This window comes from Diadema setosum, chromosome 18 (genome assembly GCF_964275005.1).
Source record: "Diadema setosum chromosome 18, eeDiaSeto1, whole genome shotgun sequence".
NCBI lineage: Eukaryota > Metazoa > Echinodermata > Echinoidea > Diadematoida > Diadematidae > Diadema > Diadema setosum.
Window position 1 is genome coordinate 14,177,204 of NC_092702.1, and position 72,089 is coordinate 14,249,292.

The window sequence follows — 72,089 nt, forward strand, 5'->3', positions numbered from 1 at the left end:
TTCACACAGGTCATTTTATATTTAGCAGGCAAAATGTTTCACGGAGCATTCGTTCTGAAGCGATCGCCAAATGGATCAAAAGAAGGCGCCAACGGTTTCGAACAAACGGGGGGGGGGGGGGGGCAAAAAAACCCGAATCAAACAAGATAACAACAAAACGTAATGATGACGCGGAAATATACAAATTTCGGCTCACTCGCTCGTACTAATTCAGAGTATTTTTTCAAGTCCTCAGTTTGTTGGTATAAATCGTTATCTATAAGGCCGTCATATCTTGATTAGAATTGTAAGATTTAATAAGCAAAAAATGACAAGAGTTTCATGATTTGTAAGCTGAAATACAAAAATTTTCGGCTCGCTCGCTGCTCTCGCTCCCCAAAATTTGTATAAAAAAAAAGAGAAGATAAGAACAAAACGTGACGATTACGCGGACAAAATGATGATGTCTATTGTGTTCACTCATGTCATTTTATATATAGCAGGAAAAATGTTACACGGAGCAGCGACTGCAATTTCATTCGTTCTGTAGCGATCGCCGATTGGATCAGAAGAGGACGCCAACGGTTTCGAACATACGGGGGAGGGGCGCAAAAAAAAAAAATAAGAAAAAAAAAACGTAATGATGGCGCAGAAATATACACATTTCGGCTCACTCGCTCGTACTAATTTAGAGTATTTTTTCAAGTCCTCAGTTTGTTGGTATAAATCGTTATCTATAGGGTCGTCACTATAACTGTGAGATTTCCTAAAGCAAAAAATGACAAAAATTCCATGTTTTGTAAGCTGAAATACAAAAATTTTCGGCTCGCTCGCTGCGCTCGCTCGCCAAAATTTATATAAAAAAAAGGTAAGAACAATACGTGATGATGACGAGGACATATACAAATTTCAGCTCACTCGCTCGTACTAATTTAGAGTATTTCTTAAAGTCCTCAGTTTTTTGGTATAAATCGTTATCTATAAGGCCGTCACTATATCTTGATTAGAATTGTAAGATTTGGTAAGAAAAAATGACAAGAATTCCATGTTTTGTAAGCTGAAATACAAAAGTTTTCGGCTCGCTCGCTGCGCTCGCTCGCCAAAATCTATCAAAATTCATTACATTTAAATCACCCTCAAAAGATCCCTTTTAAGTGCTTGAAAAAACATCATGTGGACTTTGTTTAAAGTCCCTACCGGGATGGTGTTGGGGTTGAACACTTTTTCAGAAATTAGGAGCGCAATTTTCGTGCTTGCCCCGGGCGCCGTTTTCCCTAGATACGCCACTGATTACGATGCTCCATTGATGTTAAATCCTGGTCAATATCTTTATCTGTTATCAAAGTGAGCACTTATTTGTCATAAATGTAGGTGGTAAGTATAAACAAAGAGTCGTCATAACCCACAAGTAATGTTATGATTTACTCTTAAACATCTTAATTAAAAAAAAAAGGAGAGAAGGAATTGACAGGAATATCAAACGCACTCTGCAAACCGTGCTCATATATCATTTACCAAACCTTTGATTTTCAGTAGGAAATTACATAAGCAGCACTATTTACAAAATAGTAATGTGAATCCAAATATTGTAACTTCATCATCTTCAGGATGCCTGCTTCCATTACTACTCATAATTCATATAAATATATATGTATATACTTATCTATCTATACACACACACATATATACACAATATACATTTATTGCTCATCACGTAACGTTATACCTATCCAATATGAATGGGAAGGGCGTTTTAGGAATAACAGTTTTATGTAGACGGTCGAAATTATTCTACACTTTTGATCTAAAAATTCTCCAAAACAACTAATTATCCTAGCAAATAGCGTCCGCTGGACAAGTTTCTCGGTTCAAATGGTGGAAGATGATTTTTGAGCTCTTCTGACAAATATGTTTTGGCTTTAATTGTTTGGGTTATAAATCTCGGTCACATTCACGAACTTGTTTCAAGACTATAACATAGAGACTGGCTCACTCAACGCTATCTGCGCCAGTCACCGTGTGGGCGGCGCTGTCGAATTCTAGCAGTTCGTCGAAGGCGTCGTCGTCGCCCGCCATGTCATCGATGTCCATCCGCAGGTTGCCCTCGATCCGCCTCATGTTGCGATTATGACATCGTCTGCAAATCAAAATGAATAAAAATGAATATTGCTTTACATTTGTACTGCATTGTAATATGTGTACATCCGTTTTGGGTGTATTGTATTTGTTTGAAAATATATTATGCTGAACTGCATTATACTGGATTGTTAGGTATCATATAATTTTCTTTCTTTTATTATCAAATTCATTTGAAATACAGAAGGTATATTGATAATGATTACAGCGTCCCCTTGGGGATTGGAAAGACTGCGATTTAAAAGCTAGTAAAGAGGGGTCACTTCTAACATTAACTAGAATGATCACTGAAGGTGATTAATACCCCCGCCCCTAGTGTTGCTTTATAGTATGTGATGTCATGAGGGCAATGACGTTAATACCAAGTTTGTGCATTTGTCGAATTGGAAACAGAATAATTTTAGTTTACTGTACAATTACAGAGTTGACACTGAGTATAAAACTTACAGCAAATGGAAACATGCTTTCCCCCAGCATCACTACACTTAAAGACCATCATACAAACCAAATTTGACCTTCACAGCTTGAATGGTTTATTTTGATACAAAAATGAGTGGTTACCATGGCAACACATTTTCCTTAAACTAACACATTGGTGTCTTGCAAAACTACACTTCTAGATCATGATACATACTAAATTTGACTTTAATTGCTTGAATGATGGAAAAGTTATTCAATCTGCAAGGTTGTGGTAAAATTTTGGTTACCATGGCAACAGTTTGTGTGACAAACACAAAAATTATGTGTTCCACATCTATACCTCGGGGCCATAATGCCTACCAAATTTGGTTTCAATTGCTTGAAAACTGTGGAAGAAGTTCACTCCACAGGATTAAAAAAAAAAATGCGGTTACCATGGCAACGCATTGTCCGATACAAATACAAAGGACATTTTGCAAAACTACACTTAAAGAGCATCATACACACCAAATTTCACCTTCATAGATTAAATGATGCAATTTGATACAAAAATGAGCGGTTACCATGGCAACACATTTTTCTTATATTAACACATTGGTGTCTTGCATAACTACACCTCCCGATCATCATACATACTAAATTTGACCTTAATTGCTTGAATGATGTGGAAGTTACTCAATCCACAAGGTTTTGGTAAAATTGTGGTTACCATGGCAACGTTTTGTCCGACAAACACAAAAATTATGTGTTCCACATCTATGCCTCAAGGCCATAATGCCTACCAAATTTGATTTCAATTGCTTCAAAACTGTGGAAGTTGTTCACTCCACAAGATTTCGAAGAAAACATGCGGTTACCATGGCAACGCTTTGTCAAGTACAAACACAAAGAATGTCTTGCATAACTACACCTATAGATCATCGTAGATACCAATTTTGAAATTGATTGCTTAAATACTATGGAAGTTATTCAATCCAGAAGGTTTTGGTAAAATTAGGTTACCATGGCAACGCATTGTCCGACAAACACAAAAAACACGTCTTGCACATCTAAACCTCATTATCATCATTTACCCAAAGTTTCATTTAAATTGCTTCAAAACTGTAGGAGGAGTTCGCAACGCAAGATTTTACAACAGATCGACCGACCGACCGCCCGACCAACATCGCGGTGATTCCTATATACCTCCTTCACACTATGTGTGGCGGGGGTGTAAGAAAAGAGGAATAGGGCCTACTAGATACAATGTAATGAATTATTACGAAGCAAGCCGTTCTCTTGCAGATTAAGAAAATATTTGTGAAGATAGAATGTACGTAGTGTATTCATGACGTCTTTGTGTTTTATTTACTTGGCACCAAGAGACATTCAATATATATTTTTTTTAATACATATAGTGCACGGCAAGGGCGTACCGAGGGGGGGGGGGGTGTTTTGGGTGTTCAAACACCCCCCTTTGCCAAAAGGGGGGTGTTTAAGGTGTTCAAACACCCCCCTTGGGCAAAAGGGAGGTGTTTGAGCTATTCAACACCCCTCTTCAGCAATGCTTAGATGTTGACAAAAATGAAACAAAAGCTGTCTTTACCGCTTTTATTTCCTTTTTGAATTCCGCCTTTCCTTTCTTTTACGTTCATTCTCTCTCTCTCTCTCTCTCTCTCTCTTCCTTGTTTTAATGTTTGTGTGGATGATGATACATTATGGAGTTACATTATATCATACGCAACGGCGTAAATCCATACTGAGGAGTGGGGGGGATGGTCACCATCACCACGATCACAAGCCCATAACCGGACCGGCGCAGCCTTTTTTCTTTTTTTTTTTTTGGGGGGGGGGGGGAGGGGGGGGGTGGGGGGGGGGGAGAGAAGCTTTGTGCCCCCCTCCCCCCCCCACACACACACACTTTACAGGGATCGGATGCCCCACTCTTTTGCATGAAATATAAAGTGGGAGAAAAGTGGCAACAACAACATAAAGACTTTTTGTTCTTGTTGCTTTCTTTTTTTTTTTTGCTTGTCAGACGACTTTCGGCGGAAAATCAGACCTTAAAAGTATGAAAACTTTTTTTTTTTTTTTTTTTTTTTTGGGGGGGGGGGGGAAAATATCTGTGAGAGGGAGCGGAACGACCGAACGAGGGGAGGGTGTGTATGGGGGGGGGGGGGATATCCCTCTCCCACACGAGGAAGATTTTGCATTTTCAGACCTAAAATTCAGCGATCTGGTGCTCACTTGTGGTGAAAATTTTCTTTTCTTTTCTTTAAAAAAACAAGAAAATGAAATATTCACAATATAATATTGAATGACAAAATCGTGGTATTTCAGCTCTTGCTGTGCGACATCACTGTGAAGGCCTACTAAATAATGGGGCCTATCATCGGCGTAGACAGGATTTGATCTTAGGAGGAGCGGTTATGTGAGGGCACGAATCAAGCGAGGGGGGAGGGTATGCTGGTAGGGGGTTTCCCCCTCCTAGGGTGAAATCTCTTTGCGTTGAAAATTTTGACATTTTTCAGTCCAAAAACTGCCGTTTGTAGCTATATTCTTCGCTTTGGAAATTAAGGGGGGCACACCAGGCGCAACTGCTGTCAATCACTGGCAGCAACATCAGGAGAATGGCATAGCGATTAAATGCGAGCGAGCGGAGCGAGCGAGCATGAAAATTTTAACATTTTACAGTCTAAAAACTGCCGTTTGTGGCTATACTTTTTCGCTTTGGAAATTAAGGGGGGGGGGGCCGCATCAGGCGCAACTGCTGGCAATTACTGGCAGCAACATCAGGAGAATGGCATAGCAGTTAAATGCGAGCGAGCGGGGCGAGCGAGCTTGAAAATTTTGACACTTTACAGTCCAAAGACTGCCGTTTGTGGCTGTATTTTTTCGCTTTGGAAATTATGGGGGCACACCGGGCGCAACTGCCGGCAATCGGGCAGCAACATCAGAATGGCATAACGATTAAATGCGAGCGAGCGAAGCAAGTGAGCTTGAAAATGTTGATATTTTACTGTCCCATATGTCCTTTGTGGCTGTACTAGTATTTTTTCCCTTTGGAAATTAAGGGGGGGGGGGGGGGCGCACCGGGCGAAAACTGCTGGCAATTACTGGCAGCAACATCAGGAGAATGGCATAATGATTAAATGCGAGCGAGCGAAGCGAATGAGCTTGAAAATTTTGACATTTTCCAGTCCCAAAACTGTCGTTTGTGGCTGTATTTTTTCGCTTTGGAAATTAAGGGGGCGCACCGGGCAAAAACTGTTGGCAATTACTGGCAGCAACATCAGGAGAATGGCATAATGATTAAATGCGAGCGAGCGAAGCGAGTGAGCTTCAAAATTTTGACATTTGACAGTCCAAAAACTGCCGTTTGTAGCTATATTTTTCGCTTTGGAAATTAAGGGGGCGCACCGGGCGAAAACTGCTGGCAATTACTGGCAGCAACATCAGGAGAATGAAATAATAATTAAATGCGAGCGAGCGAAGCGAGCGAGCTTCAAAAGTTTGACATTTTACAGCCCCAAACTGCCGTTTGTAGCTATATTTTTCGCTTTGGAAATTAAGGGGGGCGCACCTGCTCACAATCACTGGCAGCAACATCAGGAGAATGGCATAGCGATTAAATGCGAGCGAGCGGAGCGAGCGAGCTTGAAAATTTTGACATTTTACAGTCTAAACACTGCCGTTTGTAGCTATACTTTTTCGCTTTGGAAATTTAGGGGGCACACCGAGTGCAACTGCCGGCGGCAATTACTGGCAGCAACATCAGGAGAATGGCATAGCGATTAAATGCGAGCGAGCGGAGCGAGCGAGCTTGAAAATTTTGACATTTTACAGTCCAAAGACTGCCGTTTGTGGCTGTATTTTTTCGCTTTGGAAATTAAGGGGGCACACCGGGCGCAACTGCCGGCAATTACTGGCAGCAACATCACGAGAATGGCATACTGATTAAATGCTAGCGAGCGAAGCGAGTGAGCTTGAAAATTTTGACATTTTCCGGTCCCAAAAACTGTCGTTTGTGGCTGTATTTTTTCGCTTTGGATATTAAGGGGGCGCACCGGGCAAAAACTGTTGGCAATTACTGGCAGCAACATCAGGAGAATGGCATAATGATTAAATGCGAGCGAGCGAAGCGAGTGAGCTTCAAAATTTTGACATTTGACAGTCCAAAAATTGCCGTTTGTAGCTATATTTTTCGCTTTGGAAATTAAGGGGGCACACCGGGCGAAAACTGCTGGCAGTTACTGGCAGCAACATCAGGAGAATGAAATAATAATTAAATGCGAGCGAGCGAAGCGAGCGAGCTTCAAAAATTTGACATTTTACAGTCCCCAAACTGCCGTTTGTGCCTATATTTTTCGCTTTGGAAATTAAGGGGGCGCACCTGCTCACAATCACTGGCAGCAACATCAGGAGAATGGCATAGCGATTAAATGCGAGCGAGCTTGAAAATTTTGACATTTTACAGTCTAAACACTGCCGTTTGTAGCTATACTTTTTCGCTTTGGAAATTTAGGGGGCACACCGAGTGCAACTGCCGGCAATTACTGGCAGCAACATCAGGAGAATGGCATAGCGGTTAAATGCGAGCGAGCGGAGCGAGCGAGCTTGAAAATTTTGACATTTTACAGTCCAAAGACTGCCGTTTGTGGCTGTATTTTTTCGCTTTGGAAATTAAGGGGGCACACCGGGCCCTACTGCCGGCAATTACTGGCAGCAACATCAGGAGAATGGCATACTGATTAAATGCTACCGAGCGAAGCGAGTGAGCTTGAAAATTTTGACATTTTCCAGTCCTAAAGACTGTCGTTTGTAGCTATATTTTCGCTTTGGATATTAAGGGGGCGCACCGGGTGTACCTGCTGTCAATCACTGGCAGCAACATCAGGAGAATGGCATAGCGGTTAAATGCGAGCGAGCGGAGCGAGCGAGCTTTTTAACATTTTACACTCCAAAAACTGCCGTTTGTAGCTATATTTTTCGCTTTTGTTTGTCCCACTTTTATTTGAGAACCATCCCCCCCCCCCATCGACGCCTCTATACATATTAGGTTGCTTTTGTTAAGTGAAAGATCTGCTGCACACTCTTTGATAAATTAGGGAATATACGTCTATGTCAAAAGTGTACAAAGTTTATCCCTTATCCTGTATAGCGGACCTTTTGCATGTTCATGATTGCAATACAACGATCTGGTGCATAGTTCTGGCGATATTTGGACAATTTTCCATTAAGAAAGTTCGAGATTTGTCCTCATCTCGGGAATTGCTTGGGGGATAAATGATTTGTCTGTCTAAACACTTCCTTTGGGGCGGGGCAAATGCCCCTTTGCCCCCCCCCCCCCATAGATTCGACGTCCCTGATCTTCCCTTGGTATGCCCATGTATCCTGACTGAGTCATCAGTCACTGTCGTTTCTCAGGAATGATTCAGGAAATGGAGGGGATTCAATAATTATGGCGATAAAGTTGTTGTTATTGTTTGTTTGTATGTTTTCGTACATATTTTGCAGATGGTCCCCAGTTCCTCGCGTCATAGCATGTTTACATGTAGACCTATACTATTTGACGTTGTCAACGCCTGAGTCATACCTTACAGTGTATGTCGATGTTACTTTCTTCGCGAGCGAGCGAAGCGAGCGAGCGCTTGAGAAAATTATACATTTTCCTACAAGATAGAATACTGTTCAGCTCTGTTACCTGTCTGAAGGCCGGCGTACAAACGTCATGCAATATGCCAAAATTGATACAATCACATTTCTGCTTCCTCCATTTTTCCCCTCAAAATTCAGGGGGGGATGATTGTACAGGCCATCCCCCCCTCCTCCATTTCAGGGGGGGATATATCCCCCCCATCCCCCCCGGGATTTACGCCCATGATCATACGCACTAAAGAACTCGTGTACAGTACGTGTTAATACTACGTTACTGCACCGCGCACGAAGCTGACGCGCAAACAGTAGACATTCCCGATCCCTGCTTTGCTTTCTGACCGAATCGCGAAGATACATTGCGCATAATGTTCACCGTTTACCGGTATTATACCGTACGCGGTACCGTAAATTGTGTATGATGCGTAATATTATGTGTGTACAATGCATGCTGCGCTGCAGCCTATTATAGGCACATTGCATGCTAAGTCAGTAGTATCAACTACCAACAGTGGCGTATCTGGGGGGGGGGGGGGGGCAAGGGGGCACGTGAAAAAAAGAATTCCATGAGTTCCATGTTTTGTAACGCTGAAATATAAAAATTTTCGGCTCGCTCGCTGCGCCCGCTCGCCAAAATTTATCAAAAACAAAACAAAACAAGAAGAACAAAACGTAATGATGACGTGGCAATATAAAAATTTCGGCTCACTCACTCGTAGTAATTCAGAGTATTTTTCCAAGTCCTTAGTTTGTTGGCATAAATGGTTATCTATGAAGCCGTCACTATATCTTGATTAGAATATTGTAAGATTTAATAACCAAAAAATGACAAGAATTCCATGTTTTGTAAGGCGAAATACAAAAATTGTCGGCTCGCTCGCTGCGCTCGCTCGCCAAAATTTATCAAAATTTATCAGATTTTATATCACCCTCAAAAAAAAAAAAAAAAACCTTTTAAGTGCTCGAAAAAGCATATCAAGTGGACTTTTTTAAAGTCCCTACCGGGATGGGATTGGGGTTGAACACTGTTGGTATAAATCGTTATCTATAAGACCGTCACTATATCTTGATTAGAATTGTCATTCGAAGATTTAATAACCAAAAATGACAAGAATTCCATGTTTTGTAAGCTGAAATACAAAAATTTTCGGCTCGCTTGCTGCGCTCGCTCGCCAAAATATATCAAAATTTAGGGTAGCCTATACATTTAAATCACTCTCAAAAGACCCCTCTTAAGTGCTTCAAAAAGCATTTATCATGAGGACTTTTTTAAAGTCCCTACCGGGATGGGGTTGGGGTTGAATACTTTTTCAGAAATTAGGGGCGCAATTTTCGCGCTTGCCACGGGCGCCGTTTTCCCTAGATACGCCACTGACTACCAGTCAGTATAGTAGCCTACTGGAAGCAGCAAGCTCTGGAAGCTCTGGGAGTAGCAAGTTACTTGCTACTCAATGTAATTAGTAATAGCACATGGACTTGGTTAACCTTTAGTATTTAATAGTAGATATGAATACATCTTTTCAATGACTGAAAGTTAAAACTGAGAGATAACTGAGTGTGAGTCTACAAATTGTGGTTGGATGACTTTATTGCGCCTAAAATTCATTAGATATCTAGGTCTAGGAACAGTGGCGTAACTACGGGGGCATGGGGGGCACGTACCCCCCGCCCCCATCCGCTGATTAAGAAAAAAAAGAAGAAAAAAAAAAAAAACCTACGAAATGGTAATTCAAGGGTTAGTAAACTGCTTTTGAAATCGATATGAAAGGATGATCAAGAAAAAAAAAAAGATATTTTTCTAAGATTTCTTTTAACCATATAATAAAAGAGGTATAACATTGTTCAAAAAGCCCGGAAACGACAAAAGATTGTGATTCAGCGTGATTCCTGGTTGGCATTTTGAATACAAGCAGGATGTGCGCAGTGTACTCAGAATATCGGAATGGCAAAAAGAGTCGCTGCAATGTTGCGCAATGTTTGATAGGTTGTACACATTTGCTATCAAAGCTTGATCATTGATTTTGCACTGTTGCTTTACATACTAGTCTATATTAAAATGCCTTGCATTGCCAATAATAAGACTTGACCTTGGCTATTTCCTAACTTTTCCATCTATGTGAAACACACACACTCACAAACACAAACAAATTAGGGGATGCTCTATATAAAGTGCAGATTTTGGACATCCTTCTCCCGCTTGGTCACTTCGACGCCCCCTCGCTGGTCACACCTCCCCCAATCATGAACATAAACCGACACCCTTGACTACCAGTGGCGGATCCAGGGGACGCACCGGGCGTCCCCTCCCTCCAATGCGAAAAAAAAAAAAATATACATGTAGCTACAAACGACAGTTTTTGGATGGTAAAATGTCAAAATTTTCAAGCTCGCTCGCTTCGCTCGCTCGCATTTTAACCGTTATGCCATTCTCCTGATGTTACTGCCAGTAATTGCCAGCAGTTGCGCCCGGTGCGCCCCCTCCCCTTAATTTCTAAAGCGAAAAAATATAGCTACAAACGTCAGTTTGGGGTAATGTCAAAATTTTCAAGCTCGCTCGTTTCGCTCGCTCGCATTTAATCGTTATGCAATTCTCCTGATGTTGCTGTCAGTAATTGCCAGCAGTTGCGCCCGGTGCACCCCCCCCCCCCGAATTTCCAAAGCGAAAAAATATAGCTACAAACGGCAGTTTGGGGACTGTAAAATGTCAAAATTTTCAAGCTCGCTCGTTTCGCTCGCTCGCATTTAATCGTTATGCAATTCTCCTGATGTTGCTGTCAGTAATTGCCAGCAGTTGCACCCGGTGCGCCCCCTCCCCTTAATTTCTAAAGCGAAAAAATATAGCTACAAACGGCAGTTTGGGGTAATGTCAAAATTTTCAAGCTCGCTCGCTTCGCTCGCTCGCATTTTATCGTTATGCAATTCTCCTGATGTTGCTGTCAGTAATTGCCAGCAGTTGCGCCCGGTGCGCCCCCTCCCCTTAATTTCTAAGGCGAAAAAATATAGCTACAAACGGCAGTTTTGGGACTGTAAAATGTCAAAATTTTCAAGCTCGCTCGTTTCGCTCGCTCGCATTTAATCGTTATGCAATTCTCCTGATGTTGCTGTCAGTAATTGCCAGCAGTTGCGCCCGGTGCACCCCCTCCCCTTAATTTCTAAAGCGAAAAAATATAGCTGCCAACGGCAGTTTGGGGACTTCAGTGTCAAAATTTTCAAGCTCGCTCGCTTCGCTCACTCGCATTTAATCGTTATGCAATTCTCCTGATGTTGCTGTCAGTAATTGCCAGCAGTTGCACCCGGTGCACCCCCTCCCCTTAATTTCTAAAGCGAAAAAATATAGCTACAAACGTCAGTTTGGGGTAATGTCAAAATTTTCAAGCTCGCTCGTTTCGCTCGCTCGCATTTAATCGTTATGCAATTCTCCTGATGTTGCTGTCAGTAATTGCCAGCAGTTGCGCCCGGTGCACCCCCTCCCCTTAATTTCTAAAGCGAAAAAATATAGCAATAAACGGCAGTTTTGGGACTGTAAAATGTCAAAAATTTTCAAGCTCGCTCGCTTCGCTCGCTCGCATTTAATCGTTATGCAATTCTCGTGATGTTGCTGTCAGTAATTGCCAGCAGTTGCGCCCGGTGAACCCCCTCCCCTTAATTTCTAAAGCGAAAAAATATAGCTGCCAACGGCAGTTTGGGGTAATGTCAAAATTTTCAAGCTCGCTCGTTTCGCTCGCTCGCATTTTATCGTTATGCAATTCTCGTGATGTTGCTGTCAGTACTTGCTAGCAGTTGCGCCCGGTGCGCCCCCTCCCCTTAATTTCTAAGGCGAAAAAATATAGCTACAAACGGCAGTTTTGGGACTGTAAAATGTCAAAATTTTCAAGCTCGCTCGCTTCGCTCGCTCGCATTTAATCGTTATGCAATTCTCCTGATGTTACTGCCAGCAACTGCCAGCAGTTGCACCCGGTGCATGCAACCCCCTTAATTTCCAAAGCAAATACATGTATATATATATATATATATATATATATGTATACATATATACATATATTATTATATATAGCTACAAACGGCACTTTGGGGACTGTAAAATGTCAAAATTTTCAAGCTCGCTCGCTCCGCTCGCTGGCATTTAATTGTACAGTTATGCAATTCTGATGTTGCTTCCATGAGGTGCCCCCCCCCCCATGTCTTGACCCACGGTACGCCACTGAACACCCCCCTCTAAAAAATCCTGGGTACGCCTATGGTGCACGGTCATACGATATAACTACTGTATGAATTCGCGCCTTGGGAATCAATGCTAGAAATACGATTCAGTTGTGATAACATATGGTATACGCCATTGTCGTATCATATTAAAAACTATTATGCATTTTATATGCTAAAGTTAACATATATTTTTTTCCACCTCGGCGACATGATGCACTCGGGCTAACCTTGCATTAAGTCTGTCCTGCTTATAATATGGTATAATGCCTTCGAAATCACGCACTATACTACTAGTTATCTATCAAACAATCACGTAGTTTACTTTTGTATGTTATCTAACTATCGATCTATTTCTCCATTCATCTGTTTATCTATATAATTAAGAATTATACATGAATATACTCGTATCATGACAGGATGAGTTACGGAAGCATTGTCCAAAATTTTCTCGTATCACAATCCATGCGCTAGCAACGTTCATACCGCTAGAGGCATATTTTCCTCACTTGTGGGTCGGCAACAAATTAAGAGGTTACTATTAAACAAACACTGCTACAATAACTGGAGTTCTGTTATGTTACGTCGACATCAGCTGCTTCCAAGATGGCAGACGCAGCAAGTGCATACATTTTGCTGAATAAAAGTTGACCAAATCGAAGAAATATTGAAGTAACCGCGGTATTCCAAGCATGGGGGAAAAGGGTGAGTTAATCATCTAGAATGAGCTAGAACCGCATTTCTGGATTTGTCAAGACTAGCTAGCTAGCGCGCGCTTGGGTATATTGTCGACCCATCTCCCAGAAAGCAACGCGCTATCATAAAATTGAATGTTACGCTTGAACCGAATGGGGGCGCATGGACTGGGAAATGCGAGAATATTGTGACACGATATTGTTGACCGACTGTCACTGAATAAATGTTAATGCTAATGATTTAGTGCTTTCACGTAGTAAAGCTAGCTGTACTCTGCAAGTTTCTTTCATGTACCCGTGAGCATAAATGACAAAAGTGCTGACAGTTTCTGCGAACTAGTGTACTTTCGACAATTGAGGTTATGATGGTTTCGACTCATTCGTTTAGAACCAGAGAGGGTATTGACAGCAAAGAGTTAATCAGAGTGGGCTAGCTCAGCCGTTACAAACCTATTACACATGCAATTGCCAAATTAATGTTAAGCGTTAGAAAGGCACTAACAAGCACGTGTATGCTTTGTGTGAATCCATGAAAGAACAAGAGGAATATATTCAAAAATAAAATCGACGCGATTTATGTGTACGAAAAAGGTTTGCATCAGTTATGTTCTAATTCACAAGAACACAGGTTTCAACATGCATTCTAATGTTTAACAACTTTTAACACAATTTTAAGATTTGTTCACCTAGACACTATCACGTTAAGATCTTAATCATGGTGTTCATTTCTACTTCCTTGAAGAATGAAATGAAATTCCGACAACAATCACATTTTTAAATCGTATTTTGAAAATACATGACGATTGTTGTATTTAAGCTTAGCGGTAAATAATGATGAGAATGAACAAAAACACATCAGGTCGTTTGATTTATAACACACATATCAAAAACAATCTTTATTCTGAAAAGAACAGGTTGTGACAGAAACGCTTGCAAATATATATAAGATCAAATGGATAAAACGCACAAAGGTCAAACTTCTTTCACTGATGTAATTTTTTTTTTTTGTGACAGGAAGTTTTATCATAGTACAGAAGAATCAATTTTGATTTTTAAGAATCTACCTCCATCTCTAGAAGAACTTTGTTTGATCATTTTCCTCGAGCTGAGGAGGGAAATACTGAGGGTAATCTTAAGAGATCATCTGCATTATCTGTAGCAAACTTTGGATATAGGTTTCTATAGGAAATAAGATTTGAATTGAATTGAATTGAATTGAATTGAATTGAACTGAATTGAATTGAATTGAACTGAATTGAATTGAACTGAATTGAATTGAATTGAACTGAATTGAATTGAATTGAATTGAATTGAATTGAATTGAGTTGTATTGAAATGAACTGAACTGAATTAAATTGAACTGAATCTCATCTATGCAAACCTGTCAACATTCTTGGCCATATTCTTCAGCTGCGTCAACGTCACAATCTTCTCCTCGTTTTTATCTGCCTCTACAGGGGGTGCTGTCACGACGGGCCGCTCAGGTTGTCCTGTTACGAGGTAAAGAGAACATAAAGAAAGAGGATGGGGGTGGGAGAGTAGGGAGCGGGTAGGGAGAGAGGGAGAGAGAGTGATGAAAATGCCATGGGGATGAAATTTGTGCATTCAATGTCGAGATGCATTAATGGATTATGACATTCGTATCATAACATACGCAGACGACACGATTTACGGTTGTACTTTTCGCCTCAGAAAACTGCTCAGATATCAGATATTGAAGTTTTTATAAACTTCGCATTACCATTATTTCCAACATCAGAGTATTCAGCTGTACTGCATTCGTTACTCTGATCTTTCTTCACTCAAGAACTAAAAAATAAATGACAACTGAACGAGGAAACGTGCTATATATACCTACCTTCTATCACAGGCCGTTGATAACTTTCGTTTTGACTAATCGAACTGACAGCTTTACGAGTATGCACTCAAATCACTTCTTTGTTGGGAGGACTGACATACTTATAGATCTTGTCATAAAATGTTGTCACTCTACTTGCCATAAATTCAAATTGCTTGATAGTAGGTTACAGCATGATTGAAAAGCATGTGCAAAAAAAAAAAGCCATGGATGTCATGATAATTTCATTATGAGGGAAGAAAAAAAAAGCAACCAGAAATGAGCGGGAGGCATGTAAAAAACAAAACAAACACACTATAGAAATAATACGAGTGGCTAAAAAAAAAAAAGTGGACCTGTGTATTTCTGGCAATTTCTAAAAAGCCACATTTCTTTAAGTAAGACTTTGGTCATGCCGCCATAGAAGGAATAGTCAGCGATGGGAATTCCATGGGGATGAAAAAAGTGTATTAATTTAATGTCCACATGAACTAATGGATTATAACATGTGTATCACACACAACGACAGCAAGATACGGCGTTGTACTTTTTCGCCATGGAACTGTGAACAGTTGCCAGACATTGCCATTTTTAATAAACATCAAATTTTCATTATTTCAGTTCCATTGTAATCATAAATCAGTCGAGAGCTACTAATCCTCAGAGTCAACTTTCATTCTCCCTTCTCCACTTGAACGATTGTGCAAGAGGTGCAATTTGGAATAATGCAGCTAACTGAACCCTTTCCGAACCGATTCGGAAAGCCCCGTAGAGCTTATACAGTTACCTGCACGCAATGGGTTAAGATATATACTGTAAGTGATCTTGTGCAATCCTAACTGAGTATAATTAGACTGACAATGTAACATGATGATTTATATATCAAGACCTTGTTTTATGAAGAGTTACACAATACGTCGCAATTCACAGACCAAACATAAGTCCTCTGACTGAAATATAATTCTGTTATCTATGGAGTTAGGAAAACTTAATGCATCATTTTTAGCGCTTTATTTGAAAAGATACACATATTCTCCTTCATTAGAGCCCAGGGTTATTCATCTCTAACTATCCATTTCATTGAGGAAATTTCAAAAGCCTATTGATCGCTAAATCTGCAACCCATATTTAAATTGGCAACATGTGTTAGCAGATTAAAAATAAAATTTCTCTCACAGAAAATACACCCGACGGTTGCTTGTACTTATATTGAAGAAGAAGGCAATTTTGTTATCCAGCAAGAACTAAGAGAATTCATCAATATCATGGATTTCGAATTGAAAAAAAAAAAATTTCATTAAGATTTGAAAGTAATGAATTATCCATACGCATACTAAAAACTTCTGTTACGCATTTCCAAGCTACTTATTTAAGTTACGACAAAATATCATAATTGATAATCTCCCTTTAGACCACAAAGACTGTGTAAAATTTCTTGGTATTACAATAGACAGGAATCTGATCTGCATGGGGCCAGCAAGAAAACAACGTGTCTTTCTTCTACAGCTAAAGGAATGGGAATATTGTGAAAATGGAAACACATTTTTTTTTTCATCTCTCTCTCTCTCTCTTCTTTGGATGTACAATGCAGTGATTTTACCATACATTTGCTTATGACGTTATATGGGGAAATTGCGCAAAGACCAAGCTAGATCATACATTGTCTTTACAAAATAAAACACTTAAAAATTGCTCAAAAATCATAATATCTCTCACACACGATTCCTCTACCTCACCAGACCCATTAATATTGACAACATGTTAATAGTTTTTGTTTTGTCCCGTCTTGTATTGGTTTCAATTTCAGATATACATCTATTAACTTTTATTAATAAAGGGAGAAGCTTTAACAGGTCAGTGGCCTTTGTTTCCTCCTCCACGTTTTGTGTAACAAATGACTTCCAAGCTGATTTGTACTTTTTATTCTTTTTACTCAAGTTGTTGTACAAATTGTGGAAATAAAATGAAATGAAATCATTTTACATTTTTTTAGACACATGATACAAATACTCTACAAATTCTGTTGGAATATCATTACCAAATGCCAGCTTTCCTCATCATTCTCTAATTACATCTCCACACAAGAGCAACTTGCATTCACATCTAACATGTATACATGGAAGAATATCCACTTAAAGAATCCTGGGAAATTACTAGCACATAAAAACCCTCAGACATCACATACCTGACATATGGAATTCATGACAGATAAACCTCTTGCCTCCCTTAAAATGAAGTATAAGAGAAATGTCATAACTAAATATGTTACTTGACTTTTTATTGTATGTGATGGATTCGTATGCAATCTCTTCAGATGGACACGTTGTTGCAATAAAGAACAAAGAAATCCTCGGTTTAACGTGATGTGGGTTCTTTATTCTGTTACACAGCATGTATCGGCGATGTGTAACTGTGCATATACTGCAAACTTGCGCTTGCTAGTGTGATACGTAGTTATATATATATATATAACAACTGTGTTGGAATGAGTGGTTCCTTGGATTGTTGGACTTCGTCAGATTGTCCAAGAAAACCAAACTATAAGCAAACTGCTGTGGCCAACTGCTGAGCAAACTGCTGCTCTTGTGGAACGATTGACCGGAACTCTTTGCTAACAGTCTATAATTCAGACCCTAATTTTGAGACTCGTAGTATACTGTATCATTCCATGACATCCTGCCCCCTTGAACGTGACGGAAGTCACTTTATAAACACTCAAAACGTGTACAATAATGCGATTATTTACACAACAACGAACAGATAACTGCTCTAAGGTCGAGACCTAAATAGATCTAAAGTGAAATTCAAACCAGTTGACAAACGAACACTCAAATAGAATGTTTTCTAATGTCCAAACAGAGTAAAATTAATTTTCTCCGTCTCCATTAAGGCAAGAAATCGCTTGTTCGAGTTAATAACCAAATTCAAGAACTCAGTAGCCCAAAATATTCTGATCAAACGAGGAAAACCAAACAAAGGCTACACTGAATCCTTTCTTCAGATGAACGCGATTATTACTCAGTCCTTCAATTACACTTTAAATGTCCACTCTCTCGGTTCTCTTCATGAGAAGAATCAGTTTGGTGACAGGTCTCTTTGCGACTGACTTGTCTGCGTATCGAAGCTCGACGACGCGAACCAGCTCATCGTCTCCAGGGAAGGTCTGCACGATTTCAGCCATTCGCCAAGTGCCGCGGCTCTTGTCTTCTCCGATGACGAGCACAACGTCACCCGCTTGTAGGTTCTCTGCTGCACGTTGGTTTTTTCGAGCGCGGTGAGAGCTTCTGTATGCAGTCCATCCAACGCGTCCAGAACTTGTCGACCATTGCGTTGCACAGCTCTCTCCGCTTCTTGAAGTCTCCATTGTACTGCGCACAGGGAACATCTGGGCTCGGAAGATCTCCTCTCCCGATGAGGAAATGATTCGGAGCAAGAGGGGGATGATCAAGTGGTGAAGATGACACAGCTGTAATCGGTCGACTGTTGATCAACCCTGAAATCTGGCAGAAGACTGTTTCCCATTCAGGGAAAGGCAAACGATCGGCTTTCACAAGATGCTTCATGGCTTTCTTGACTTCTTGCACCATGCGTTCTACAGCGCCCTGATGGTGGGGTCCACCAGGAGGCCCAAATTTCCACTGCACCTTGAAGCTACTACAGTGTTCCCTCAGTTCTGTCTGGTCCAGTCGTAGATTGAGCGTGTTGATCGTGTTGTAAGCACCACGGAAGCAGGTCCCGTTATCACTGATGATGGTGGCCGGTGCACCCCTGATGCTGATGAAGCGATCCAGGGCTTGCAGGAAAGCTTGTGTCGAAAGGTCTTGGACACAAGTGAGATGAACAGCCCTGGTAGCCGCACATGTGAACACAGCACAGTAACCCTTGGCAGTAATGTTGCGGCTGACCTTCACGTTTATCGGCCCGAGATAATCCACGAGCGTTGTCTGAAATGGCGGTGAGCAGGGCTTCACACGACACTCTGGGAGGTCCGCCATTTTCTGTTCGACTGGTCTCCCTCTATGCCTGCGGCACACGATGCATTCCTTCACCACGCGTTTGGAGAGCCTTGTGTCACCGACAACCCAATACCTTCTCCTCACTTCTGCCGCAGTCCTGAGTTGTCCTCCATGGAGAGCAAGGGAGTGTCCATCTCTGACAATCAGTAGACTGATGTGGCTTTCCCTTGGGAGGAGATAGGGATGACGAATGTCGTATGATACCGGAGCATGGCGAATGCGACCTCCAACGCGATACACTTTTTCTTCTTCATCGAAGAACGGATCGAGGCGCATTATGTTGGCATCTTGAAAGTTGATGTCCTTCTGCGCTTGACGTATCCAGTACAACTCGGCCTCCTTCAGGAGTTTGGCAGACGGCCACTGCGAAATCTGCTGAGTAAGCTTCTTGAACCACTCTTTCTTTGGAACATCTCTCACAGATAACACTCGAGCTGTGACCATCTTCAGCCTTTGCCAATTCGAGAAGCTGGTGGGATCAACGATTGCAGTAGTGTGAGCCACTGCATTGACTTTCAGCGCTAGTGTCTTCGCATTTCGAACGTGGAATTTCTTCCTCTCTGGATCCGAAGTGTCGTCTAGGATGTTTTGCGGCGTCTTTGGCCAGGATTCAGGTGGTTGCTTCAGGTAAGTTGGTCCCTCGATGACCTCAAGCATTCCTTCCGCGGTGGTGCCTCTAGAGACAACGTCAATGACATTCTGATCAGTCGGCACGTAGGCAATGTCCTGGTGAGGGTCGAACTCTGAGGTGATTTCGCCCACTCTGTATGCGACAAACGAGCGAAAGGACTTGGACTGTCCCCGCAGCCACCTTACTACAGTCAAACTATCCGTCCACATCTTCGAATAGGAGATGTTGAAACGAAGGGCATCTTTCAGGGCAACCATCAGTCTTGACAGGAGGAGAATGGCCTGAAGCTCCTTCCTTGGCATGCTTGTTTGTTTGAGTGGAGTGAGTCGGGCTCTTGCAGCGACGAAGGACAACTGTACTTCCGTTTGTTCAGTCTCTGACCACCTCAACCAGACGCCGATGCCCATGGCATCTTCAGATGCATCACTGGCTCCGTGTAGAGAAACCTCTGGCAATGGCCTTTTCCCTCGCAATGTCTCAGGAATGAGACATCGTGGGATCTCTATGGTAGATGCTGCTTCCAAATCCACCTTGATCTCCCTGACGATTCGACAGAGCTCAGGTCTGTCGTTGAGTGGCGTGTCCCAGTCGACATTTAACTGCCACAGTTGCTGGAGTAGAATCTTCGGCCGGATCAACATTCCAGAAAGCATACCAAACACATCATAGTATGATGCGGTGTGAGCCAACAACTTGCGTTTGGTTAGGACAACATCTTCCATTGGCTTGACTTTTTTCACACTAAGTGTGTCAGTCGAAAGGTTCCATTTTGTTCCTAACACAGATGCGGTCTGAGTGTCCTCCTCAGAGTCGCACACTTCTTGTGCGTTCGACTGCCACTTGCGAATGTCAAACTTGCCCTTAGCAAGCGTTTCTACAAGCTTGGCTTTCAGATTGACGGCTTCCTCGACATTGGTGACAGATTCACTCAGGTCGTCCATGTAGAATTGATCGGTGACGACTTTCTTCAGTTGCTCATCATCGGGTGCGTGTCGATCTATGACGTGCCTGAGTGTGACAATTGCTGCCGTTGGAGAAGGCCTGTCTCCGAATGTCACAGTAGTGAGTTCATAGACTTGAATGGGTTGGTTCGGGTTTTCTCGAAAGACGTACCGATGGAACCTTGCATCTTCCGGGCGGATCTTGATTGCCTGAAACATTTTTCTGATATCAGCGATGACGCCTACTTCGTTCTCTCTGAAACGCAGAGCCACGTTGAACAGATCAGCATTCAGGTCTTCACCCTTCACGAGGTACTCGTTCAAAGAATGACCTTGGAATCTTGCCTTTGCGTCGTAGACGATCCTGACTGGGGTAGTTGCTGAATCTTTCTTTACCGCAAAATGTGGCAAGAACCACATTTTTCTCCCAGCTTCTCTGTCTTGTCGAATTTCTGCGTCACTGACACGACGTGAGACACCTCTGTGTTGCAAGTCCCTCATCTGCTTGCAGTACACGTCCCACTCTTCAGGCCTGTCTCTGAACTGTCTCTCTAAGCCATGCAACCTCTTAACGGCGTAGTCGTAGTTGTCTGGCAAACTGTCAGGAGACTTCTTCCACGGCAATCTGACTTCGTACGAGCCGTCCTGACGTTGAGAAACACTTTGCTCCATGGTTTCGGTTGCTCCTCTGTTCAAGATCTCTGTTGAGCACTTACATCTTCTCGGTTGCAAGGCTGCTGTTTCCAGGCCGAGGAACTCCTCTAGGGGACCGATTGCCGACACGTTGACGTAGTTAAGCAGAGCTGTAGGGCCTCCTGAACGTCCTCCTTGGATAAACCATCCCAAGGGGCATCTCGCCGCCACTGGCTCGTCAGGTTTTTCCCCAAGGATGTACTCCTCCCATACCATCAAGTGCGTGTTGTCAACGCCAAGCAACATGTCGACAGTTTCAGACGAGGCGGTGTGAATATCCACTTCCCGTAGATGGTGATACTGCTGGAGGTCTTCTGCTTGCACGACAGGGGCTTCTCCACAAGGCTTGTCTATTTCTGTGACGGAAACTGGGTACGACAAGTTTCCCCCGATGTCTTCGATGAAACAATCTAATAGTCGAAGCTTTCGTCTGATCCTGGTACCGCCAACCAGACTCAGATCATGATCCTGATAGATATCTTTCTCGGTCTTGGAGAAGATGCCCTCTCTTACCAGGGTAGCCTGACTTCCACCGTCTAAGAGAATCCGCACCAGCTGACGGTTATTTCCGTGTCGCAGATATCCCATCACAGTGGGAAGGACGCTCTGTAGTGCGCCTGCGTCCTTGTTCGCGACAGTCTTCACACTCGCTGAAGTGGTGTGTGGACGTGTTGGTGGCACATTGCGATCCTGTGAAGATGACGAGCCTTGATCTCTCCCTCCATATACGACAGGGCAGATAGCAGAGAAGTGGGAATCATCTCCACAACTCTGAACCTTGCATGGCGACGCAAACTGACATAACTTGTGGTCGTATGGGGATTTCCCTGCAGGACAGTTGTCATGACCACATCTGCTGCAGATGTCATTCTGTTTCATGACGTCATACTTTTCCTTTAGACTGAGGTTCCTGAACTTGATGCACATTTTCAGGAAGTGCGTATTCGAGTTGACATGAAGAGGACACTTGGGAACCCCGGTACGCTTCCCCTCTTTAGATTGGATCTGTTTAGGTGGATTCCACGCTGCTGCATTTGAAGACTTGCTTCCTCTGTTTTGACTCATCTCACAGGTACTCGTCTTCTCTGGGAATGGTGACTTCGCCTTCTCTTGGAGAAGGAGCTGTCTATGTAGCCATTTGACCAAGCCTCCAAGGGAGTCACTGATATGCTCGTCTCTGACATCTCTGTAGTAGGCGATGCGATGTCCCTCAGGCATCTTTTGCTTGATCTGACTTAGCATGATTTTACTATTCAGCTCCCCAGAGAGGCCGATTGATTCGGCCTGCATCTCAAATACCTGCAAGGTTTGAACAAACCCAGTCATGGCACTTAGACTAATCTTGCCCTTGATTTCGTACGGCTTCAGGTTTTCCAAGTCACGAAGAAGACTGTCGACAACTCTGTCTTGGTCTCCGTACTTCTCATCAAGTACCTGCCAAGCCCTCTGCACATTAATGCAGCCCTTTATCATGTTTCGTTCACGAGCATTAATCATGGCTTGAGTGAGTTGGTAGAAACACTCTATCTCTGTGAGGTCAGCAGCACAATGTTGAAACAAGGTACGGAAACGCTGGTAGTCCTTGATATCACCGTTGAAAGTAGGAAATTTCATCTTCTGCATCTTAGGTGTGCAAGATGAATGTCGATGCATCGGAGAGGGCGGAGCTAAGGGAGCAATCGGTTCTGGACTTGTAGATCGGGGTTGCCATGACACAGTCTCGGCTTGCGGTGCCGGATCTTGAACAACAGATGGTGTAGAAGTTTGGGGAGTTGACGGCGTCACAGGCTGGGAGGTAGGCGGCTCACGGCAGCTTGCGGACCCAATGGACTTTCTCGCACGTACGATGGTCTCCACAAACCTACTCTCACACTCTCCCATCCAGGTCTCCTCTTCTTCGAATGTCGCTTCATCTGTTATATTTTCGACCAGCTCCGCATGCTTGCTTTCAACTTGTTTGAATTGACTTTCCGCCTTGGCTATGTATCCCTTTAAGGTGTCGACCTCACCAAAGGTGTCCTTTAATAGCCTGTCGATTGAGTTTAAGGTGCGTGTCAATCCCCCTTTGGTGTTTCTCCTGATCAACTTTAATTTCTCTACATCAGCCATGGTATGGTTCTGGAATCACAGCCTCTTGATGGTGAGTAAGTTGTTATAGCACGATAAATGTCAATAGTGCAAGTTGCATCCTGAATCCAATATATAAGAGTTGTTGAAGCTGTGATGGATTCGTATGCAATCTCTTCAGATGGACACGTTGTTGCAATAAAGAACAAAGAAATCCTCGGTTTAACGTGATGTGGGTTCTTTATTCTGTTACACAGCATGTATCGGCGATGTGTAACTGTGCATATACTGCAAACTTGCGCTTGCTAGTGTGATACGTAGTTATATATATATATATAACAACTGTGTTGGAATGAGTGGTTCCTTGGATTGTTGGACTTCGTCAGATTGTCCAAGAAAACCAAACTATAAGCAAACTGCTGTGGCCAACTGCTGAGCAAACTGCTGCTCTTGTGGAACGATTGACCGGAACTCTTTGCTAACAGTCTATAATTCAGACCCTAATTTTGAGACTCGTAGTATACTGTATCATTCCATGACATTGTATATCGAGTACAAGTAGATATTTGTATTGGCTATATATTCAACCCCTTAATCTATAATACAGATTGTAAAATATGCTTTAAGAGTCAAGCTCTCTATAAAATATGCTATAAGTGTCAAGCAATGTTTCTCTTAAAGGATACACAGGACTGCTTCCCTTTAAGAAAACACTAGCTGGCAGTGTTTCACGTAAAGACTATACGGGCAGTGTTTCCTTTTAAAACTACACTGGAAGTGTTTTACCTAAACAATGTACATGTGATGTTTCGCTATATGAATACACAGGCAATGTTTCCATCATGAAAAGACTACACAGGAAGTGTTTTCATTTAAGACTATCAGTATTTCCCTAGAACAATACACAGGTGGTATTTTCCTTTCGAAATATTATGCAGACAGTGTTTCCCTTTAAGAATACACGGTCGTGTTTCCCTTTAAAAATACACAGACAGTGTGTTCCCTCAAACACCAAGCTGTCAGTCCTTTTGAGTAAACACACTAACACGCACAGGCAGTGTTTCATTTACAGAATACACAGGGCGTGGTTCAGTTGCAGAAAACACAGATAGTTTAAAAAAAAAATAAAAAAATCATACCTCTGGAGTGGGTAAGGGTGGTGCCCCGGGACTGTGACTCAGCTCTCACACGGCTCTCCTGCATGGTCTCCGTGATGTTGACCATCAGATGCGGGGTCACCTGATGGAGCAGCAGGTAGCTGATGACATCTGGTCAGTCAAACGGTCAAGGATAATAATAATAATAATGTCTTATTTACCAAGGGTAGCCTCTTCAGCGCTGCCACTGCTCTACCAGAGGGCCCTGCCATTATTACTACCCTAGCATTGCCGGGTACCCATTAATACACCTGGGTCAATGGACTGAGAGAGAAATGGTCCATGTTGCTCTGACACTCTGACACCCACAGAGCCCTTTTCTTATTAACTCTTATTTGACCATTTGCATCTGACAGCATTCTGGATATCACATACCATATCTATCCTCATGAATAAAAAAAGAAGTTGAAGATGATAGGAAGATGAAGAAAAAGAAGAAACAGGAGAAGAAGATGATGCCAATGCATAAACTGGCATAAACACATCATAGGGCGGTGAGTTGGCTCAGTCGGTAGCGCGTCTGCCTCACGATCACGCGGCCCGGGTTCGAACCCGAGTCTGGACTGAGCAATGTTGTGTGTAAGCATACCGTCCTCTCTAGCAAGAGGCAAAACACCTGTCCCTCGGATAGGACATAAAATGGAGGTCCCGTGTATGAGAGAGTAACAACTCATGCACGTAAAAGATCCCACTTTATTCATTCATTGCAAAGAGCAGGGTGTTTAACCCGGTGAAGTGGTCCCATCTCACATCCAGCTGGACCCTATGGAAGACCAGCTTAACTTAGCTGAATATGGGCTATCCAGCCATCTTCTCAGATGGAAATGAACAAACAAACAAACACCATTCCTTTTTTTTCATCACAGGTCAACATATCAATTTCACATGAAGAGTTTTATTGCAAAACATGTTAATGTCACCTTGATATATTTGCAATCAAAGCTGCTAAAAAACGAAGAAAATAATAAGAAAATATGGGACACTTAACCATAACTTCAATAATAGTCCATATTAATATTGATATACCACTCTAGTTGTATTCCACATCAGTAACACCTGCAGTCATTATCACCCTATCAGCATCAGATCTGGATTTGATTTGATTTGATTTTATTGTTCCACATCTCAAACACAAGTAACATGATACAATCGATTGAACATAAGACAGGACAGAGCTTTGTAATTACAGATTAACTGGTCAGCGAACTATCATTTACTGCAAAGGATACGGGCCAGTCTGCTAATGGCCACACGGCCATTCCCACTGAAGTGCTCCAGGGCCTCTGTGAACATCCGGTGTCGGAGGCCCTCGTTGGCCAGTGGGGCTAGGGCGTCGACCGCCTCGTTGTACTCCCTCTCGCTCATGAAACCGAACTCACGGGTGGGGCGCTGCGACAGCTTCATCTCCACCTGGGATCAGTGATCACATGATGGCAAAGAGAATGGAACAAGGTATATGCAATTGCAGAAATCTATGTTTCATTTCATGGGGTAAGGGGCGGGGGAGGAGATTACCAGTATATAGAGTTACCCTATCATACAAAAGGCTGATTATTTGAACAATGTTTTTTGGGAATAAGACTCCTCTTTCAGTGTGGCACAACACTTGATTAAGATCTAAAAGTCATGCTCTTATAAAAACAACAACAACAACAACCAATAAACAAAACAAAAAACAAGCCAAAGAGAGCACACTGTGGATCAAAACAGCATTATCACTCTGGCACTGCATCACAAACACCACCCCCCCCCCCCCCCACACACACACATGTACAAACATGTACAACACGACTACTGATGCATGTTGGGGTGGGATATTCACAACCAACAAAGAAAGTAACCGAGTAAAGACTGTATTCTTGATATGGCTGTATATAACCATAGACCAGAAAATATGCCACTATCAGCCCATACTTCGTATCTGCCTACAACTTATTGGCAAAAACCTGCATAAGATCGAGTTTAACTAAGTGATGGGAAAGACAACAATAATGGTAAAAACTAAGTAAGATCATGATGAAGAATGTGGTGATACCACTACTTCTACTACTACCACTGCTACCACTACTACTACAACTACTACTTATAATACTGATAATGATAATAACAAATGATGATGATAATATAATTACAATGATGATGATGATGATGATGATTTTGATGATTATAATAATAATGATAATAATAATAATAATAATAATAACAACAACAACAATAAAATGAAGAAAAAGAAGAATAAAAACAGTAATCACAACTACTACAACAAAAACAGATGATGGACATCACAATATCTTTGACTCAGAAAGAGCCAAAGAGCCAAACAGAGTCACGGCTAAATCCATCTACTAGCATCTCTCCCTGAAATTGCTGGCTTGCCAAAGTACTCACATCCTGGAACCTAGGCTCCCTGTACTTGAGGATGATGTACATGAAGTACTCGAAGACGAGAGCCTTGGAAACTTTGTTCTCGCTGAATGACGTGTAACCAAGATGTAACTGGTCCACCTCATCCTCCTGCCCAATGTCAAGGTTAACAAAAAAAGCACATGTTTCTACTAGATGTCTCATATTGCCTTGCATCACTTCACAATTTTGTCACCTGCATCATCTAGTATTTTAGTACTACACAAACTGTTTCTACTGAGCAATAAAACATATTATGATGTAGGGAAGTAAAGTATTATAAGGTCAAGGAGAAGATCACATGCACAGTGTCTTATGATCCACTGATTAATGTGCTAAATCTCCCCAAAAGACAAGACTTCCAGCACACAGCGTATATCATTAACCGCTGTTTTTCTGCACATATCACCACGCATTGACCGCCTAAAACGGTGGGCTCCAGATGGATCACCTCACATTACATCTACACCTCGCATCAGTCACTATCCATTGTGTTTTTACAGAGGAAAATTTGAGGTGTTACTGCACGCCACCTCGCATCGACTCATATCACGTGGAATTATTATTGTTCAGAAGAAACACGCTCAAAGTAATAACCTAATGCTCTTCCTCTTATGTCTTTAGTAGACATGCTACAGATCACTTTTTTTTTTCTTTATACAACACTGAAAATATGAAGAACTGAAAAAGAAAAAAAGAAATGAAAATACAGATCGGTCCCAAGTTTTTGCATCAGTTACAAATTTTTCCCCCGTCACCTGCTTCTCATACATTCATTTTGCATTCATCAACTTTCTCAAATTAGTACTGCAGAGTCTTCTGGTCACTTTATACCCAAGTTAGATCTTGCTGACCAAGCCCAACATGAGCATATGAAGGGGTAAATATGAGACACTAATCATATCTACCCATGCAAATACTAGAGAAATTTTAGTATGATGTAATACAGCTATTGTCATATGCAAGTTGATAGCAGAAAGATTGTGAGTTAAATTGGCTTTTGACAGAATATGAGTACTAGTCGCTTTTTACAAGCATATGGGAAATAAGGAGAAAAGAACAGAGACGCTTTGTGTACTGACATTGAGCTATGAAGACCTCCCTCCCTTCAAAAAAGAAAGTGAAATTGAGTGTTTTAGACTAAGCACACTATCACTTCTGCTAACTGGCATCACTGCATAGCATAGTTATCTTACAATTGAGTGTGAGATATCATCAATTTAGAAGACAATAAAAACAAATATATGCAGTCAATGAAGTTAAAGGGGAGATATAGTTCCAGTTGAGATGGGGCTTTAGGTTTCCAACATGTTTGATGATGATTTTTTGAGATAGTGAGAAAACTCTTATGAAATATGAAAGAGCATATAATTCTAGAGGAATTCAAAGTTTATATGATGAAAATTGGTTTTGAAATGGCTGAGATATCCAAAACAAAGCTGCCTAATAAAAGGTAGTATGTATCTTTTATTAGGATTGCTTTGTTTTACTTTACTTTTGAACATCTCACCCATTTCAAAACCAATTTTCATCATATAAACTTTAAATTCCTCTTAGAATTGTATGCTCTTTAATTAGCATTTGATCGAGAGGTTTCTAAGTATCTCACAAAAAAGTTAAAAGCTAAATCCTCATCTCAACCAAAACTATACCATCCCTTTAATCATGGTTGATCACATAAGGATGGCAGTATCTATACTAAACATACCGTAAGGGCTGAAAAAAAAGGAATAGATCATTAAGGTGAATTTATCCCAAGCATAACTTACATTGAGGAAAGGGTAGACAGCGATAACGAAATACTTGAAGTCCTCCACCATCCTCCATTCCACCCGGTCGATGAGGTCGGTGATGATGAGGAGGTATCGGAAGACTGTGGCATCAAGGTTACCCACAAGGCAATGCGCAAAGATCTGGATGAGCTGTATAATTTTGAGGGTAAACAAATAAAAAACATCAAGATCTGGCTTGCAGTCTTCATGTGAATTACTGAAGCATATTTACTGCTGTATATCAGATTTCTGAAGCTTATCTGATGTGAGTCAAGTGTTCTGACTAGAATGAACCTCAAAAGTTCCACGGGGGTATCAAAGCATAACTAAAAGAATAAAACTGCAAAAACAAACAAACAAACAAATGAGCATTAACAAACAACAAGGTACTGGTGATACTGACATGACTCTTGATAACAATCAAATCAAACTCAAATCATTGTTAAACAAGAGATATAATTGACAAAAGGATATTGGCATTATCTGCACATCCTTAACAAAATTTCATTAATCTATTAATACCACTTGTTATTACTATAAAAAGGAACCAGCACTGTTTTATCTATGTGAGCCAAGTAATCTTCATAGTCTGTGTGACCGTGTAATGATATCACATATCACACATTTATTTTGGATTTGAAAGCTGTGCAACATCTTGCATGATATAGATGGCAGTGCCTGTGCCCACAGCAGTCATTACCTTGTGCCCAGGTGCATACTCAATGACGCCCTGAATGAAGTCATGCATGCACAGATAAGACACCTGTCTGATCAAGTAGCGCTCCTCAAAGTGGGCATAGAGGGCGTCCTGCAAAGAAAGAGCAAACAAATTATCATCAGTGTCAACTGTCTCAGATCCTGGACATGGTAAAGACATGCAATTTGAACCTTTGGTGACATTTTTTCTCATGATAAGGGAACTGGCTTGGAAGGGTTGCCAAATCAAGGCGTGATTGTTTAGCTTTTCACAAGTACTTTATTTCTGGGGAGTCATTTCCTCTTAAATGCAAAGTGTATATAGAGGAAAAGATAAAGATTAAGAAGGAGAGGGAGATAGATAGATAGAAAACTAGATAAATAGATAGGTAGATAGACAGATAGATTGACTGATTGATAGATAGATGGATAGATAGATAGATAGATAGATTAATAGATAGATGGATAGACAAACATATAGATAGATAGATAGATTGATATTTAGATAGATGGATAGATAGATAGATAGATAGATTAAGAGATAGATGGATAGACAAACATATAGATAGATAGATTGTTATTTAGATAGATGGATAGATAGATAGATTAATAGATAGATGGATAGACAACTATATAGATAGATAGATAGATAGATTGATATTTAGATAGATGGATAGATAGATGGATAGCTAGATAGATAGATTAATAGATAGATGGATAGACAAACATATAGATAGATAGATAGATTGATATTTAGATAGATGGATAGATGGATAGATAGATAGATTAATAGATAGATGGATAGACAACTATATAGATAGATAGATAGATAGATTGATATTTAGATAGATGGATAGATAGATGGATAGATAGATAGATAGATTAATAGATAGATGGATAGACAAACATATAGATAGATAGATAGATTGATATTTAGATAGATGGATAGATAGATAGATAGATAGATTAATAGATAGATGGATATACAAACATATAGATAGATAGATAGATTGATATTTAGATAGATGGATAGATAGATAGATTAAGAGATAGATGGATAGACAAACATATAGATAGATAGATTGTTATTTAGATAGATGGATAGATAGATAGATTAATAGATAGATGGATAGACAACTATATAGATAGATAGATAGATAGATTGATATTTAGATAGATGGATAGATAGATGGATAGATAGATAGATTAATAGATAGATGGATAGACAAACATATAGATAGATAGATAGATTGATATTTAGATAGATGGATAGATGGATAGATAGATAGATAGATTAATAGATAGATGGATAGACAACTATATAGATAGATAGATAGATTGATATTTAGATAGATGGATAGATAGATGGATAGATAGATAGATAGATTAATAGATAGATGGATAGACAAACATATAGATAGATAGATAGATTGATATTTAGATAGATGGATAGATAGATAGATAGACAGATAGATAGATTAATAGATAGATGGATAGACAAACATATAGATAGATAGATAGATAGATTGATATTTAGATAGATGGATAGATGGATAGATAGATAGATAGATTAATAGATGGATAGACAAACATATAGATAGATAGATAGATAGATTGATATTTAGATAGATGGATAGATAGATGGATAGATAGATAGATAGATTAATAGATAGATGGATAGACAAACATAGATAGATAGATAGATTGATATTTAGATAGATGGATAGATAGATAGATAGATAGATAGATTAATAGATAGATGGATAGACAAACATATAGATAGATAGATAGATAGATTGATATTTAGATAGATGGATAGATGGATAGATAGATAGATAGATTAATAGATAAATGGATAGACAAACATATAGATAGATAGATAGATTGATATTTAGATAGATGGATAGATGGATAGATAGATAGATAGATAGATAGATTAATTGATAGATGGATAGAAAAACATATAGATAGATGGATGAATATGTAAATAGATACTGTAAAACCAGAAATGTTCATGTGCATGTACCTTTCGCTAATCTTGTGAGGAGCCTAGATTTGCAAAAGTAAAATTCAAGCGAAAGTCTTTGCCTACACAATTGAATTGAATGCTCGCGGCATTCACAAAAGTTTTGTGCCATCAAAAAGTTTGTCAGCTCCATTCACAAAACTTTCATGTTGTGAGTGTTTCTTGTTTTACAGTAGACTGATTGATTAATTGATAAATAAGACAGACTAATAAATGCATAGAATGGGAGAGACAGACATAGAGATATAAATCAACAGACAGACAGACAGATAGATAGATAGATAGATAGATAGATAGAGATCGATAGATAGATAGATAGAGATAGATAGATAGATAGATAGAGATAGATAGATAGATAGATAGAAATAGATAGATAGATAGAGATAGATAGATAGATAGAAAGATAGATAGATAGATAGAAAGATAGATAGATATAGATAGATAGAAAGATAGAAAGAGATAGATAGATAGATAGAAAGATAGATAGATAGACAGAGATAGATAGATAGATATATAGATAGAGATAGATAGAGATAGATAGATAGATAGATAGACAGATAGAGATAGATAGATAGATAGAGACAGATAGATAGATAGACAGATATAGATAGATAGATAGATAGATAGATAGATAGAGATAGATAGATAGATAGATAGAAAGATAGATAGATAGATAGATAGAGATAGATAGATAGATAGATAGATAGATAGAGATAGATAGATAGATAGATAGATAGATAGATAGATAGATAGAGATAGATAGATAGATAGAAAGATAGATAGATAGATAGAAAGATAGATAGATATAGATAGATAGAAAGATAGAAAGAGATAGATAGATAGATAGAAAGATAGATAGATAGACAGAGATAGATAGATAGATATATAGATAGAGATAGATAGAGATAGATAGATAGATAGATAGACAGATAGAGATAGATAGATAGATAGAGACAGATAGATAGATAGACAGATATAGATAGATAGATAGATAGATAGATAGATAGATAGATAGAGATAGATAGATAGATAGAAAGATAGATAGATAGATAGAGATAGATAGATAGATAGATAGATAGATAGATAGAGATAGATAGATAGATAGATAGATAGATAGATAGAGATAGATAGATAGAAAGAGAGAGAGACAGACAAAGATAGAAAAATGAAGAGATACTAGTGTCTGTAATGTTTAGAGGAAGGGGCCATGGGGGAGAAAGAAGGAGAGAGAAAGAGACGACCTACATTAGGTGGTGATTTGATACAGAGGATGCCACTCACGACCTCAATATAGCGCACAAGACAAATTGTAGTCATAAAGTGAAAGTAGGTGAAAGTGACTGACCACATCATCACTTTGTACCACTTTCATTTTCATTTTCATGGATGTGACAAACTGGAGACATTTAAACACTGAAAGTAATGGAATATCATCATAGCTCTAAAGCATGACTTACACAAATTACCTCAAAGATAGATCAGCGTACATTACCTCCCTTCCTTACAAAGCGTGGCCTACCTGGCAGAAGGGCCCTAGGGCCTGTGGACACTAAAAATCACACAAAAAAAAATGATGATTACATCATATGAAAGAGCTTAAAAAAACTCTGTCAAATTACGCCATAAATAAAAATTTGATGTTGGGATGAAATTCCATGCAAAGGCCCTTTTGCTAGGCAGGCAACAAAAAAAAAAAGAAAAAAAGAAGGACCTTACACTAACATAATACCCAAGCTACAAGTGAAGTAATAGCATCTTACCAGGATAGAGACCATTGGAGCGGGTGGTACCGTTTCATCTTGCCACAGGACATATCCAAAGAACTGCGAGATGATGGACAGGACCCGTCTCTGTTGATGGATTGACAGACCAACAAGGTGGGCACAGCGTTAACAAGGAGAAAAAGTCATTCTTATTTGTTTGATGGATAGCCCTACATCGACGTAAATTAGCACTGATCAATCAGTATTAGAGTAATAGCCACGAAGCAATAGATCATGGGCATATGTACATACTCAGGCTGGATTCCAACCAACTTGATGTAAGAATTCATTAATTTGGGAGTCATTCATAGTCATGCACATTATCAAAAATGCAAAATGTGCAATTGCAAAATGGCATTACGGCATGAAAATCAATAAATTTTCACCCCCACTGAAAAACCCTAGCCCGCACATATATGATATATTCATACACACATAATATATGTGCAGAAGTATTTTAAGGTTTCAAGACAAATGGACAAAAAAGAAAAGGAAGAAAATAAATTACACAGCTGCTACGCTTTATTTAGCAGTGGCATTGTAATGTATGTAGTATGACAAGCAAATGAGTGACTTATTTCCATTCAGAAACGGATTAGTCTTTGGTGGTCGACCGTACTGTAAGCTTGAAGCCCGCCCTCATGATGACTATTTATCTAACTACCTTCTCCAGGGGTCTTGGGATGTGTCGTGTCTGCTGTGTCCTCTCCTTGAAGTCATCCCAGAGCATGGTGAATGGCTTCTCCTGCCAGGGCAGAAATATGGTGCACTCATTGCGTGAATAAGTCACATAAGTTTTCCTTTTTGGCAGCTCAAATAAAGCTACAGTAGTGTGATTTGCAAAGTATTCAGTATGTTGAGTGTAGCACATATGGTTAGATGTTTATAGTAACACCATGCACTACAGTTCTTAACTCTAAAAGGGCCGGGGGTGGGGGTTGAATCAACCCCCTTCGATATTTTCCGCGACCATTCTGCCGCGCAATTTTTTTTTTGTACTGCGCCGCTCGCTGACTTGCACATCTTATGACACCATTTTCGCGAAAATCGGACATACCGTTATGATGCTGCAGGACCTTTTATACATGCTTGTCAGACTGAAAATGGCTCAAAAATGTGATTTTGTGTACAAAGTCCAGGCAAATAGAATTTTCTCATTATTCAAACGATATGATTATTTTCTCTTTCAATGGCTGAAATAAATTAATTGAAGCATAATAATGCTTAAAATAGGTTCTGTAATAAATTTTGTAGAAAGAACAAAAAAAAAGGTCGAAAAACAAGGAAATAAATAAGAAATTCAAAAACAATAGAATACATAAGAAATTAATTTTGATACCAGATTTTTTTTCAAGTATATTGTTAGGAATGCTACAAGGAATAATGTCACCAAAAATTAGGATACCATTAGCTTTATTTTCTGAATTAGTGTAAAATTTATGATTTCACACATATTAATTAATATAAAATATAAAAAATGGAAAAAAAAATCAATTTTTTCTTTTATAGTTTGGTAATTTACGCAACAAGTAATGTATGTGCCAATTTTCAGGACGATTGCGCAATCAATGGCCAAGATCTCGGGGGGGGGGGGGGGGGGGGGTTGAATCAACTCTCCCCCGACCACAGAACAAGCCAAAAAGCGCGGCCTGGTTAGGGTTAAAAGGACTGTATAGAGATGAAAGGGATAGAGACACTATATACCCAGTAGTATAGTTCTTAAAAAGGACTGTATAGAGACAAAAGAGGATAGGTACAAGTGGACAGAATAGTATACTCTCTACTCATTCACCCCCTTCCATCTCTAAATAGTAAAGGACTATGCCACATGGCTTTACAGCAAAAATCCAGAGACTCCAACTCTCCCGTTTTTGACGGGAGATCTCCCGCCGAAAACCCATTTTTGCAAAATCTCCCGTTCTCCCGCTTAAGATTTCATTTCTCCCGCCCTGGCTCTTTGTCTCCCGTTGGAAAGGATTTCTTACTTATTTCTATCGTGTGTTGAAGAAAATAAACCTTAAATAGCACCAGAGAGCATCTGGAACCCTAGGAACTTCGCGCTTCGCACCCATCAACTTGGAGTCTCCCGTTTGCTAGGGGTTTCAGGCGGGAGAATCTCCAGATCAGAAGGTGCTTTGGGTTGGAGTCTCTGAAAATCTATATCGGGCTACAGTGGAATGGGTCTGTGTGCAACTAGTTTGCAGTGGTACAGTTAAATGGTATCCCATTTGTGTGGACGACGACTGTATAGAGTAAACCATCATCATGCTTTTAAGATAGTCAGCGTCCCAGCTGTGTATGAGGATGTTTTCACCATGCACACCTATTCATGGTAAAACTGACTGCATTGATATCATGTTATAGAAGACAGTTTGAATCATACTGTTATAAGTCATTCATACAGTATTTGTTATGTGGAAACACAATGAAAACTGAAATTGCTAGCACTATCACTATTGCATTTATTTCTGTTGTACATGGCTGCTTATCCAACTAAATAAGAACAAGATGATTATATTTGTTGTTGTTGTTTTTTCTTAGTAAAAGACAACCCAACTCCTTCTTTATGCTTTGGCGACAGATCCCCTCTTTGAGCTTTAGAGTTAAATTTTGTATTAAGATCATCACTGTTTAGTTTTGTTTAATTTTGTCAGGATACTGAAATATCATATTTCTTCTAAATCATATGAATATCTTGTCAAATGTGCTTAATACAAATACTTACTCAATTGTATATCAACATGAAAAACACAATGAAGTTATGTACTTTGATGAATTAAGACCCATCAATCAATCTATTTCTTGATTACTAATGGGCACAAAGATCACACTTAAGTATCTACAAACCTGATGTTCATGAGCAGATGCTTCCTCTTTCTCCTCCTCCTCCTCCTCCTCATCTTCCTCATCCTCATGTTCATCATCCCCTTCAGCCTCCTGCTTCTCGGTTTGTTTCTCTTCCTCTGCTTCAGCCTTCTCTGCCATCGACACTTCGGGTCTCCCCGGGCGCTCGTCTACCTCCGTGGTGGCCACGCTTTCCTCCGGTCCCTGGCTTGGTCTTCGTCTGGACTTCCTGGCGCCACTCACCTCCCTAGAATCTCCCACATCAGATGGTGCCGCACCCTTCTTAGCACCCTTCGGAGGGTGGGGCTTGCGGTACCTGAGAAGGAGACGAAGAAGGAAAAAAGGTGCACTGTTCATATACGTACAAACAAATTTAGTCCTCATATGCTCATAATGAACTCATGACAAAATAGTATGCCTTAGCTGTCCAGATGCCAAGAAAATCATCAAAAGTTTAAAACTATTAAAAAAAGAAGCATTCAGCATTACATCGTAAAAAACTGTTCAGACATGGAGGTGAGTGGGCTCCCATTCTTCTCCTTTAACCTGCTGAGGATGAGCTGACTTTGCTATAACACACATTACATTCTCTAAAGACACCAGCCCGAGTATATAGGACTCAGGACTAGTGTTCAACAGGTTAAAAGCCAGCCCAAATCAATAACTCTCTGCTGAAGTTGACCTAACCTTGCTGGTATACAAATAATACACATCAGTGAGGGCATTAGTATGAACTACCCACACATGATGCCTTTGGATCAGTCTAAAATGCCTGAGGTGACAGCTGAAGGTGTTTTGAATGTTTCAAAGGTACTGTGTGTGCCAGATGTCTGAACGAAATGATGTGTATTATTTGGTTTATTAAATGATGAAGCAGACAATTAAATGAAAGAAAGATATTATTCAGAGGGGTAAAGGTTCAGGTGTGAGTTTCTTCAATTTAATTGTCTCCCTCTACAAACTAAATTTGTTAACATCACAACTGCTGATCCGTAAATTAGCAAACATGTTGAAAAAAAGGAACCAGTGGGACTCAAACCTGTCATCTACTGCTTTCCGGGCAGCGACACTACCACCAGGCTGTCCCTGGTTGTTGGCAGTGGCACGATGAACATGGAACAAATACCCAAGCTCCAAAATTCCGACATTAGTATGTTAAGTAGTCCAAGGAGGACAAGGCATATTAGATGAAAGAAAGATAATTGTTGTTTAATAAATTGCCCTCATCTCAAAATCCACGTTACTAGACCTATATCTAGCTTCAATAAAACAATGAAATCTTTTACAGTCATCATCATGATGTGAAAATTACCATTTATTGTACTTGACGCATTATGCAAAATGAATGCCTGTTCACACGTACATTCTGAACCAGTAGATATTTTCATTCTACTTCTTTTCCCAGTTTAACTTTACCGATGTACCACAATTCTTGGACAAGGCAACATGCAAATGGCTAGGATCCTCTGAACTCCACAACCTCCCTCCTCCCACACACACATCCACACACAAACACATACATTTTTTCATTTTTTTTTTTAAACTTTTAGCATTAACGCTAAGAGCTAGAGTACAGAGAGGCATGCTGTTCTGGTTCTGGGATTTGGGCACCTGCTTATGAATGATCACATCCCTCTCCTATTATTGCCCCAGGTATAACTTCTTTAATCTTTTCATATCAAAAGGCAAGACTTTCCTGCACTAAAGCATGCGCGTTTCGGAAAAGCGGAAAGATAAAATCACCTCAAATCTTTTTCAGTCATTTAAGCCACCTGAAAACCTTACTTTGGCATGTGAAATGAGTTATGTGTCTGTGATGCAAATATCATTGATGTGAGCAGAATTTGTTCTGCATTCATGGTCCACATTTCCATATCCTCTTGGTTGGAAAAGAATGTTGTATTGACAAAAAGATTCCAAGCTTAAGAGGAAATTAACATCCACACTCACCCTCAAATTTGAAAAAAAATACAGTGCTTCAGTGTATTATCTTCGTGTTTTGTTTTAAAGCAACTTAGAATATTTATGACATCAACAGCAGAGTAACTGATGGTTTTTTTTCATGGAATGTCGTTCCTACCACCAAGCAATGGCAATATGAGTAAAGATACTGTGTACAACTTTGCTTGATCAATTTTGGGCTATGACTCCTAAAAGTACGTATTTAGTCCTTTCTTATTGTTGCTGTTGCTGTTGTTGAGTCTCATTTGAGGTTACCCCATGTCAAATATTCCCGAGTGCAACAACTAGTTTTGTGTGGACATTTGGTAAGGAGGACACCACTTACTCCTTTTCCTTTCGTTCAGCCTGGATCCGTACCCTGGGGCGGGAAAGCTTGATGTGGGTGCAGTGATGAGGCAGAATGATGATCTTCTCACTGCTCACTTTGTGAGGACAAATGACCGTCTGGCAAAGGACAAAAAAAAAAAAAAAAAAAAAAAAAAAAGAAATGAAGAAGAAGATCTACAGGAATCTAATGTCAATGGGAGGGTGGGGGGGGGGGGGGAAGGGAATACAATCCATTCTTAACCCTTTTCATACCACATTCATGTATGCCATCATAATTTAGCCATCCATGGATACCGCATCAGACCTGTCTCCAACCACCTGTCTGCAATGACCACATATTCATGTTTCCTTTAGTGGTTGGTGTACACAGACTTGATTTTATCTATATATAAGATATACTGTATGTATGAACTGTAAAACGAGGAATATTCGTGTGTATTTTAATTTCGCGAGCAGCAACATTCACGAAATTAAAATGCATGTAAAAGAACTTGCTTACACAATATGCATTGGATGCCAGTGGTAAGTCGTGAAAATTTCATGCTGCGAGAAAGGCCATCGGCTCCAATTTGCAAAATTTTCATGCCACAAAATGTTTTACAGTATACATTTATATTATATCATAGCGCATACATATATCTCTGTCTATCTGTTATTGTCTCTTCATTTCTATGCTTGCATGGTGGTATGAATGCATGCATGCCTATGCAATTTCAATTTCAAACAGTGGATGTTGCGATGTAATAGACATAAAATTATTATTAGCAGGTGACAAGACTCAGACACACACACTCTCTAGCTCTCTGTGTGTCTGTGTATCTATCTGCTAATCTATCTATCTACCTACACAGTCATTCATCTATCCATCTATGTATTAATTTATAATTCATCCATCTATGTATAAATTCATCCATCTATGTATTAATTTATAATTCATCCATCTATGTATTAATTTATAATTCATCCATCTATTTACAAATCAATGCATCTATCCACCTATCTATATATCTATTGCTCTATCTGCCAGTATGTATTTATCTACTGCTCCTTGGAACCACTGGTCAGCACCTTCAGCTCTTACCTTTTCACCACAGCTGGCACAGAACTTTGCATCCTTGAGCTCATGGAAGGTCTTCTTCTGGTTGGTGGAGGTGTAGACCATGATGGAGTACTTGCTGAGAATGGCCTCCTGTGGGATGAAGGGGTCCATCTCGCTGGCCAACAGGTCCATGTTCTCAAAGCTGTCCCCCGGCACGGACATGGTGGACTCTTTAGCATTGCGGTAGTGATGAACAGGAGGTGGGCATGATGTGAATGGAGCAAATTGATTCATTTCAACTCAGCTGATTGTGAGGTCATAAGCACGTTGACATATAACAAATCAGAGGAGGCTGTCAAGACAGGCTAATTAGGGTCATTCTGATTGGGAAAAATCGCGAAGTGAAACTTCGCAAAATTACGAGTATCCATTCACACTGCAGCGAAATTTTGCAAAGTTACGCACCCGAGGAGTAGTTGCCAAAATTATGCATCACACTACGCCAACGGCGTAAATCCGTACTGAGGAGTGGGGGGGATGGTCACCATCACCACGATTACAAGCCCATAACCGGACCGGCGCAGCCTTGGGGGGTGGGGGGGGGGGGGAGTGGGGGGAGAAGCTTGGTGCCCCCCCCCCCCACACGCACACTTTACAGGGATCGGATGTCCCACTCTTTTGCATGAAATATAAAGTGAGGGGAAAGTGGCAGCAAAAATATGTATGAAGACTTTTTGTTCTTGTTGTTGCTTTTTTTTTTGCTTGTCAGATGACTTGCGGCGGAAAATCAGACCTTAAAAGTATGAAGACATTTTTTGTTTTTGAAATATCTGTGAGAGAGAGCGGAGCGACCGGGTTAACGGGGGGAGGGTGTGTATGGGGGGGGGGGGTGTCCCTCTCCCACACGAGGAAGATTTTGCATTTTCAGACCTGAAATTCAGCGATCTGGTGCACACTTTTGGTGAAATTTTTGTTTGTTTTTTCTTTAAAAAAACAATAGAAAATGAAATATTCACAATATATTATTGAATGACTAAATCGTGGTATTTCAGCTCTTGCTCCGCCTGTGCGACATCACTGCGAAGGCCTACTAAATAGTGGGGCCTATCACCGGCGTAGACAGGATTGGGGGAGCGGTTATGAGATCGTGAGGGAGCGAAGCAAGCGAGGGGGGGGGGGAGGGTATGGTAGGGGGGTTTCTCCCTCCCACGGTGAAATCTTTTTACATTGAAAATTTTGACATTTTACAGTCCCATAACTGCTGTTTGTAGCTATATTCTTCGCTTTGGAAATTAAGGTGGGGGGGGGCACACCGTGCGCAACTGCTGTCAATCACTGGCAGAAACATCAGGAGAATGGCATAGCGATTAAATGCGAGCGAGCGGAGCGAGCGAGCTTGAAAATTTTGACATAGGCCCTAATGCTTTTACATGCTAAAAACTGCCGTTTGTAGCTATACTTCTTCGCTTAATTGGAAATCAAGGGGGGCCACACCGGGCGCAACTGTTGTCAATCACTGGCAGCAACATCAGGAGAATGGTATAGCGATTAAATGCGAGCGAGCGAAGCGAGTGAGCTTGAAAATTTTGACATTTTACAGTCCAAAAACTGCCGTTTGTGGCTGTATTTTTTTGCTTTGGAAATTAAGGGGGGCGCACCGGGCGCAATTACTGGCAGTTACTGGCAGCAACATCAGGAGAATGGCATAACGATTGAATACGAGCGAACGAAGCGAGTGAGCTTGAAAATTGTGACTTTTTACAGTCCCAAAACTGTCGTTTGTAGCTATATTTTTCGCTTTGGAAATTAAGGGGGGCGCACCGGGCACAACTGCTGGCAATTACTGGCAGCATGCAACATCAGGAGAATGGCATAACGATTAAATGAAAGCGAGCGAGTTTGAAAATTTTGACATTTTACAGTCCCCATACTGTCGTTTGTGGCTGTATTTTTTCGCTTTGGAAATCAAGGGGGGGGGGGGGACACACCGGGCGCAACTGTCGGCAATTACTGGCAGTAACATCAGGAGAATGGCATAACGATTAAATGCGAGCGAGCGAAGCGAGTGAGCTTGAAAATTGTGATATTTTACAGTCCCAAAAACTGTCCTTTGTGGCTGTATTTTTTCGCTTTGGAAATTAAGGGGGGCGCACCGGGCGAAAATTGCCGGCAGTTACTGGCAGCAACATCAGGAGAATGGCATAATGAATAAACAATGCTAGCGAGCGAAGCGAGCGAGATTGAAAATTTTGACATTTTACAGTCCCCCAAACTGTCGTTTGTGGCTGTGTTTTTTTCGCCGGGCGAAAACTACTGGCAATTACTAGCAGCAACATCAGGAGAATGGCATAATGATTAAATGCGAGCGAGCAAAGCGAGCGAGCTTGAAAATTTTGACATTTTACAGTCCCAAAACTGCCGTTTGTAGCTATATTTTTCGCTTTGGGAATTAAGGGGGGCGCATCGGGCAAAAACTGCTGGCAATTACTAGCTGCAACATCAGGAGAATGGCATAATGATTATAATGCGAGCGAGCGAAGCGAACGAGCTTCAAAATTTTGACATTTTACAGTCCAAAAACTGCCGTTTGTAGCTATATTTTTCGCTTTGGAAATTAAGGGGCCGGGGCGCACCGGGCGCAACTGCTGCCATTCACTGGCAGCAGCATCAGGAGAATGGCATAGCGATTAAATGCGAGCGAGCGGAGCGAGCGAGCTTTAAAATTTTGACATTTTACACTCCAAACACTGCCGTTTGTAGCTATATTTTTCGCTTTTGTTTGTCCCACTTTTATGGGGGAACCATCCCCCCCCCCCCCATCGACGCCTCTGCATATGAGGGTGCTTTTGTTAAGTGAAAGATCTGCTGCACACTCTTTGATAAATTAGGGAAATATACGTCAATCTCAAAAGTGTACAAAGTCTATCGAAAGGGATCCTGTATAGCGGAGCTTTTGCATGTTTATGATTGCAATACAACGATCTGGTGCGTAGTTCTGGCGATATTTGGACAATTTTCCATTAAGAAAGATCGAGATTTGTCCTCATCTCGGGAATTGCTTGGGGATAAATGATTTGTCTGCCTAAACACTTCCGTATGGGCGGGGCAAATGCCCCTTTGCCCCCCCCCCCCCGAGATAGATTCGACGCCCCTGATCTTCCCTGGGTATGCTCATAGATGTATCCTGAGTCACCAGTCACTGTCGTTTCTCAGGAATGATTCAGGAAATGGAGGGGGTTCAATTATGGCAATATAGTTTTTGTTATTGTTTGTTTGTTTGTTTGTTTGTTTTCGTACATATCTTGCAGATGGTCCCCAGTTACTCGCGTCATAGCATGTTTACATATAGGCCTATACTATTTGACGTTGTCAACGTCTGAGCCATACCTTACAGTGTATGTCGATGTTACTTTCTTCGCGAGCGAGCGAAGCGAGCGAGCGCTTGAGAAAATTATGTATACATTTTCCTACAAGATAGAATGATACTGTTCAGCTCTGTTACCTGTCTGAAGGCCGGCGTACAAACGTCATGCAATATGCCAAAATTGATACAATCACATTACTGCTTCCTCCATTTTTTTTTCAAAATTCAGGGGGGGATGATTGTACAGGCCATCCCCCCCTCCTCCATTTCAGGGGGGGATATATCCCCCCCATCCCCCCCGGGATTTACGCCCATGCACTACGCATGTGCCAGTTATGATCCCAGTATACAGTTCGGTTTGGCACAGGTTTGACTCAGATAACTTGTGACGACAATGAATGGAAGAAAGATGTGTGTGCACGTAGAAGTATAGTATCGATATGATGCATGTACATGAATATATGTGGCCTATACAGTATGTCCCCAAAAAAATTACAACAGGGCCCTCCGCAATGATATCTTTAAAAAGATTGCATCAATCTAAATACAAATTCAGGGTATGAAACTGTTACTCATTGCCCACATCTTTTATTTACCACTCGTGGGATGGATAACCCTTTAAGCAAACTGTTGTTTTTCGAAGGGGTCCAACCAAAGTAAACACAACATAACAATACACAAAACATTCAGTACGGGAGAGTAGTAAAAAAAATACAACAAACAAAAAGAAATGACTAAACAAGAAATACACAAATTTAACTGAAACAGTAAACAAATAACAATAAATGCAAGGTACATGTAATTCAAAGAACTCAAACAATATAGAGTAAAAAAAAAAAATCAGAGGTATATTAGGGAGAAAAAAAAGAAGAAAAAAATAGATACATTGTAGATAACAAACAATACCCAGTCAAGTACATTTCCTTATTCAAAGGAACTTAAAGGACAAGTTCACCTTCATAAACATAAGGATTGAGAGAATGCAGCAATATTAGTAGAACACATGAGTGAAAGTTTGAGGAAAATTGGACAATCGATGCAAAAGTTATGAATTTTTAAACTTTTTGTGTTGGAACCGCTGGATGAGGAGACTACTAAGGCTTGTGATGTCATATGAGTACAACAGTATAAAGAAAATGTAAAGAAAATTCAACATATTTTCACTTTTTTTGCATTATAAAAGAACACTTGACTTGCCTCTTTCTAAAGGCAGTGGGAATAATATTACCCATAACATATGTCAGTAACGAGTCAAGGGAATGTGTACTTTTTTCAAAAGATTAAATTTTGTGAAATTCTCTTTATATTTTCCTTATATTGTTGTACGCATGTGACATCATACACTGCAGTAGTCTTCTCATCCAGCGGTGACTGCACAAAAAATTCAAAAATTCATAACTTTTGAACGGATTGTCCGATTTTCCTCAAACTTTCAATGATGTGTTCTACAAATATTGCTACATTCTCTCAATCCTTATGTTTATGAAGGTGAACTTGTCCTTTAAACATTATAATCAGTCAGCATTTCAGAAAAAATCTAAGATATTATTAGGAGTTGTCTTTGCCTTTGTAGCATCTATTCAGGGCGGCATTACTGAAGCCTAGATCTAATCTAGTCAAGTTAGTGGTAAGACAGCTTTTTGTGGCAAAGAGCTTTATCAATTTTGTCAGTGGTGTGTGTGTGTGATTTTGACTGAGCTAGGACCCAGCAGAATTCACGCAATGAATGTAAATGACATTGTATACATGGCTGATTTGACGGTTCAGCTAAATTTTTGACCGCTATAGGCAGGTAGATATTCACCAAGGGATACAAAATGAGTGGCTGCTGGCCGCATTAGGCAGGTGGCTGCTATATAAAGGGTCTACAATACAGTAATTTCGTCCGGGGGATTTTTGAGTGGCCGCTATAAGCACGTGGCCACTATAGAGAGGTGGCCGCTATAGAGAGGTGGCCGCTAAGACAGGTTTGACTGTAGTTGTATTTTGGGGAACGGATGAAATTTGTGTCATTTTAATCTGTTTTCCTCACTATGTGTTTAAAACTAAGCAGTTTTAAGGCTACATCTTTTAATATTTGACTGTAATCACGCGCCATCACTTTTTTCGTCGCGCAATTCCCGCAGAGCTCGCGGTGCTGTGATTCCAACACCTAGTGCTGGTGATCAATAATTTTGATCGGTATCACCTCATTAATCTGACCGTCGGTGTTGGAGGTCGATTTAACGCTGTTATTTGGTGGCTAGCACGAGCAGTAGCACTAGCACCGAACTTGAAATCACCCAAAGTGCGGAGGTCACATGACAAACTTCACAATTTCTCTAGAGTGAGCATTCACGCTACATTTTGTGGCAGCAAACTTTGCTCGGAGAGCAAAATTTTGCATGTTGGCTTGCGATTTTCCTGGTGAAGTTTCGGGGGCATGTTGTCAAGTTGCCTAGCAACTTTCACCCAAATTTCGCAGAATTTCTAAATTCGCAACCTCTCACTGGCAATGTGAACGACACTAATACTTTGTAACAATCAACAGGCAAATCTTTTCTTCTTATGTTAAACCAGCTATACTGGCAACATGCATGCTGATCACCGCATGAAGTGATCCTCTTCCAGCAATATGTAAAAGTAACATTGCATTGCATATGGGACAAAAACCCTGATGCAAGCAAATTAGCAAGCTTTATTTCCCCTTTACATGACAAAACAAGCAAACAAATTAAAAAAAAGAAGTGCAGTTGCTTTGTTGTGGTAGGTTACAGGTGATTCAGGGAGTACTTCTTGTTAATTGTATAATGAAGACACAGTGTTTTCTGACATGGGAACATTAGATACAGTTGTATGTATTAATGTATTTTCTTTTACAAGCACACTTGACATTGTTTTGCGATCACTGGATCTTTACAGATGGGAGGTAAACATAGGGGAACCTGATTAAACCCCCAAAACAAAGACACAAATGACAAACTCTCAGTCCAATGCAGAATGTTTCATTTGGAAGAGAGCTGAAAAACAAAAAGCATTACTCCTACCTTTGCCACTCATCCTGGAGTGCTTGCCGTGCTGGCCCGCCGAGTGGTTGCTGCTGCCCCCGGCACTGTGCACATTGGTTCCCGTCGACCTGAACATAACCCGGCTGGGGGGCTTGGGGGCACCACGCGCTGTCTTATCCATCTCATCAAGCTGGGTCTCCACGTAGTCCTTGTGAAGCCGGATCATTTCCAGCTCATTGTTGAGGGCCTCAATGGTCTGCTGGAATCGTTCCTGCATCCCCGCCAGCTATGAAATGTGCACGTAGGATGTGATCGAGGCATGAGGGGTTCAAGCAGTTTCATTGAAACAAGGCTACAAAGGCTAAAGATGTCACTGCACTCTTCTTTTTCTCTTCTTTTTCTTTTTCTTTCTCTAATCATGAACAGCCCACAACTTGCACTGGCTGCTCTCTCCAAAGTGAGATTAAGAACTGAGCATTTACAAACTTTTACAAGGTTATCATTTAATGACAATAGTTGAAATGGCCAATCTAAATCTGCTTATATACATTGGGAAAAAGAACTCTGTGGGTTAATTCACTTGGAGTTCCCGTTGTCTGTCAATGCTATTTGTTCATACATGCATACATTACTATACAGGCTGTTATTTTCACATACAGATACTTTCGCGAATTAGGAGGTCACATGGCAGCCATTTTCACGAGATACTATATTCGCGAATCTAATTGACACCAATGCTATCTTACATGCATTGCTACCCTAGTGCATGGTGACATTTTTGCGTGCTGTCAAATTTGCGATCCAACTGTAATTCGCGAAATCTGCAAAAATTAAACCCATGCAAAAGTAAAAGCGCTTATACAGTACTTAATTTACACAACATAACATAAAATGTTATGTCATTATCCTTGCTCTCATCCATAAGGCTAAGACTTTTATTGGGGAAAAAAAGAAGAAAAAGACAAGAAACGTGACTGCGACAAAATATGTTGACCTTACATTAGACCAAGAACAAGCCCAAGACTCATTACAAATTGTAGAAGAGGAAAAAAACAAACAAAGAATCTTAGTGAGAAAAAAAAAAAGAACTTTAAAGGACAAGTTCACCTTCATAGACATGTGAGTTGAGTGAATGCAGCAATATTAGTAGAACATATCAGTGAAAGTTTGAGGAGAATTGGACAATCCATTCAAAATTTATGAATTATTGAAGTTTCTGCTCAGCCACAGCTGGATGAAAAGACTACTATAGCTTGTGATGTCACATGTGTGCAACGTTATAAAGAAAGAATAAAGAAAATTCAACATATTTCCATTTTTCTCGCATAACAAAAGAATAACACTTGACTTCTCTCTTTCAGAAGGCAGGGGGAATAATATTACCCTTAACATACGTCAGTAACAAGTCGAAGAAATTTGCACTTTATTTACAAAGTAAAGTTTTGTGAAATTCTCTTTTTATATTCCTTATATCGTTGTACGCATGTGACATCATACACTGTAGTAGTCTTCTTCAGCAGTGACTGCGCAGATACTTTAAAAATTCATAACTTTTGAACGGATTGTCCGATTTCCCTCAAATTTTCACTGATGTGTTCTACTAATACTGTTGCATTCTCTCAATCCTTATGTATATGAAGGTGGACTTGTCCTTTAAGAACAGCTTTATGAAACACCCCCCAGAAAAGAAAAAAAAAATATGATCAGATACAAAATATGACGACCTTACAATGTAAATCAAATCAATGCCAAGCCAGAGATCACCATTATGAAACAAGCAAACAAGTAGAACTTATTTACTGTCTGTGAACATCGTACTTGAACAAAGTTGTCAATTCTGCAGGGCTCGACACTAACTTTTTTGTTTGGTGGCCCGATGGGGCCACCAAAATCCTCAATTTCAAATTTTTGGTGGCCCGAGAGAAAAATTTGGTGGCCCCGAAAAAAAAAAACAATAAAAAAACATTAAAGTCCTGTTTTTTTTGAATGAGTCAAATATCTAAGTTTTCCAGTCATATAGTAAGAATTGGAAGTTGGACATACATCTACTCATAAAATAACCTCAACAAACTCGCAACACTCACTTTCAGGCACTCATTCAGTCCTTTTCATCCATCCTTTAAACAAATATAAGTGCTAATTTCCGGCGCAAAAAGTTACGAATTAATTGACGTACTATTCCCAAAATTTTGGTGGCCCGAGGCGGGCCACCAAATTTGCCCTTTTTTGGAACTTTGGTGGCCCGACTTTCAATTTTGGTGGCCCCGGGCCACCGGGCCACCGTTAGTGTCGAGCCCTGTTCTGGAATATTACCGACAGCCACATAACCATGACAATAAGCAGAATCCATTCTTGAAAGTAATGTACGCACTCTCATCAGACACAAGGTCTATTTTGGAATAATGTTCTCTATCCATGAATATAAGCAGATATTATTTTTTTGGAAAGTAGTGCATTTTTAATTGACCTCTGCCTACGTACACATCTCCTGCTTACCACTAATTCCTACAATCTATGTGGGGGGAAAAAAAAATTGTCCTTGCTAAAAATCAAGCCTCTTACGATCACCATATGCAAATGTGATTGTCATTATACACCAATCGGAGGCTGATGGTGATGAAAGAGTTAAGTGGCTGGTATTGTATGTCTACGTATGGGCGCATGTTTTCCTCTCCTCTGTCGTTGTCAGAGGCCACTAAATGCGTAACTGTTCATCCTGAATCTGTTTTTAGCATGCACATCACGCAGAATAGACCACATGTTTTTAACACATACACTTTTTTAGGATGATGATCCGGGGAAGGAGATTCCCCCACTCCCACGGTGAAGCATCCATGTGACGGAGTGAATGCATCGCCGTGTTTGACACCTCTTTAAAACACGGGGGCGGCGGCCAGGGTTCAAACACCCTAGGGAACATGTTGTGACCTGCTCAAAACCCTGTTAAGTGCTCCTTAGAGGTGCATGTCAGCTTTCTACTACTGCAAGCATCCTCAATCTTCATGGATTTTGCTTCTGCCTTTTTGGTGCAGACATACAGGCACTATAGCTGGTTACATAATATATGTTAATGGGTATGTATATATGGATATGTAAACATATTGTATGCTTACCTTATGTTTATGTATTCATATGTATATAAATATGTGCAGGTATTGTAAGTATATGTATACATATCAATGTGTATTACATGAATACTGGAAATTAGATATGAAATTAACCTCACTTACTAGTTCAGGAAATTGATAGCATGTGACATACTGGACTTCAAGGAGGAGCTTGTGGAACCATGAATTTTGACACATGTTGCAGAATTACTGTCACTGGCATAAGGGAGCAAGTGACAAAGAACCAAAAGCTGAGCTACCAATGTTTTTAGATTGGAGGTAACATGTCCTATAATGCTAAGTTTTGAGCACAAACTCTCATGCAATGAGCGATAAATTCTAGTAAGATGTCGTAACAATGCACTGATGTCTACACTGTCTGGTCAAATGATGAGAAATAGTATGTTTGCTACTTGCTTACTTTTGACAAAGCAGGGCAAAAAAATAGTATATAGGATAGAAGGTTATATCTCTACAGACACGCCTGGGCTGGCCAGGTCACTACTTGTACTTTTGAAATGGAAAAGGGGAAAAAAGAAACTAATGGTCCACGGCAACAATGCCTCATTAGACTCACATTAATGTCAAGTCTCTCTATCACCAGCTCATCCCTGTCGAAAGCCTCATTGGGTATGAGATCATCCTCTGACTTCTCCACAAACACCCGGCCCCTCAGTTCGGACATGTGACCCTCGACAAAGGCATCAAACTCCTCGATGGTCTGGTTCCTCACCAGGAGGAGCTGCTTCTCAATCTTCTTGGCTGCCTCGTAGTCTGTCAGCAGGTGGTTCTATATAGCAACACAGAGCATAACTGAGTGAAATTTTCAATACTCTGAGGAGAGCACAACAGCTCACTATAAAAAAGGCAAGGAAAGGCATGGAAAGGCACAAATTTCTTCACTGCTGGTTTGAGTCCATGCAACCACAGTAAGTTTGCCCATGATCTTTGTCATGGGTAGCACTGAAACACTGAATAAGTGGTGTTTATTTACGTCGATGAAGGGCAATTTGTCAATCACTTGCTATAAAAAAGGACTTGACGCAAAAACTATGAATTTAATGAATAAATATCCAATACCCGCTGCTACAAGGGATTATAAGTATCACTGGTCATCGGGCAGAAGCCCAGTAGTCTAGTGGATATGACACCTGTCAACCAATCGGGAAGTTGTTTGTTCACGTCAAATAGGAGTGCTGGTTCTTATCCCTTATAGCAGCGGATACTGGATATCTATTCAAATCAATTAATTTTGGCATCGAGTTGTTTTTATTGCAACCCTGCATCTTCGCCCATGTGGGGGCCACAATTTCTATTGGAGCAGCTTTACATCCGATATTCACCTAAAAATGACTCACGCAAAGTTTGGGTAAAATCTGACAGTTATAACTTTATATAGGAGATGAAAAATAATGATCGAGATCACAAGATTCCATGCCACTATACCACACCATTAGGTGCCCATTGGGCCATTTGCTGGCTCAGACACAAAACACTGTCCTCCCTAGAAAAACAAAATATCTAAATACAGCATGGCACAGTTTATACACTACTTCTGAATCTGGACAAGATATTTGAAATATGTCACAGTTTTGGCCCTTAGTGGCATAACTCCTGGGCCCAAAAGATGCCACATGTCTTGTTTGAGCAAATTTGTATCTCCTGCACCAAATACTGGCGCCTGCCGAGGTTGCTCATGAAGAAAAAAAGAACCAAAAACTATGAGTCACATGGAGATGATAAAATGATGGGGGATGAATGATGGGTGACATACAACAGGTGAAAAGCTATTAGAATAGCTCACTTCTTTAAACCAGGGATCCAGACGGACAGGGGAATTCCAGACCAATTAAAAGTTAATCTGATAAGAGTGAAATTTAACAAGCACAACAGTAAAAATTGCACAAAAATTCAAACATTAAGGAAGTTATGAAAATGTGAAGTTTCTCTAATTTTCGCGAAACAATTCCAAAACATTCAATATGAATATGCAAATGAGTGAGTTGGTGTCATTACCTAACATATTGCCATGTAGTTTTTACAAATCTTTTCAATCTGTTTTTTTTTTTTGTGTGTGTGTTCAAAGTAGCACAAACACAATTACTCCCCTGATTCAAATCCTAATAGACTTGTCTGATCATTAGTTGTTGTAGAAGTCATTCAGCCAGGTACAAGATGATGTTTTACACTTTCATAGCAGAAAAATAGGTTTTTGTACATGATCAATGGAAAATTGGGAGGTGTGACATCCATAGCTCATTAGTTTGCATATTCACATCAGCTGTTTGAGAACTGCATTGCAAAAATTTGCAAAATTTCACAATTGTATAACTTCCCAAATTTTTTTCAGATTTTGATCAAATTTTCATTGTAGATTGTGCTTTAGAATTTTTCTCTTTCTGATGAAACTCCCTTTTAACTGGTCTGGAATTCCACTAAAGTACTGAGAGATGATAAAGATAATGATAATGTTTTTTCACCTTCCTGGTGGCCAGCGCAGACTTCTTGGATTTTTTAGGAGCGTGAGTGAACTTGTCCTCACCAGGCCTGAAGATGAAAGCTGTAGAGGAAAAAGAAATTGAGATGGTACTCTTCTTCTCCTCAACTTCAAGTCACATTCCTTCCCTTCTTCCTTCTTTTCAATCTCTTCTTTCCTGTCTTCTTCTTCCTCCTCCTAAATCTACTTGCAACATACTCCTCCATTGATTTGTATCAGAAACAACATAAACTGCAGTCACAGGAAAGACTCTTCCTATTTTGGTGTGCAAGAAGTGACTTCTGCTGTCTTTGCTGTTGTGTAAGAACCCAAACCAATCACTATGCTTAGACAGATTCTTGAGAGGAACTGATCCTGCTCTAGAGAAAGCAAGATGAGTGAAATCATGTGCAAAAATTGTATGGAAAATTTCTGCAAATCATAGTAAAGTTATATATCAAAGATGGTAATTTGGAGATGATAAAATGTTTCATCACATGCCTTCCTCTTTTGATGCCTCATCTTGACTTATTTTAGATGATTTTGATTTTAACGTCATTAACATATTGCACTTATTTCCTTTGAGCTTTCTTTTGAAATTCTCTTGAAGGTACATCAAGCAGTCAACACCGAGAAGCTCAGCAGCAATATGGCACAGGCCCAAAAGTAGGGCTTAAAGGCCCAGTTTCTCATCCTGAGAGCCAGTTGGGCGGATCGAGGCCGCCATGATGTTCCTACCTTCCTCCAGGGCATCATAGCCCTTCTTGTAGTGGCTCAGGTACTCCACCTCGCTCTTCAACTTCTTCACCTCTTCACTGAGCTCCTTCTTCTGGAACTCGAGATTTGTCTTCTCTGTGAAAAACTCTTCCTTCAAGGTAGATATCTCCTCCTCTTTGCTGAATCGGGGGGGGGGGGGGGGTAGGATGGTGTAAAGATAACTTTACTGTAAAATCATGGGGGACCCTGACCCTGACCCTGACGCTGGCTTCATACACTTACCACATACAAAATAAATCTGTATTTCTCCATTTACATTCATCTATCAAAATAGACAGCTGCCTGAATTTCAGGTTCATTGTTTGCTTTGAATCTTACAAAAGTGACTATATGCTAAAGCAATGCCACAACAAACCAATGACTATGATAAACAATGGTTCTGTGAGTTAAATGAGATACAACTCTACATAACGATTATTTCATGATGGCTGCTCAGCCATTAGAGATGATTATAACATACTGGCATGATATTCTCAAATTTGTCTAGTGTCAATATATATATATATATATATTTCATTTTGTTTTTTGTCACTTTCTTTGTATCTGTTTGTTCATCTTGCACTTTTTCTGTGCTCCACAAACCTAGCAATGGTTTCATCTCGGTCAATAATCGTGTCATCCCTGTCTTCCACCGTCGCCTGGAGCTCAGAAATTTCCTCTCTGAGGGAGCCGATTAGCGTGACAGCTTCGTTGAACTGCATCGTCTTGTCAGAAATCCTCTTCTCTAAGACTCTGATCTCCTCTCGAAGTTGCTCTGCCTCCTCATGCCTGCCGAAAATTAGAGCAGTAAGACATGATGCCCCCAACCTATACTTCTTCTTTTTTTTTGTGTATTATGTGTTGCAAGTTTCTTCCCTTGATGTTCTTGCACTACTGACAAACCATTTCCCTGTTTCTTCATTTTACTATTATGTGTGTATTGCGACCATATATCACAAAAACCAACAAAAAGTCGAAAGCTCAGATTATATATGAAGACTCTAAATAGGTGAAACGGGTCAACTCAGTTAATTTTAGTTTTCTCTATTTTCAGAAAGAACAATTATTCTTCTATAAAATTCTAAAGTTTGGGATTATAAAGTGAATAGGAAATTGTGTTCTTTGCAGTTTTTCTCAAAGTCCTTTTTTATCTTTTTTTAATAGGGTGATTACATTGTACGTATGTTTTTACAGGCCATTTTTCACTTCTTTTTCACTTTTTCCATTTCTTTTCCATTACACACTCTTTACTTTTAACTTTAACAACTTTTAAAATGATGATGCTACTACTTTGAAAGTTAGCCACAGTCATGGAGACAATGAGCTTGTTGAGTGTGCAGAATTTCAGCTTAATCTGATAATCCTTCCATGGTGGTTGTTTTGGTATTTTTCTATTTTTCCCCATTTGTTGCACCGAGCACTTCACAGTAAGAGTAAGCTTTTAAATTGAATCTGAACTTCAAAGCTTCTATTTCACAAGGCAGGGAATATAATATTACTCTTAACATATGCCAGCAACAAGTGAAAAGAATTTAACTGTGTACTTTTCATGAAACTGAAATCTTGAAGTATTCTCTTTGCAGTCCACCTGGGGACACTCTTGATCACAATGTCAACTCATGACCAGGCAGGCAGTGAATGGGATAGGATCTGCTCACCTTGAATCGTAGACCCGCTGGACCAGGGAGAAGTATGGGATTCTCTGGATGAAGACCTTGCTGTCAACCCCTCTGTCTGTCACCACATTGGTGGCTGGATTGTAGTCTGTGTGCTCCTCTTGAGATCCTGTGTACTGGTGACTGTAGACAGCCTCTGCAACCCACAACACAGTCCAATCTCACACTCAGATTTTATCAGATATATATTTTTTCTTTTTTTACCAGCGGATTGAGGGGGGGGGGGCACGTGCCCCCACATGCCCCCCGTAGTTACGCCACTGAATACTGCTATGATGTCGGTGAATTTAAAAACAAAAATGTGATACACCGTGACATCATTCATGGTACAGTGCACTTTGCCCTCGATGGATTTTCAGTGTCAGCCTCATGGACCACTGTGTGACTTGCATCCACTGTGGACACTGATCCTCTGCACTGGAAAACGTAAACATGTTCTTTACTTGAACAATGTAATCATTTTTCTAAAGATTTATTGGAGGCATACAGAAAGACATACATGTATTATGATGTTATGCACTGTTTCGAGCCAACAGTGAAATTATGGATTCCTCGGTGACAGAAAAAGCACTGTTTTCTTTGGGGCTGCACTCCTAAGAAAAAGGTGCTATTCCTGCCAGCTTGGAATCCATGATATCATCTAGAGCACCTCAGTGCATTGTACACTCGTTTACTAGTTTCACCACCACTCTATGAAGACTGCATCAAAAATACAGCTCTAGGGCATTACTCATCATAATCATCACACCTATGACAAATTAAACAGTACACTTCCCTTCATGTTTAGCAATGAACACTGTCACATCTTTAACACTTAAATCAAATACTCTAGTTAGCAATTTGTTCTGTAGATCAAGCATATATCTGTGCTTCAGAAATAGAAAGTTTTTGAAAGTGTTTCATATCCACTCCAGTAGTAGCATATAAAGTAACTTAAGTACTACTGTAAAAGCGAAATTTTTGAGCATTTTGCCTGACCAGAAACTAGTGCAAAAATAAAAGTACATGAATATTTTTGCATGTTAAACACTTTGTATGTACCAGTATGCCATGTCTCAATTCCACAGTTCAATATGCCCTTAAATTCATCCTTCTCTTTAATACACTTACATCATAAACTTCTTCACTGATCCTAAACTCCATAAAGGTGTTAAATTCAAAGAAAAATGAAACTGACTTGAAATGCGTGTCATATTACATAAGAGGACTTGAGAATCAAATGAAACTCATCAAGTGTTGTACACAGTCTAAAAAAGACAATACCTAGAATTACTCCCCCACACACGAACAAATACAACAACAATAACGACAACAGTTTCCAGAGTGTCTAATTCATGATAGAGATTTGAATTACCTGGACAGAATAGATTTGGGCAAGCACTGCATCTATACATCAACTTACCAAATGTCTCATCCCGTACCATCTTGAGAACTCTTTGAAAAATCCCTAACTGTGGCAGGACTTCGTCAAACACTTCAAATATGGCAAAGGCTCTGTCAGAAGAAGGGTTTTTGATGTTCTGCTGTCTGATCTCATTCAGTCGTACCTCAAATGTGGTAGCTGTTCAACAAGAAGCATAGTAATAGTGATGTTACCAATTAAGCACTTAGCAAGGGCTAACTAACGGTGGCCCGGGGCTACCAAAAATGAAAGTCGGGCCACCAAATTTCAAAAAAGGGCAAATTTGGTGGCCCGCCTCGGGCCACAAAAATTTGTTGAAAAGTATGTTAATAAATTCCTAACTTTTTGTGCCGGAAATGCATGAAAATGCATGCATAAATTAATAGTATTCATTGTCTCTACTATGACATATCTTCCTTAGCCTTTGAATAGGCTTAGGCTAGTTGATTGTTTGACTTACAGTTTAAACTTTAGTTTGACTTTAGGAAGTACACTGCCTACCTGAAATACCTAAGTGGCTATCAGATGTGCATATTGTCAGTTTTGAAACCTTCAAAAGGACATAAAAGTAACTTTGTCTTTTGTGTTTTGAGAAAAAGAAATATGTCCTTCTAGCTTCCTAATTATTTGCATGTAATCTGATGTCATTTATTTATGTTTAGATGTTGCAACCCATGTGCCTGTCAATGAATATTTATACTTAGTCTTCACCGTTCAGCAGTTAAATTAGTTTAAAGGATGGATGAAAAGGACTGAATGAGTGCCTGAGAGTGAGTGTTGCGAGTTTGTTGAGGTTTATTTATGAGTAGATATGTCCAGCTTCCAATTCTTACTATGATAAAACTTAAATATTTGACTCATTAAAAAAAAAAAAAAAGGACTTTTAATGTTTTCTTTTGTTTTTGTTTTTTCGGGCCACCAAATTTTTTTCTCGGGCCACCAAAAATTTGAAATTGATGATTTTGGTGGCCCCATTGGGCCACCAAAAAAAGAAGTTAGTGTGGAGCCCTGACTTAGCTAAATGCTGACATGGCATTAAAGTCACAATGTTGCTGAGAGGCAGACTCACTTAACACTCAGTGGTGATGAGCTAGAACTCTACTTATCTTAGGAATGTTTGAATGTGTACGTCTGTATTGTATTCCCTAGTTTATATCTGCACATTGTGACTAGCTGGCCATTCCCATGTATTTGGGCACTATGATTTCTGTCTGATTTTGGCATTTATGCTGTGCCTCTACTGCGCCTGTAGAGTGTATTGAGACGAAAGTGAATTATTTCTTTTATACATTTACAGGTTTAGAGGCATTATCGCATTATCTAACTTGATGTGCGCGAATGGTATAAAAGTGCATATCACAAGCACAAAGTCCCTTGCGGCCGGGGTCCAGCTTTAGGATTCTAGATGTTCTCTTGTGTTCTCTCAGGATTTTTTTTTTCAACATACGAGAGCACTAAGTAGGTACATTTAACGTAATTCAATGATTCAAATCATATATTTTGGTTTAATACAACTTTATATCATAATTATCATTATCATGAAGACAGATGTTATAGATCTAATGATGCTCGACCTTGAATCCCTTGGATTCATCAAAATTTAATTTCAGGTTTTAAAAAAGGTGTTTCGGCGGGAGAAATTAAATCTCAAGCGGGAGAACGGGAGATTTCGCGAAAATGGGCTTTGGGCGGGAGATCTCCCGTTGAAAGCGGGAGAGGTGGAGTCTCTGTTATCGCGAAATAGTCCACCACTCCATTCACCACCATTCATTTCATCATAGCCGTGGACTTCTTTCAACCTCCATGGACTTTGCACATAGTGGAGACACACGCAGAACGAAAAGGGACCGATATCATGATTTGGCCGGTTTAGAATCTATCTAAATTTAATTGTACATGTTCATAGCAATTCCAATCACAATATTCAACAGATTCAATTGGTCGACAGTCTAGTGCATTAAAAAAAAAAACAAACAAACAAACAAACAACTCAGGCAAAGTCTACTGGGGGGGGGGGGGGGTCTACTGCGTACTCTACACTGATCATGGAGTAGGCCCTACGAAGAGTGCGGGTGCTGATAGCATTAATAATTGAAATAGGCCCTAGGTCTAGATACTGAAGTAGTCTAACATCTTAGATGATAGATCTATGCTAGTTAATTAGACTAGATTCTAGACCCAGATCTAAACAACTTGATGTTTCAGGTGGAAAGGTGATCCGAAATTTTATTCACTTCTAAAACTTGACATAGAGGTCTAAATCTAGATCTAGACAGAGGTCTACTAGATCCGAGCATAATTCTATACTTTATACCCGACATCAAGGTAGACCTACAACACGTAACATGTATAACAGACCCTGACCTCTGCTGTGAGAAACATACATCATTTAGAAGCTATGGGACTACGTGGTATAGTCGTTAAGTTAACAAAAAGGCTCACCCGGAGAATAGGTTTCCAGCACACTGATTTGCCTTTCTTTCCCATCCATGGTGACGAGACTTCCCTGAATCATTGAAATCTTAACACTGTAATAACAAAAAACACGACGTTCATTAGCTGCAAAGGGATAAACACCGACCATAACAACGGCTTCTTGCGCTTGACGTTGCTAGCTGATTATACCGTCAAGTATGGCACGCCGCCTGGTACGATTCGGATTTATACTACATGTACTAGTATTTATTTTTTTTATCTGTTTATTTTTATTTTTTTTTGACCCGCCGTGTGCCATGTTTATTACCTGTCCATAGGATTGTGTACAAAATTTGAGCACATTTGACTTATTGGCACTGAAAGGGCTTCCATTGGTACCTGTTATTTTTCTCATGTTTACAGAAATGATACACTAATGATGATAATGGTGTCACGGATATTCGTATAACGATTATGATAATGATGCATTATGATGATGATGATAATAATAATCATCATCATCATCATCATCATCATATTGTTTAATAATAATAATAATAATAATAATAATAATAATAATAATAATAATAATAATAATAATAATAATAATAATAATAATAATAATAATAATAATGATAATAATAATAATAATAATAATAATAATAATAATAATAATAATGATAATAATAATAATAAGTTCATAAGCCCTAAGATAGGGCTTTCTATAGCTCAGTCGGTAGAGCACCGTGCTAGCAATTCGGAGGTCTCTGGTTCGAATCCCGATGGAATCCAGTTTTCTTTGCTCATTTTTCCAATAATAAATTATATTCGTTTCTGGTCAGCTTTCCTCTGTTAACATTTATAATTATAATATAGGTTTTCCCGGCCAATTTCGCATTTTTTTTCAGTCCAATTCCTAATTGCTGCATTCAATTTAGCACGATTTAGCCTAGATGGCATGATCGGTATTTCAATTTTATAATCTTTTCATTCAAATTCATTTTGAAGCATTCAAATTACCTTTAACATCATTCGAATCAGCACTTTTTCAGTTCAAATTCGTAAGACAAGCACCATTTCGCAAATCGTTCATGATATATGTCACGTGATCACGTACACGCTGCGCTCGTTCATTCGAATTCATTCTTGGGCATCCAATTTCGCATTTACTGCAGTCAATTTAGCAGACACGTTTATTCAAATTTATGAAGTTCTTCCGTCGAGATGTTTTCATTGCAACTGATTGACAAATTGCCCTACATCGACGTAAATAAGCACTGAATTGATCAGTGTTTTAGTAGTAGCCATGATAAAAAATCATGGGCGTATATACTCGAGCAGGATTCGAACCCACGACCTCCTGATCACCGGACAGGCGTCATCTCCACTAGACCACCGAGCTTTCGCCCGACAGCAAGTGTTGGTTCTAATCCTTATAGCATGCAGCGGGTACTGCTTTGTTATTCAAATTTATGAAGTTCTTCCGTCGAGATGTTTTCATTGCAACTGATTGACAAATTGCCCTACATCGACGTAAATAAGCACTGAATTGATCAGTGTTTTAGTAGTAGCCATGATAAAAAATCATGGACGTACATACTCGAGCAGGATTCGAACCCACGACCTCCTGATCACCGGACAGGCGTCATCTCCACTAGACCTATCATGGCTACTACTAAAACACTGATCAATTCAGTGCTTATTTACGTCGATGTAGGGTAATTTGTCAATCAGTTGCAATGAAAACATCTCGACGGAAGAACTTCATAAATTTGAATAACAAAGCAGTACCCGCTGCATGCTATAAGGATTAGAACCAACACTTGCTGTCGGGCGAAAGCTCGGTGGTCTAGTGGAGATGACGCCTGTCCGGTGATCAGGAGGTCGTGGGTTCGAATCCTGCTCGAGTATGTACGCCCATGATTTTTTTATCATGGCTACTACTAAAACACTGATCAATTCAGTGCTTATTTACGTCGATGTAGGGCAATTTGTCAATCAGTTGCAAAGACACGTTTATGCTTCTATTCCTTTTTTTTTTTCATTTATCATAGGTATTGTTGCAAGCATCATAACATTTCATATTTTCGTATTCATTCTTTATTCTGATATCACCTTTGCAACAGCACTTTCAAAATATATATGTATATGTGTTTATGATGTTCGATAGCATTATTTCATTCACAGATACATTAATTTTAAGTTTGTTTTGACATTAGTTGGTTGAAGGAGATTTCAATTTACATCGTGATTATTTCTTTCATCTGTGTATGACGGTTGCATTATTTTCATTTGATGGGTGCTATATTGCGTTAATCATCATTAGGAATAAAGTTCTTGGATCAGCTCTAGCCATAAATTTGTCAAGGTTATTACCCTCAAATACTTCTTTGATTCTTTCCCTGTCTTCTTGAGATATACGCCTGTATCTAACTCGTACTGCCATGACTGGACATAAGAAAGTGAAGTGATCTATGGTACTGGTGCATGTATAGTTCTGATAACATGTATGAAAGAAGAGGGGCGTTACAGAACAACAAACTTGAGTTATTTAGGGTCAAAGATACCTTTACTATATACTAAACAGTGTGTGGATGACACAAAAATTCACATTTAAATACGCATAAATCACGGTTCTCACCTTTTCAAAATAGAAATAACATTACGCTAATTCGAATGAACATGTTTGGAATTATTTGACTGCCCATACGCGAAATTGAATGACTGAAATACCATTTTCCGCCAGTGCTGGCGAATTTGAATGACTGAAGAGCACGTGCCAATTTGAATGCCCATGTTACGAATTCGAAAGGCAAATGTGCGAATTTCATTGATCGAAGTGCTAAATTGAACGAACAAGTTGCAATTTTGAAATTGGCCGGGAAAACCTATAATAGTAATGACAATATTACATACGATTCATAATTGAAAAGTAGTTATTATAACTACGGCTATCTAATGTGTTGTTATTTTTACTGGTACAGATACTGTATATCATTATCTCACAACCGTTATTATCATCAGAATTTTTGCATTCAGGCAAAATTGTTTCGAATAATCAAAAGTGCATGTCACTAATCGTCTTGAAGATTTTGCCTCTCTATCTACGCCCATAAGTGTATACATGTTTTATTTGTATTATATCATATATGATATACATATATTAGGTACGTATGTAGGCCTATTCAAAATGTAAAGAAATTATGACTACAGTCGATAGACGTGATAGTAGACCTATATAATGTTTCTAGGTGTAGCATAATGTGTGTTTTTGTAAAATCTATGTTATACCACATATTGCTGTAAAAAAAGTTAAAGTTTTCACTTTGATGTGATTTTTTGTTTGTATTGATGGCAATAGCTCCACGTTTCTAAGAATTACCTCAGGTGTCCCCCAGTGATCTATTCTAGGCCCTTTATTATTTTTATTGTACATAAATGATATACAAAATGTTAGTAGCAATTTGAGTTCAGTTATTTTTGCAGATGATACAAATGTATTTATATCTGGTAGAAACGCCACCCAAGTAACATCTATCATAACAACTGAAATACCCAAACTTGAACAATGGTTTTTATCAAATAAGCTGTTGGTTCATATGAAGAAAACAAATTGTATAGTATTTAAACAGAAAAATAAGAGAATAGCAGATGATATAGCTGATGTTGTTATAAATAATCAAAAGGTAGTGCGAGTGTCTTGTACATCATTTCTTGGTGTTATGTTAGATGAACATCTTAATTGGGCGTCCCATATAGATGATGTTTTGCATAAAATAGCCTGTGCAACAGGTGTGATTTATAGGATAAGACATCTGTTATCGTTGAGGATTTTATTGTATTTATATAACGCCACTATATTGCCACATTTAACATATTGTACAATGATCTGGGGCCAATGTGCAAAATCTCTTTTAAATCGTGTGTTCACACTTCAGAAAAGGTCATTGCCTGCAATAACAAATTCTCACCCTTCAATACCTTCCCAACCTCTGTTTAAAAAGCTCCAGCTTCTTACTGTATTTGATATATGTAAATTACAAACAGCCTCATTTATGTATATGTATACTCATAAGTTGTTACCCTCTGTCTTTGATGATATGTTCAAATATACAAGAGATATTCATTTATATAACACTAGACAAACTGGTAACTTATCTTTACCTCTTTTGAGATATGTTACATCGCAAAGATCTGTTAAATATCAAGGAGTACATGTTTGGAATTCTGTGCCTGATGAAATGATGTTATGTTCTTCCCTTGCCTCTTTTAAACCATGGACCTACGGTAGGTCCATGTTTAAACGTATATAGATATGAAATATATTTGTTGAATAATTATAATTGAAGTTTCTGCAGAATTTTAATCTGAAAACGTTCATATGATGTCTACGATGTGTATTTTTTTTTTTTACATATTTTTCACTCGTACTTTGCCTGTTTTTATTTTTCTTGTTTTTTAATCGTCTTTTTTTCCCTCCATTTAAGTGTATCTTCTAATGTACACACACACACAAAACAAAAAAATCTCAAGTGGGAGTCCAGCCGTAGAAAGGCCAATGGCCTCTGCTGGCTCCTCCATTTTCTCTCTTAGAATTTCCTCTTTGTTTTTCTCAATCTTTTTTTTTTCCTCTTCATTGTGCTTGTTTTTCTTGTACATGTATACTCTTACCGAATGTAATGTTATTATCTTCACCTTGTTCTTTGTCACATGTATTTTAATGAGAATTTGGAAATAAATGAAATGAAATGAAATGAAATCAGACAAAAATGCTCCTCCTCCATCTCCTTCTTTCCTCCTCTTCTTTTCATACCACTACACCTTCTGCACCTTCTACACTCAATATTCAAAGATTCAAAGATTTAAATTCATTTTTCATTTCCATATTATGATAAGCAGAGAAATTATATACAGTGTATAAGCAGAACACATATTTGCAATATTTGTAACTCTTCAATTTCTGTCTCATCTCACCCATACTCATCGTATCATAACCGGCGACTGAGAACGTTCATGAATTATTCATGTCATAACATCGAGAAGTTATATTCATGAATACGATTGCATGCACTTGTGTACTTTGAATCTCGTTTAACAGAGAAAACCCCACAGGATTGAACACACTGTCAAAAAATGCCTGGAACAGAAAGGGTTAAAGACATTCACGACGCACTTGCCCAAATAATTCTACAGACGGAGACATATTAAGAATGCACACTATCCATGAAGAGTAAACGTTTTTTTTTTGTTTGTTTGTTTGTTTGTTTTTTAATTGGAAACATTCGGGGGAGGAGCAAAATAATGATTCACAAAAACAAACAAACAAACATGTACGCAAGCAACTTTCTGGACCTGTATTTACTGCTTTTAAAGTGCGGCTGGGGAAATAAGGGAAAATGACTTTTCAGATGGTCTCGGAGCTACGGAGAATGTGCTGCTATATAGAGGGATCTCATTTCCCTTGGCAAATATGTAGATAATGAAGACGCACGCTCCTCGAGTACATCTGCATTCATACTCCGCAGGCGGTCTTTCTCTCATTGGCAGACGACATCTTGAGTGGATGGAACACAGGGGCACGTGATTTGTAGCAAATATAAAGATTGCAGGTTGGAGAGCGACGGAAAGAAAAATAGGAGAGAAAGAAAGAATGAATGAAAGAACGACAGAGAAAAGCACACAAAATAATCAGAAAAAGAGAATTGAGAAAAGAAAAATAAGAAATTTGACTTGTAATAAGAACATCGTTGAAGTGCTGCTGCGAGAGAATGATGCACAGCCGCATATAGCAGCAATACAATAATTATGGGTCCATATCATAGAATTACAATGAAATGATAGTGTTCTTCCTATGAATACCTTTGTAACTGCACTGTCTTATGACATGATTTCAACTGATAACAAGTTCAAGAAGGTTTCGGTTTCTTCCAGCGATGTACTGGATCTGTGTCTACAGATCATCGACAATTTTTGAAGATTTTCTTTACTTTTTTATGTTAATTTCTTCTCCTTGACGACTATTCATCCAGATTTGAACTCACTTTTGGCATTAAACCAAGGACGTGGTCAAGTGGAGAAACAAAAAAGAAAGAAAGAAAGAAAGAAAGAAAGAAAGAAAGAAAGAAAGAAAGAAAGAAAGAGATCACTGTATCTCTCCCAGGTAAACTTCCGGTCCACCCAGCTATTTTTGCAATGCTTAATTGTGGCGTGCACGTATAGAATATAACATTATCCTAATCGTTTACGAGGGATTAATGAAACGAGCTATAGAATAAATCGTACTTATCTGAAAGTCGTGTTATTATAATCACTCTGCTTGGGAGACAGGAATGCAATTAATGAAATAAGTTTAACCTATATAGTGAAATTGAAATCAGTAACATTTAGTCAACAGAAAACATATCAGTTTTTCTCTCTTGTAATTATTGATTATCTTGTGGGAATAACAATGCTTCTTTGAAGTGTAGTCAGTTCACATTAAAAATAAAAATGATGTCTTCGTGGCACTGTCTCTATTCGTAAATCATTGCACAATTATAGGAAATACCTCCCAGACTATACACTTTAATTTGCGGCCTCAAAATTTGACTGACAAAGTACCTGTTGCCTATTGCAGTTGAAATGTGGCCTTAAACTGTTGATGATTTCCTCTTTCTTATAAAGAAATAATAATAATAATAATCACATCTAAGCGAGAGGATTGCATGATGGTCAAAAGAGGGAGAGAGAAGAACACGTGCTCGACTTCTATACGACCAGAACCAATCGTTTTTCTCAAATTAGGAAGGATTTCTTCTTTTTCGACACCACTTCCTAGAATGTGAAACCTATGACATAACCTTAACTAGTACTAAATACTAAGAAAAAATTAGATGTTAAATGAAATAAAATGAAATACCCCCTCCCCTAAAAAAAAAAATAACCTATTCCCCTTTAAAAAAAACCACACACCCAAAAACAAAAACAAAAGCGTGAATGCAATCAGGTGCATATGGTGCAGTCAGATTCCACGCAGGAGTAATGGGCCGTCTGCCACCTTCTACCAGCTATTCATTCTTCTACCCCTAGCATATCGATTCCTAATAGCTTTTTCAACTGGCACAGAGCGTCTCTCAGACGAGGAGGGGGGGGGGGGGATCGATGATCTATAAGAGAGAGGAACGGAAATTAGGCATGCATGAAAGGAGGTAACCTTGTGGGTCGGTCTCTCGCACTGTGTACAATGACACCTGAGATAAAGTCTTTTCATCTTCATCGTCTTCTCTTTTCTTTCTTTTTTTCCCCTTTTCTATCCTCAGATTTATTGGAGTGGCCTACGGATTGATTGTATCCAAAGTATGGAAAGTAATGTATTTCAATTGTGTGTAAAGAAAGGAGAATCGCTTCTGATTATATAGATAGTGTGTATAATAATTTATGCGTGTTTGTGTGGGTTGTCTGATGTGTATACATTGTTTGCAGGTCAAAAACAGAGAGAGCCATCAATAATGTATATCCGTATAGGGATATTGTGAAAAAGGTAAGAGAATATCAGGATAAGGAAAAGACAGAGGGGATGTATGAGTATGTAAAGTGCGAGGACACTGAATTGCATTAAATGCCTTTATTTGGCTTGTAGGTTATGATTTTGTTCTTTTGGCTGTATTCAATTTCCGTGGTATCATATAGGTAATCATATATTGCATGCTTTCTGAGGGATGCATGCTCAAGGGATGTCGGTTTGTGCATGGGTTAGAGAAAAAAGGATAGGATAAAACCAGTACAAGGGACAGAGTAGGAAGGTGGGGGTGTAGAAGAAAGGGAAGGAAGGTGGGGGAGAACCTGCTATATAAAAGGGTTGAGAGAGGAATTAGTGCCACAGAATGGAAAGGAGGGATTTTTGTTAGCATTGTTCATACTTATATCGTTCAATCTGTTTCTTGCTAGTAATTATTGAAAAATGAACACTTTGTTCATGTGCTTATAACTATCAAGGAAATCATACAGTAATCCTTTTGATTGCAAAAAAAAAAAAGAAGAAGCTATGACTTATAGGATTTTGTAAATTTCGGCGTTGGAGGGGAGTTATATTTGAATAAAAGATGTCATTCTCATTTTGATTATTGTATTATTGAGTTATGTTTTGTACATTTGTTTTGAACATTTACAGTGTATACATGAAGTGAAATGTATATTGACGAATGAAATGGAAACAAAAGAAAATGCAGAAAAACGTGTATTTGTGTTTAAATGCGTGCACGAGTATGCATGCGTGCGCCTGAGTCTGCGTGTTTGTCATTATGATATGATAATGATGAAAGCAGTTGGCAAAATGCTAAAGAATAATTGAAGGAGGAGGGGTACACTGTCCCCAAGTGTATTTTGTTTTCAGCCATTATCTAAAACGAATATTATGTATGTACAACTGTTTTGTATATATATATATATATATATATATATATATATATACATACATATATACACACATCAATGTACATATAGATATTTCTAATCTGTACTCTGCATATTTACCAGTTGGCAAAAAAAAAATATCAATAGCAAAAACAAAAACAGGATGATAACCAGAAAAAAACAACAACTTGTTCTGCTGCCAAACACGTCATGTAAAAGAAAACATAATCGACCTAAAAAGGGTTTTATTTCCTTGTAGTTAAACATATTAGACATTATAAATATTTTATTGATTACAACAATAATTTCTTCTCACTATGAATAATCAATTACAATAAATAGAACGATATCTACCCAGTTTCATTAAAAAAAAAGTAAATCGTTGACAACATTGCAATGACGTTTTGTTGCTTCCTGCTGATCGACTGTTGATGAAAGGGCAGATATCGTGTCTTGGAGTGATCTATACTGATTAAATCTGTTCCAGTATCGATGACGGGATAGAATTGCGAGAACGTGAGCATGTACACCGCAGTGGCGGCGCTGAATTGTGACATCAAGTCAGTTAATTACATCAGAGTGATAGTAAGAGTGAGGGTAACGATGATGTGTGTTTGAGTGTGGGCGGAGAGTATCTTTTTGTTTTCCTATGTGAGAAAAGCATAGCCGGAAAGCACGCTTGTGTGTTTGTGTGTGTGTTTGTGCCCGTTTGTGTTGTGAGTGAGCATGCGTAAATAATAATGATAAAGCTGTTTGTGGGTGCTCTCGGCTTTTGTCTGTTGTTCTTGATTCAATTCAATCCAATTCAACTGAATTTATTAGGAATTTTCTGCATTGAATATATATGTTACAAATGAAATACAGTCATTTCTTTTTATTTTCAAGACAATAAAACATACAGTGTGTACATCCGAACATAATTGATTGATTGAACATGATTGAAGAAAAGAATAAGAGAACACGTTAATTTGGAACCACTCGGGATATAGTGAATCAAATGATCTGACTGAATTATGGCGCATGTATTGGGAGCTAGTGTGAATGCAGAAGACTGGCGTCATAAGCATAAAGCTTGAAGATACGACAGCCCTAAAAGAGAGGGGAAAAAAAGAAAAAGGGCAAAACATTCATCATGTACACTTTAATATCGAAAACAAAAGAAAAGAAAGAAAAAAAAACTCGCCCAGAGTCATTCTGGCATCACATTGCGACAACAAATGTTGTATAGACACTATATGTACAGAGAATGAGGTGAGTGAGGTGAGTGCTCACAAGTTGCACGGCAACACGCTTATCTTTTACTCCTCACCGTTTATGATGAAAAAAAAAAATACGAAAAATTTTGCCCGTGTGCCTTATACTGCATTATATATCATCTGGCTACGCGACCAGCCTGTGCACGTTTACGAGGGATTACATTCACAGTGCTTCTCATCTCCCACAAGGCTGCACATTTCCTTTCTTTCTTTTTTCCCCTTTCTCTCTATCTCTTTCCCTCCTTTCTTTCTTTTTTTTTTTTGTCTCAGTCTGTCGGGGGAACAAAGAAGGACGATCAGTAAATAGTCTATCAACGGTTTCCTGCTTTCCCAAATCACAAAGCACGGTTACTCCTCATGCAATCTGGACTGCTTTCCCTATACACAATCAAAGAGAACGTGAGATGGGAGATAGAGAGAGGTAGAACGTATACTCCTCACGGTTCCTCATTTTCATGAGCACTTCGACCTACATTAGATTTTTTCTGGTGTACCATCTGACAGGACGGGGGGGGGGGTGGGGCGGGGGGTGAGGGGAGTCGTTCTCACCGGCACGAATTTAATGTGCTATAGCCCACCCGCCTCAAACACCTCAGAAATAGACCCTAAATTGCGTATTACGCCACATCAAATTTGTACCCCTTTAAATGGCGTCACACTTGTAAAATATTTCGAAATGGCATCACCAGGGTTGTCATATAGCCTATAAATGGCATATTGTGTTATGGTACTAAGTACGATACCATAAATGGTATTTTAGATAGATCTTCTATAACAAGTTGGAAAATAATGAAAGGAAAATAACACCTCCCTGAAATGCAATAAGGAACTTAATCAAACAGATATCGTACATAATACACAACATTTGCTGCTCCATCGTCGAGCTGTTGAATACAATGTCGAGTTCAACAGTTTGTTTGCATGACGAGAGATATTTTGATCATAATTATGGATGCACATGACATGAACACCGGAGTGCTTAGTTTGGACAAACACGTGTATGTATTGCCACCTACACTGTGGTCATAGAGGACTCTGAACAGGGAGGTGGAAAGAGTCTCTTTACACCTCCCTGCTCTGAATGCGGATAAACTTCTCCAATACAGCAACTCTTGGCGTGCGCTGTGATCCGGAAACCGATTGCTGCACGGTGACCTCGTTCTACGCGTGAAAAGGTGACTTGATTCCAAAAGATAATGCATAAACACGATAATCACGGAAATAGTTTTCAAACGTTTATGATCGTAAAGTCTAATGGACTTAAGAGGACTCGTCGAGTCGGTAGGTGCGAGAGCTCGACGAGCTCTCGCACCTACTACAATTAGTACTGCTAATTCCTTTCACTCACATGTAGCCATGGTACCTTTTCAGAGTTGGAAGCCATATTTATGAGCTAATCCTTATAGGGATGGACACAAGGAATAAACCCAGTGCTAGGGGAATGGGGATAGCCCGTATCTCCTAAAGAGCTCGCAATGTGACAATATATCTGACAAGAATGAGGCGTATGTATATAGGGGGTAGCAGTGTTAACGACAAATTTAACTCGGGTCCATTTCTACAAAGACTTAATGCATTCTCTACTGATTAGAAAGCTGCACTCAATCTCTCGTATATTCCTACATATTTTTCACCATCGTATCTCTTGTATGTTTAACGATTGATTTTTTTAATGTCATTATTTCGCTGAGAGCCAACATGCTTCTTCCATTTTCGTGCAATGTTGGTGTTTGTTTTCTTGTTTGTCCATGGTAAATAGACCTTTAGTACACATTTTTAAATGTTCGTACCTATCATTGTTATTGTATGATTTCATGAGATGACATTCTTAGTATGATTTATTAAAGTGAAATACGCAAATAAACCAATCACACAAACAGAGCAAATTATGATTACTGTTTTGGTTTTGAAGCTTTCAGTCCAGGAACTTGAAATTGCCAGCATATCTCTGTTCGAATACCTCACATCACCGGTATATCAAAAAACCACGTGTCCAAATTTAGGCGAGGCTCAAACGTTCGAAAGAAAAAAAAAACAGACAAAGCTGTATCACGAATGGATAGCATCGTTTTTCTTAAGCCAATACCCTGTAGGAAAAACTTTGTGCAGCACTTTATTCATTTACTAGAGGTTGACTTTTAAGGGTCGTGGTACGCCGTGTGGAAGGGGTTCAAGACTCTTGGACGAAACCAAAACCCTCGCCTCAAGTTATTTTCAATGTATCGTGCTAGAATTTGTATGAATTTAGTAACAGACCAAACCTGGTAAAGAAATGGAGAGTATATATAGCTCCCCCCCCCCCCCGAAAAAAAAAAATATGGTTGGAGGATAGCAGCTGAAATTTGATAAGAAATCAGCCTGGTGTTTTGAACATGAAATATGTTTTTCTACTCTTCTTGTGATACGATGATTTCATTAATATAATCAAAATAATAATTATGGCATGCTGAAATGTGCAATGTTCATCTATTATTGACATACTTATCATCATGAAAAACACTTATTACCATAGACAAGTGAATTCGAAGTATTAAAAGCGTAAGGAAATTTATGGAAAATAACAACACGAATAGAGTGTCCCATAACTTGTCCCGGAATAACCACCCTCAAGCGGTCACCATTTTCAAACTGTGCCTTCCTAATATCCCTGCAATGTTTTGGTTTATATGCGACCTGCTGGGGTAACAAACTTAATATTGGACGTTGTAGAAGAGTCATGGTATCTAAGAGGCTACCTTGTGAATAATTTATATCATTATATAACTTGAGATCTAAAAAGCCGTTTGTTTTTGTTTGATGCACTCATGTTTTCCTTTTACAGCCCTGGCCCATTATTATGATGAACAATGCAAAGAAAACATTGGCATCGTGTAACTGGGGAGTGGTTGAGAGGGCAGGGAGGTTCAACCAGGACGATGAGGTCTCAGCTTCTTCCGTCTCATCTTGCAAAGAAACAAACTCCAGGGAGTGACGAGCGAGAAGAAGAAGACAGGTTTCCGATTGAGTTAATCGCACTCTGTAATGGGGGTCATTTGAGCCTCTTTCCTAAGCCCCTATCTCCACCGAGCATCACGCGCATTCATAAGAGACACAAAGTGTCCCACGTTGACGTTGATGTTGTCTTTGTTTTTAAACGTTTAGTTCTGCTGCATTCGTTATTTTGAGCAGTGTTTGTTGTTGATGGTGTTGTTGCTGTCTTATGATGATCTCAATTTGCCCTTCATGTTGCAATCGCCGACACGGTTGGAATATTCCAGGGTGATGCTCAAGTAGAGAAGCAGTCGACAGTGTCCTGGTCTGAAGGAGGTGTTAAAGAGAGCTGTCCAAGCGTTGCGAAATCGCTCTGGTTGGATTCCCGTAATCCTGTCGTCTGCCCCCGGCGCAACGCCACTGGACTGCTGCTCCGTCTGAAAGAGAGAGGGGGAGAGAGAAAGAGAGGGAGAGAGAGAGGAAGAAAGGGGGAGAGAGCCGGAGAGAGAGAGAGAGAGAGTGAGGGAAGAGAGAGGAAAGAGTATGTACTGTCACAAGGGAAAATCGATGCTATGTAAATGAGAATAGAAGTGCAAAAGAGAGTCACACACCTGTGGATGCAAGCTTGACATATCGCTCGCTCCTAGGGCTACAGCGGTCCTCCGACTCACGAAGAAGACTTTGACAGCGAACATGATGGCGATGACGATAAAGGACTCGAGTTTCACCCGTCTACTCAAAGCTTACTGATTAAAAACACGGCTCAACGTCAACTTTGTGAACCTCTAGTCCGACTCCGCAGATATCGTGCTAGGCTCGACTTTCTGATTTGCTTCTCGACTTTTTGATTAGATCCCGGCTGCCCGAGGCATGGTTTCGTCACACCCCGTCTCGTATGAGATGACGGCTGGTACATCACCATGGACTGTTCATATCCTTCAGCTTCATCAGACTCTGCTCTGAGTTTTGCCGAACTTCTTGTAGTATAAAAATGAATGATTGACTCTTCCCTGTTTGTTGCGAAGGTGGAAAAAAGAAAGGTGACAGATGTAGATAAGGAAAATCGATGTTCAGTGTCAAGAAAACAATCTTCTAGAGATCAGCGTGGTGTTTTCTTCATGGAAATATAATAGTTGAGTATCGATCACGGCTTATTCAGTTGACTTTGCCAGTATTGTTTGACGCCAATTGAAAGATGTCTTCTGCTGCAGGAATTTCCACATGACACAATCTCATTCATGACAAACTGAATTCATGGATAATGAAAAAACAATATATCATTGGCATCGTTAAAAGAAAGAGTATCAACCAAGAGCCTAAAGAGTGACTCCAAGCTCATCTATTTTTACGGCCAATGCAATCAGTGGATTGATGGAAATACGGCTTGTGGCGCGAGAATTCAACAGTTTATGATATACCAGTTTGTGTGGGATCGGTGTACACCAATTAACAGGTGTCAATGGAGTATGGTTTAACGGTGCGAATACCCGTCGTCTTCTGTGCAACGGTAAGTTCCTTCATTTCGTTGTATCAATCTCTGTGGTATGTCGAACATAATATCAATCGTGTTCCCACATTGCCGCGAAACACGTTAATTCATATTTGATATGTACATTTATACTATTAATAATTATATGTACATGTACAGTATTACGCACGTACGCAGGCATGTATGTACTGTAGGCAGGTGCGTCCTAGGTATGCATCAGTGTCGGGATGTGAGTGCATGTGTGTAGGCCTCTGAGCGTTTATGGATAGGCCTAACAGCGGTGTAAAGGACGAAGTAATACAAATTCTTGTTGGCTTATATCGATTCATGATATCCTCAACATCTCTTACGTGGCAATTATGAATATCTAAATACGAGCCTTACATTCCACACTTTTCTATTTTTTTCAGATTACTTGGATACGCCGACAAAAAAAACCCATCAACCTTCAAACAGAGATTCGGTCAATGACATTATCTGCCAATCATTGCGAAAGTACTGATCACTGACGAAATGAGTAACAAAAGGAATAGGAATGCACTGAGCATAACTTGCATATGTT

General features: G+C 39.6%; 1 protein-coding gene across 1 annotated transcript; it reads right to left on the bottom strand.

The window, feature by feature from the left end:
* Positions 1–1,247: 1,247 nt before the first annotated feature.
* Positions 1,248–57,551, bottom strand: LOC140241658 (uncharacterized). The gene is made up of 20 exons (XM_072321400.1): positions 57,449–57,551; positions 55,007–55,165; positions 53,587–53,740; positions 52,532–52,717; positions 51,911–52,068; positions 51,177–51,256; positions 49,274–49,486; positions 45,629–45,875; positions 39,281–39,468; positions 38,198–38,316; positions 35,914–36,226; positions 33,731–33,811; positions 33,064–33,153; positions 29,282–29,389; positions 28,579–28,731; positions 26,795–26,920; positions 25,636–25,816; positions 24,389–24,517; positions 14,446–14,554; positions 1,248–2,116 (listed from the first exon to the last, which is right to left on the bottom strand). The coding sequence occupies exons 1-20, from the start codon at positions 57,519–57,521 to the stop codon at positions 1,969–1,971; spliced, it is 3,015 nt and encodes a 1,004-aa protein (XP_072177501.1). The 5' UTR covers positions 57,522–57,551; the 3' UTR covers positions 1,248–1,968.
* Positions 57,552–72,089: the final 14,538 nt, after the last annotated feature.

Coding starts and splice junctions, on each gene's coding strand:
- LOC140241658 (XM_072321400.1), bottom strand. CDS start 57,521: ATGATTCAGGGAAGTCTCGTCACCATGGATGGGAAAGAAAGGCAAATC. Junction 52,069..52,531: donor CGAGATGAAACCATTGCTAG/GTTTGTGGAGCA, acceptor CCCCCGATTCAG/CAAAGAGGAGGAGATATCTA. Junction 25,817..26,794: donor GGGAGCCTAGGTTCCAGGAT/GTGAGTACTTTG, acceptor CACTGATCCCAG/GTGGAGATGAAGCTGTCGCA.